Below are 71,597 nucleotides of genomic sequence, written 5' to 3' on the forward strand. Positions count from 1 at the left end.
ATGCAAACGGTGCTCTCAATAAAATAACATTCAGTCTAAGGAAGCGGAGCTCGGCCTTGGGACCCCCACCAGCCGCTGCCTTTGCCAGAGAAGCAGCTTCGCAGGGTCGCACATCACAGCAGGGGGCGGGCAGGCATACCCTGCCGCCGGGAAGAGAGGTCCCCAAGGCGAACCTTCCGAGGGAACGCCCCAGTCTGGCTTCCTAACCCTGCAAAGGAGTCGCTTGCCAGATCCCAGCGCTGACATCCTAGAGTTTTTCAGGTTTAGGAGACTTTAATTGTCACTGTTTTTCCAAGTGAATTTTTGTTTCATTTCTGCGATGTGAATTTCAAATAAAGGGAACACAGTCTAAGCCATTTGGACAATACATATCTTGACTTCCGGAGGTTTTCTGCATTCTGATATAATATTAAATTAAAATCTGACGTCTGTCCAGCAGCACTGTGAGCTTGGGATCCTCTCCTTAGGCTCTACTGGGCAACCAAGCTCCCTACCTCGAAATCTGGGGGGAGGAGGTGGGCCTTCAAAACTGTAAGCAAACACAAAACTTTTAACTGGGGACTAACCAGCCCCAGTTTGCATGAAGCTGCGGTGAGCAAGTTCTACAGCCAAAGACTCTTTGCCAGATATTTCAGTGCTGAAATGATATTGCTGCAAACCAAGGAGTATCTGAAGTAACAGATACTATGACGACTGGGACTATATTCTAAAAGTGAACAAAACAGCCGACCTTTCTTGAAGACCCCGTAAGGCTGGTGGTCCAGGGTAGGGAGAGAACAGGGCAGTGAAGCGGGAGTTTTCATATTCACAGGAGAGAACGTGCTACAGAAGCAGCATTTGGGGAAAATGCCCAAAAGAGCAGCCTCCAGCCTGATGAGCTGTGATCTGCACCCAGCTCCTCAGACAATAGCTAAGTTCAAGTGTCAAAAAAAATCGAATTAAAAAAAAAAACCACCCAGAGGCACCCAAGTGCAAGAATTGTTTCCTAGTGTGCCACAAAGACTCATCCATCAGCGGACTACCTAGTTCCAACTCAGAAGAAGTTGTATAGGGAATTTGGGGGTTTCTGGGCCAAGGGTGTCCTCAAGAAAGAGAATTATTTCTGTTAAGGCCACAAGCTTGGGGTTGGGGGGGTGGGTGGGGATCCAACCACCCCCCTGGCAAAGCCGAGTTAATATTTTGTTTTTCAAAACACAGACACAAAAACACCAAGTTGACCTTGGAATAGTTTTCTAGCTAGACCTACCCACATGTTTTTGTTAATAAATCATCATCGTCACTCCAGTCCATCAGCTGGGCTCTCAGTTACCTAGCCCTTCGAATTTAAATTCTAAGAAGAACATTGTGGGGGCGGGGGTTGAAGGGGGACAGGCCAGAATACTCCATCATGTAGTGTCAGCCACGGCTTCCCTAGCGATTGGTAGCTTTCATTACCAGACTTGGCAGGTGCATGAATGCAGCTACCGTGGGCAAACTGTGGGAAACGGGCTGTTTTTAAAGCATATACTCGATTGCCAACTTATCATGCGTTCTTAACTTAGGTCCCACAATCTGAGATAGTCTGTAGTTTAAAGCTTTCCTATAGGCATCAGAAGTAAAGCTTCTTGCTTTAGGGTGAGAGAGCACAAGTGTCTGACTTGATCATTGCTCCTTCCAGCCTGTCTAAGAGAACCAAGTGCTTGCTCCTTTCCTACAGATCAGATCAGTCAGTTATCAAAGTGATATGAAGAAGAACGAGGGGGAGCCATTGGGACGCTTCCAAGAATTTGGCAAGATGGAGAAATAACTCACCCACCGCCAAGCCAGGCGACAAATGCTCGTCTCCACCCAAAAGCTACTGTTGAAGAACCCTTTCCTTTGTATACAGCACTCGGTGTGGGTAGAGAGTATGTAGAACATTTTAATTTGTAAATGCTAATGGCAGTGTGCTTCTATACTGCCACGGTATCCGAAGGAGCACTTTATCGCTCTCAAATGGGAGCAAGTGAGTAAATACCCACTTTGAATTTTGTACACTTGACCCAGGTAGTGTTCTTCATTCTCTCATTTGGCAAAAGCAATTTCACTATCCCCAACAATTAAAAGTCTATAGCTTGGCCTGACTCTTTGGATCTTAATTCATATCCAGCTTGATTGTTTTCACCTCCAAATCGTTACGGAATGTTACGGTCTCTATAATATGTCAGTTCTTGAATTAACTTGTTGCTTTACCCAGAATTATTATTTTCTATTTCCTTTACTTTAGATAACCTAAGAATGTAGATATCATGAGAAACAAGCTTTTCTTTTGTTACAGGCTTTTTTAAAAAGTAACTTTGCAAAAAAGGAACATACGCAGCAGCCAAGATAGGAACGATCCCAGATCTCAGGAAAAGTGATACCGAAAATCATGTTCCAAATATGTATAGAGTTCTTAACCATTGTTTTGCAAAATGCCCGGCTAAATAGAAAACCTGCCTTTTTCCTTAGTAATTTAAAAAATGCATTCAGCAGCTCAGGGCATGCAAAATAACCTAGAGCTTTGAGGCATGGGTCCAGTGCCTGTGGATCTCCCCCAGAAATCTTTTGTCTGAAATGTCCAGAGAGCTGAAGAAAAAGCAATGTTTGGGTTCAGATTACACGTTTCTTCCATCTTCTACTTTGTGCTATTTGCACAAACCTGCCTGTACATTTCCTGACTCTAAATGTGAGAGCTGGCGGATAAAAATCCTGGAATTAAAATATTTTTCAAAGTGCTCCCTTGCATATGTTACTCACATAATTTCCAACCCTCCTAGATGAAATACCACTTACATCCAAACCTTGACTTTCGCAAGTTAGTTTCAAAGAAAAACTGCTGGCTGGATCCTGGCTGGCTTAGAGTCAAGTTCGAAAGAATAAGGTGTCTTTCCCCCTCCTGCAGAGCCCCCAGCCCGGGGCCCTTCTCCAGGCTCGGTGACACACAGGTGCCGGGAGCTGCTGAACCGTGGAAACCAGCTTCTCACTTCCAGTCACTCACAGCTCCCCTTTCTGAGTCAAGCTTTCCAAATCTCCTTGGGAAAACTGTTAGTGACAAACTGACTAATTCCTCAGAACCGGGGAGCATTTGCCCTTCACTATTTCAGGAAGTTTTCCTCGAATCTTTTCATCCTTCACCACAATAAAGTTCAGTCTTCCTTGGCTGTATCTAAAAATCTCTAGGGCGGAAACCCTGAGCTCTGTGAAAACTTTTCTGCAACTGCATTAAGTCGTATTGTGCTAAAAAGTTCCAAGCTCACAGTGACCTCTTACCGTCGGCTATTTCGTATTTCCTTTTCCCTAACAAGCCCTTTCAAGGATAAATTCAGAATCTTGCCACAATCAGAGGAGATGCCAAGATTTAAAGGCGCCGTTATATATCGAATGGAGTAAAAGAGATTCAGGAAGCCTGGACTAAGTCTCCAGGAGCTGGGGTTTTATTTAGAAGTCAAAGCCTGCCTCAAGTAGAAGATTGTTCACCATTTAATAGATAATACCTTTAGAATACATCTTTCTCTTCTTGACTGTTTCCCCAAAAATACAACCTGAAAGGTAACCTATGGAGTAGGTTACCGCATATCCCTAGGAATTTTGCAAAGCGTTTCTGCTTTCACTGCCCAACTCTGTTTTCCATACTTATATCCTCTTCACAGAAAGACATGGAGGAATACTGTTTTAAGCCGGTTTTCCTTTCTCAGGCCATTTCACAGATGGGGCTGAGTGGGAGGGAGATGGGGAGGTCATTGTCCCCCTATTTTAAGGCCCTGTGTTATGCAGTGAATTCGCTCCTGGTTGTGAATATGCATAGAAAGGTAGGGACCATTTGTGCATTTGGCAAGTTAAGCTTTTGAAAACAGCTACATTTTACAGCGTACCTGCTAAGACGAGTCAGTGCGCCCCCTGCTGACAAGTCAACACTTCGACTCCCGAGCACTTCCAAAGTTTATTTTGTTCAGTAAACCGTGTCATATAAAATTAACAACAACCAATAAAATTAGCTTATATGTTTCAACTGTAAAAGTCCAAAACAAAATAAAGCTAGTTTTGGTGGCGCTAGAAATCTCTAGCTTGGCTTCTTCTCTTTGGCTGAGCCACGGTCCTTTTATCTAAAGCCCAGTGCACAAACATATAGCTTAATGTGGCCAGTGTTCTTCCTTTTCTTTCTCTCTCTATGGCAACCAATATGCTCTGCTCAGAAATGTTCCCCATCAAGGAAACAAATGATCTTCAGGGAGCAGCTCTATATGGCATCTGGTCCAATGGAGCACAGAGAGTTAACCTCAGTCAAAAGCGACGCTGCCAAGCACGCAAACAGGGAGTGGAAAACTGGCGATCCTTACCCCTCCCCAACTGAAACCTCTTCCTCCCTCCTGACAAACCATTTCATTGATTTGGCATCAACTGTTTCCAGAGAAATTACAAATTTCCAATTGCAAGGTGTTCTGGAGACAAAAGTGCAATCATATTCCAGCTATTTGAGGCTACTAACCCCGCCCGCCCCCCACCACCACTCCAGAGGCTCGCCTTCCTCTAAAAAGAACAAAACCAAGAATCTTTTAGCATCCTCTCCAGCCCATTTCACTAAAGTAAGGTGCTCACACGGGCTTGGACTTGGCCTAGCTAATTCCACCATCCAATTTTCTCTAATTATCTGCAACTAGCAAGTAACTGTACCCTTCATTTTTACTAAAAGCCAGGGACCAGAGGCAAGGGGGTGGGGTGGGGGGAAGCAAGGGCAGCTGTCAAGAATAGCAAACACAGTAAGCCACTAAAGCTCCAGCCTCCTTTGGGAATAAAGTGTAGGGTGTCCTGGTTAGTTTTGATTGATCACCCTCCTTCTGATGGACTTTCACTACCGAGTGGAAAGGCTGCAGTGTGCAGCCTGCTCGCCAGACGCGGCGATAACCAGGGGGGCACCGACTTCCTGCCTCTTCTTCCTCCCCTGCTCCTTCTTCTCCACCTCTCTGCCCTCCCTTTGCCAAGCGCCCCCCCTCTTACTCCACCCCTCTTCTCCCAGCAGGAATCCCCCACCCCAGTCCCAGGCAGGCACACATAGTTCAATACATCAGCATTAGCTACAGGGCTTCTTCCCCTCTAGCCCAGATTCTCTAGTGGGGGTGGGGAGGCGGGGTGGTAAGAAATCCAAAAGCAAGAAATATGTATACTACTGCGTGCTTCATCATCACTTCTTTTCTGGGGCCTTCGTATTTCCCTAACAATCAACAATTAAAATTAATAGCACTCTCCTCCTCCTTCCCAGGAAAAAAAAAAAAAACAAGTGAAGTGCCTTGCTGTGGCGATCCCTGGAAGGAGTCCACCTTTTATGTAATATTTTCGGAGGGCTGGGTTTTTGAACTCTCCCCCCAACACTGTTCCTCTTCCTTCCTTCAAAACAGCTGCCCGTGAGCTCTCTCTCGTCCCAAGCCCTGAAAATAAGCCCCCAAGCCTACGAGAGCCTACCGAAAACGGAAAGGAGGGGCAGAAACGAGAACGCAGGGAAAGAAAATGAAAAACACTTACCGAGCAAACTTCCAGGATTAGATATTAAAATAAAGGAAGAGGTTTTATTAAAAAAAAAATAAATAAGGGACTGGTGGGGGGAAAAGACATATTCTCAACTCCCCAGAAGCGGTACCTCCTCAGTCTTCTCTTTCCTCTGACTCCTCTAAGCCCGGCTCTCCACTCGTCTATTATTTTCACCAAAATATATGAAAATGTATGCAAATGAAAGTCAGCACTAACTGTTCTCCCCTTGTTATATACTTTGGATTTTTTTTTTTTTTCCAGACAAAACAATCACACTCGGCAGAGGGAGGGGGCGGATGGGTGGGGCTGGGGAGCGACTGGAGAACTAAGTACGCGGAGGCGGAGGACCGAGGGGACCCAGCTCGCAACAGAAGTGCATTTCTGATTTCGAGGAGCACGGCGTTTTGGGGGGCTTCCCATACGCGCACACACCCTCCTTGAAAAGAAAGAAAGTGGATGTGTTTGCGGAGGCGCTCTCCCGTTTCATCAGGCCACCTGAGACTGCTTTTGAAAGCGTGTACTGTGAAATTCATAGCGGTAATTTAGACAAAATCCTCACTGTATATTAATGAAAGGGGCCCCATGGCTCTGTTCCTACCCTCCCCATTCAGTGTAAACAAAACCACGAGACTCTCTCGGTTTTTGAGTCGGATCCAAGCAAAATCGGCAGGAAAAGAAAACACGGGGTGCTGGCACCGACTATTCAAACGCCTGCACCTGGAGATCTCAGATTTATTGAATGAAATCTGTGTTCCATCTTCCATATATACATACACGCATACATAAATAGGAAAGGGAACCTTAAGGGGACGCAGAGGTAAAAATCCGTTCTGTCTGGGGTTTGGTTACCACTGCCCTTCAGGTCTATATCTTCGCAATAATGGATCCGCTAAAACCCACCTAGGAGGGCATCTCTCCCCCTGCACACAGGAGAGGGACCACATCACACACAAGTGCTCCGCGCCCACCATTCATCACGAGACCTCGCAAGGGCTTCAAGGCTGCGGCTAAGCTGGGGAGCTCCGGACCTAACCAAGCCCCCACCCCCGCCACCGAAACTGACTGCGCGCGGCAGAGGAATTATTCGCCGGAGAAGGGCAGCCCCCAGCACCACGGCGGCTCCGCGTCTGCGTCCAGGGCGGCCGGGTGCGGGGTGCACGCGCACGCACACTCATTAGGGACGATGTATTTATTGAATGTCCGAGTCGGGTTAGTTCACTGGAAATCCCCGAGGAGGGTTCAATTTGCCCTTGTTTTCGTTGCCACTTTCTCTTTTTTCTTGGTTCGCTGAGGCTCCTCTGTGCAGCGTTTCCGCTCGGCCGCGTCCCCCACCCCCGCTCCTCCCACCCACCCCGCGCGCTCCCCCACCTCCTCCCGGCCCCCTTAACTCTTTCCGCCGGGCTAGACTGCGATCGCGCTCCCCGCCGCCAGCCCCAGCCGCGCCGCAGACCATCCGAGGCCGGAGAGACAGAGAAAGCCCCCACCGTGCCTAAGAATAGTGAGCCCAGGCCAAATACCACTAACAGCCACCGCACCGAAATAAAGAAACGCACACCCGCACCCACACCCGATGTGAGCGGTGGAGGGCGCGGCTGGCGGCCCGCTCCCCTAGGCCGCTCCCGCTGCGGCAGGCTTCCCGACGCCTCGGGGCGGGGGTGGGGGGGGGACACACTTACGGTGTGTCTAGGGGGGAAGGTCGGCCGATCTCTCCGCCGCCCGTGGGCACCCCCGACTCGCAAGGGCACGCGCGCTCCTCGCAGGAATCCCGGCGGAGGGGCGGGGGAGGAGAGGCGGGGTGGGGAGCGCGCGGCGGGCTGCGGTCCGTCTCGCACGCGCGGGCCCCGCGCCGGTCCCGGGCTGCCGGTCTCCCAGGCGATGGCATCCGAGACCTTAAACAAAGGGGGCCGCCGCCGCCGGCGCGAAGCGGCTGCGGAAAGTCGCGGTGGCTGATTTCCAAGGAGCGTGGCTGCTACCCGGTCTTTCGGCGCCGCGAGCTCCCTCTTTCCACCCCCGCCTCGGTAGGGACGGGGGATGGCCAGTGAAGGGAGAAGGAAACTTTGAAACCGCTGGGGACACGGCTGCCTATAGGTATTAGCGTGAATGGCGCGTCCTTGCCGCGCGCGGTACGAATCTCCGGGATGCGGTGGGGGAAGGGGAGGGCGGCATAACGCAGTACCAGGTGGACTGTGGAGGTTGCTATTTTTCGCGATTTTTCCCTCTACGATCTCCTTCTGACTCCCTCCCTCCCCTGCTTGGCCCCCCCCCTACCCCACCCCCGCCGTCTCTCCCCTTTCTTCCCTCCCGCCTTCCCAGACCTATTGCGCTGCCCAGAGCCCAGGAGGGATGGCTAACGTCTCGGCCGGACACTAAGAGTTAAGATGTGGCGGAGGGGGCGGCGGGGGAGGGGGCGGCGGGGGAGGGGCGGGGAGGAGAAAGTGGCGAGCGGGAGGGAGGCGGCTTGGGGAGGATAAGGGAGGGGGAACGACAGATTTCCAGCTTCTACGACGCTCTGCCTAAATTAAAAAGCAACCAATCGGAACCGCCGGAAGGGGGGCCGCGCGTCCTGAGCCAGTCATTCCGGGGCTGCCAGTCACCCAGCGGGTAGCCAATCAGCGGGGGCCCCGGTGCTCGACTTCCTTGTGTTTGGGAAAGTGTGGTGGTGGGTGCGCGCTCGCGGCGGAGGGTAAACATTCGACAGTCCCCGCTCGGAGAGGGAGGGACAGAGAGAGGACTGTCAGATCGGAGCCGAACCGGCGGGCGAGAGAGGGAGAGAGAGAGAGAGGGAGGGAGAGGGAAGGAGCTAGGGAGAGCGCGCGAACCGGGGCGCACGGCGAGCTCCCCCGGCAACTCCGCTCCGGCACGGCCAGCGCGCGCGCCGTCGGTGCAGCTTCCGCGCCGTGCGTCGTGCCCACTGGAGTTGGTTGTGTATCAAGGATCCCCTATATGCACACACACACCTCCATCTCCACCAATGCACTCTTCTTCTTCTTCCTCCTCATCCTCCTCCAGACCTCTGCTGGGAAAAAAATAAAACACCAACCCCAACCGTCAGCAGCAAGGTAACAGAGAAACGGGACCTCGTGTTTTCGCCTCTGCAGCTTTTTCCTTGTTATACTTGTCTCCTACTCTCTGCCCAAAAGGAAAGATGTCCCATCAGACTGTGACTGTCGTGAGGAGAATGAAAGAGGACTCTTGTTTCAGAGGCAACCGAGAGCTCCGGCAATAGCAACTTCAGAGCAATGCACCAGCGCGAGAAGTTTTCCTAGGACAGAGCAAAGTCGAGCCGAGAGGACCGGAGGGGGAGAGCGGGAGCCCGCGTCTCTGCTCGGCACGCGAGCGGCCAGCACCACCACGCCTTCAAGGACAAAAAAAGTTTTCCTTCTCCGAGGGGAGACGAGCGAAGGGCGTTCCCGAGGAGCTGGCGAGGAGCGGCCGGTCGTCCGCGCTGTGGTCCAGCAGAAAGGAGCGGCTTCTTTTCTTTGTTGCCTCCCGTGAAGTCGCCACTTAGCAGGTGGACCGGGCCCTGCGCCCCGGGCAGAGTCCGCGCTCGCCCGAGGACCGGAGGAGGAGGAGCACCGGTCGGTGCGCCCGGCCCGAAGAGCCCCGGCGCAGGCCCGCGCCCCTCCCGGAGAGCCTCGCTGGAGCGAGCCGCTCGCGCCGGGGCTGGGGGGCGGCCACGACCCCCCCTGAGGGGGGCGGCCACGGAGCGCGCCCCGCCGAGAAGCGAGCCCCCCTCCCCGGAGCGCGGCTCCTGCGGCGGCGGCTGCTGACCAAGGCCGGCCAACGACCCCCGCGCCCTGCCCAGCGGCCTTGCAGCTGCACCCGGCGGCCGCGGCGGCGGCGGCGGCGGGGCCGGCGGGGGCCCGGGGCGGGGGCGGGGGCGGAGCGGGGGGAGGCGGCGGGAGGCGGGGGGGCGCGGCGGCGGCGGCGGTGGCGGCGGTGGGGTGGCGGGAGCGGAGCGGCATGGCCACGGCGGCTTCTAACCCCTACCTGCCGGGGAACAGCTTGCTAGCGGCCGGCTCCATCGTCCACTCGGACGCGGCGGGGGCCGGCGGGGGCGGGGGCGGCGGGGCAGGGGGCGGGGGCGGCGGGGCTGGGGGCGGCGGGGGCGGCATGCAGCCGGGCAGCGCGGCCGTGACCTCGGGCGCCTACCGAGGGGACCCGGCCTCCGTCAAGATGGTGCAGAGCGACTTCATGCAGGGGGCCATGGCCGCCAGCAACGGTGGCCATATGCTGAGCCACGCGCACCAGTGGGTCACCGCGCTGCCCCACGCCGCCGCCGCCGCCGCCGCCGCGGCCGCCGCCGCCGTGGAGGCCAGCTCGCCGTGGTCTGGCAGCGCCGTGGGCATGGCCGGCAGCCCCCAGCAGCCGCCGCCGCCGCCGCCGCAGGGCCCCGACGTGAAGGGCGGCGCGGGGCGCGAGGACCTGCACGCGGGCACCGCCCTGCACCACCGCGGGCCGCCGCACCTCGGGCCGCCGCCGCCGCCGCCGCACCAGGGCCACCCCGGGGGCTGGGGGGCCGCCGCCGCCGCCGCCGCCGCTGCCGCCGCCGCCGCCGCCGCCGCGCATCTCCCGTCCATGGCCGGCGGCCAGCAGCCGCCGCCGCAGAGTCTGCTCTACTCGCAGCCCGGGGGCTTCACGGTGAACGGCATGCTGAGCGCGCCCCCGGGCCCAGGGGGCGGCGGCGGCGCGGGCGGCGCGGGGGGCGGCGGCGCGCAGAGCCTGGTGCACCCTGGGCTGGTGCGCGGGGACACGCCCGAGTTGGCCGAGCACCATCACCACCATCACCACCACGCGCACCCGCACCCGCCGCACCCGCACCACGCGCAGGGGCCCCCCCACCACGGCGGCGGCGGCGGCGCGGGGCCCGGACTCAACAGCCACGATCCGCACTCGGACGAGGACACGCCGACGTCCGACGACCTGGAGCAGTTCGCCAAGCAGTTCAAGCAGCGGCGCATCAAGCTGGGCTTCACGCAGGCCGACGTGGGGCTGGCACTGGGCACCCTGTACGGCAACGTGTTCTCGCAGACTACCATCTGCCGCTTCGAGGCCCTGCAGCTGAGCTTCAAGAACATGTGCAAGCTCAAACCGTTGCTCAACAAGTGGCTGGAGGAGGCGGACTCGAGCACCGGCAGCCCCACGAGCATCGACAAGATCGCGGCGCAGGGCCGCAAGCGCAAGAAGCGGACCTCCATCGAGGTGAGCGTCAAGGGCGCACTGGAGAGCCACTTCCTCAAGTGCCCCAAGCCCTCTGCGCAGGAGATCACAAACCTGGCCGACAGCCTGCAGCTCGAGAAGGAGGTGGTGCGGGTGTGGTTCTGCAACCGGAGGCAGAAGGAGAAGCGCATGACGCCGCCCGGGATCCAGCAGCAGACGCCCGACGACGTGTACTCGCAGGTGGGCCCGGTGAGTGCCGACACGCCGCCGCCGCACCACGGGCTGCAGACAAGCGTGCAGTGAAGGCCCGGGCACCGCCGCTGTCACCCCGCCGCCCCCGCTGCGCCGGGCCGGGCCGCGCCGCCCTCCCCTCCGCCCAAAGACAGGTCTGCCCGCCCTCGGGGGAACGGAGAGGGGCGCACCGAGGAGACGCTGTTTGAAGTCCAAGGAAGGAGGGGCGAAGCAAGCAAACAAAGCCTACAAATGCCCAGACAGTTTTATATACACGTAGATGACAAAACCGAGAGAAAAAGGGGCGATCCTGAGGTCTCTTTCTACTGTGGTGGTGGTTCGTTTTCTTGGTTTTCTTTTAAAAGAAGGGTGGAGATGCCAAGCGCACCAAAACTGCACTCGCGAGGTTTTTCCCACCCTGAGAAATCCTACACGGCGACGGTGGATAGCACTTAGCACCTGCTTCGTCCTCTCTTCTAAAAAAAAAATTTCTTTCTTTTTTTTTTTAAAGCATCCCCTTCCCTTCCACCCCCTCTCTCCAAAGGGCCCCCTCCAGCCTGGAGAGATCCACCGTAACTTTGTTTCCTGAGAGCGACCTGAAGGCCTGCTGGGGCACCGGCTTTAATCAGGGGTGACTCTGTGCTCCCGACCCCGTGATTCTTGTCCATATTAAAGTCATCTGGGGACAAACAAATTGACTATGAAATGGGAAGGCGAAAAAAAAAAGAACACTCTGCAGAAAACAAGAAATATATATATATATATACACACACACACATGTATTCACAGCTTCTGAAATTAACAAACTGATAGTAAAGCCAAAAGAAAAACAATACCTATCGTCAAAGTAACCTTGGAAATAAAAGTATCAAGAGAGAGCAGAGGGACAGGGACGGGCGAGGGAGCAGGAGATGTCCACCGGCCAGTGAGAGAGGCCCCGGCGCATCCGGGCCCGGCCGGGCGGACTGGGCGCCAAGTGAGGCCTGGCCATCAACTCCGGCCTTATCTGCTGCCGCTCCGGTGGACGACGCCTAAAGATGCCACCGCTAATATTTTTTTTATTAATATTTTTTATTTTTTATTTCTGGACTGACTCAGATCAAGGGATTTAGAAAGACAGCACTTCTCCGGACTCCTGCCTTCATTCCGTTGCCAACTTTGATTGAATGGGTGCTGTGGATGTGCTTATATAATACTGCCCTTTCCATGCAGTGTTTTTGGTAGGTTTTAATAAACAGACTTTTCAAAAGACGGCAATATAGAATTGTTAGATCCGTTGTTGATCTAAAAATATTTGCTTTATATTTTCATTAAATGACTTCTTTTAATATTTTATTCAGAATACTTATGAACTGCTGCAAAACGGTAATTTATTTTTCCCCAGATCTTGTATTACGTGTTTTTTTCAGACGAGCACAAATCAAAATGAAATGAAAATATGGACAGTTGCTAGGTAATAAGGGTATCTTTTGATGTGATTATTTGATTGTAATTTAATTTGAGTAGTGATTCCGTAAGAGCTGATCGAGAAAATAAATTTGTTAGAATGAAATAGTCTGTGTCTGATGCATAAACACTGTGTGGGAAAGAAAGTCCTTTAGAAAATATTTTTTTACTAATGCAACTCCTTAAGGGATAGCGCTGAGGGAGCAGAGTCTGTTCCACCTAAGGCATATTTGCAAATCTAGAATAAAAGACGATGACAGAAACAGATAGTCATTGACATAGTAGTCCCTCCTTGTTAGCCTGTTAATTTCACAATATTCCCCCCCACACACTCAATTTTAGTGTTTTTTTTTTTTTTAGGTGAGAATGTCTAAATGCTAGTCCTTTGCCCATAGATACCTGTGTCCTTTATCATCTTTAGCAGAATGTTGGACTACATCCCCAGTAAAAAATGTGCCAATTGGTTATTAGTGGTTAATACAGAGTCTGCCCCATACCACCAAAGTTTAGCCTCTCTTTTTCTACTCATTTCCTCCCCGCTCCCCCATCACCATATTACTATATCTCTTTCCTCTTTTTTCTGAAGACTAACAGTTGTGAAGAATAGCTTACAAGTCGATGAAATATTTTTGTATCACTTACTTCCCATGAATAACTGTATGTAATTAATTTTAAATTATTAAGGCGTTTGGGGAGGGTTTTGCTTTGTTTTTCTTATAATGGAAGAATATTGTTCTAACATCCTGATTATGGTCCACACTGCATTACCCTCAGTGTGAGTACCAGCTTAGACTTCAGAGTCTAGATTTCTGTGTTTTGGCCTTTCCCCAGTATGATTCTGTATTTTCTTTACTGGTGCTGGGGGTTTTCATTTCCTGATCATTCTCTAGATACATCCTGCCGAGCGGTCACATTTATCAAGTTAACATATCAATATTTACAACATGGGAAAGTGAAAGTGTAATGCCTCAGGTTGTAAGTAACAAGACGAAGAAGTCTCTGTTGAGTCCTTTTGTATCATACTTTTAAAAACAAGTATTTAGGGGTGATAAAGCAATGATTTTTATAGATTAATTTCCCCCTAATATCATTGAGCTGTCACTCACTTTTTTCCTCTTCTCTCATCTACTCCGTCTCCCTGTAACATCAATGCAGGAGTTTAAAAAAAAAAAAAAAAGAAAACTGTGTGAGCAACAAGGAATAGTTATTTCTTCCAGACAGACCCTGTGTCACTTTCATAAATCAAGCCCAGCCAGATGGCCATGTATTGGGTTGCATTATTTTAAACACCAAATCGTACTAAAAATCACAATCATTTTGATTTGTGAAATCTGAAAAAGGCCATATTTATTAAACAGAGGGCAGGAAAAAAATGAAAACAAGAAACCACAATTTACTTTTCTTTGCCTTCTCGGTTCCTATTTCTCTTGCTATTGTAATCTCTGTGCCCAGATTTACAACCTAGGAGAGATGTGGCGGGGAGGGCACGAACTTCATCAATTTTTGAGGGTCTGTGTGCAGGGGCAAGCACAGAAGGCCTTATTGGAAAGCTGAGGATTGGGTGTGGTTGTTTATATTGGGTGGAGGCTGCTGGCCCATGAGAAATCCTATTTTCCCTCCAGGACTGGTAGTGGTTGATCAGACAGAGAATGGGTCTATTTCAAAGGTTAGAAGGCATTTGCTTACTTGATCTGGCTGATAACAAAAGAACTAACATTGGATTTCACACTGTTTTCTATTAAAAAGTAACCATTGCTGTTTACTTTGGAAGAAGCTCTTCTAGAGGTAGAAGAATTTAGAGAAGCTGGGAATGATAGTCCATTTTATTTCATTATTTTGTATTTTTTAAAGTGAGCTCATGCTTGCACTCCATATTTTTTTTTAAAATCAACCTTTTGAATGTATTTACAAAATGAAATTCATGGTTGGAAAACAAAAGAGGGCAGATACAACTGATCAGTTTTGTGCTAAGGCTTATATTGTTACACATGTAAATAATGAAAACATTGTTATATATCACCAGATCTTTTTAATGAATTTGGTCATTGTGTTCCTTTGTAGCGCAAGTGTCTTGTGCTTCGTCAAGTGTCCGTTTGTTTCCTCCATTTCAACCCACCCCCACCTCCCCTTCCAACCCAGAGGAGTGACAAAGTTCTGTTCCATCAATCTGGCTAATCCTGAGCTAGGCCCATTTATAGTTTGCAGTCTCCTGTGGTTTCTGATCAGTTGTCCAAGCCACAGCCATCTCATTCACCCAGCCATCTTCCCCTGCAAGTATGGGCGATAAATCATTCAAGGTGTATTTAAAATAGTCACTTTGCTGTTGTTGCTCTGCCTTTTTTTTTTTTTGCTTTAAGTACTTACCCAAGGACTACTTCTTTGTTCCAAAACAGAACTATTCATTATTGATCTTAGAGATTCCCTCTGCTTTCCTGTAGCTCACAGTGTTTGCTCATCACCATGCTCATAATCTGTTTTGTATGAATGGTTTTCAACATTCAGAGAATAATCGGTTCTAATATTAAATGCAGTATATGCTATTGATAGTTTTATCGATAAGTGTAATATTTTAAATAATTTTAACAATTAAATTTGTTTTTTAAATTATATATTTGTAAAGTATTTATCCTGTTGGAAGCAACAATATATTGTTGTATTTATTCGTTTATTTTTATAATAAATGATCAACCTCTTCAAGCTAAATCAAAAATGACACTTTTATATATTTATACAAAAATGCATTTTAAGAAATGGGCATATTTGCACCAATTTGTATGTAAATAGAGTGAGATCCATCAATAACTTGTAGCTTTCAGAACTAAATTGAAGGAAGAAACATTCTCTCCACATGGAGTTTAGTTTGCCCAAGTTCCAGGGTAATTAATCAAACTCTAAAATGCATGCAACAAGTATTGGCACTGGATGCAGACTTGAAATTAATTATTTAGGAGGTGGACCTGGTTTTTTTCAAGGCAGAAGGATAGAAATGAGAGAATCCAGTTCTTTCATGAATTGCACGTGGCTGCCTGGACCTACTAGAACAGATGCTATGTATCAGTGGTAAAACCTAGTACCTGGCTGTGCTCAGACGCCTGTGGTGGCGAAGGACACTGAAGGAAAGTTGAAAGTTTGAATTTCTCTGTGATCAGAAGCAAGGTGATACAGAAAAAGTAATTTTGTTCTGTGTTTTGTTTGGTAAATAGATCCTCTTAATGTGTTTCTGAGTGCAGACTCTCTCCTAGTCCTGTTCCTGACAGCAGAAATCTCAGTACAGGTGTGGTGATGGTGATGGCGGTTGTAATCGTCGTTGTTGTTGCTGTTATGAGAGTGATACTTGTAGGAAGTGTGGGGGGCATCCCTCCAGCTGTCCAGGTTCTCTCGGTGGCTTGGTCATCTCAGTTGCTCACAGCGGCTGTTCCAAGGAGATCGAGGGGCTCAGGGTTTGCCTCCAGAACTTTCCAGACTAGGAGAGGAAGCAGTGCGGAGGCTGGAAGAGACGGTGGGGGCGGGGGCGGCGGAGATAGCGAGAGGGCTACTTGTGTAATAAGATTCTTTGATTTTGTTAGCCTGGCTCATGGCCTATTAATTAGATTACTCTCTCTTTCATTCTTGATTTCACATCCGTGTTTGTTCCTGTCTCCTAAAATGTGGGCGCGAGCGTTGCGAGCAGGAACCAGTGATGTCACTGCCGGCCGGCGGCGGCCGCCTGGCCTTCTGGAGGGCTCCGGGCCTCCAGCCCTCTTTCTGAGTCGGGGCTTCCTCGAGGAAGAGTCCTTCTGGAAGTGACCTCAGAGGGGTCTGGGAAGAGGGCAACTGGCAGCCTCGCGGCGGCCGGGTGTGCACAGGCCGCCGGCCTCGGGGAGGGGACGCGGGGAGGGGGCTGCGTGGCGGCGACCCGGCCTCTCCACCCTGGGATCTAGGACCGGCCTCAGGTGGAGGTGGGGCTCCGAGGAGCGCAGGAGGGTGATGCCCGGCACAAGGCCGCGGGCTTCAGACGCCCAGCGTCCCCAGGGAACGCAGCGCAGGGGCCCGGCGCCCTGGTGGGGCGGGGGCGCTCGTGGGGCCGGGGGTGGCCCGACCTTGCCCGGCCCGGCTCTGCCCGGCGGTCCGGCCGTAACAGCTGCGGACAGTCCCACAAGCTGTTTTCCTCGTGGCGACCATTCAGCAAAACGCACGATCCTTTCTCAAAGATTTAAATTTCGCGGATGAATTACCATACACCGGTTGCTTAGCAACTAAATTCAAGCAGGGCTAAGAATATGCAAGCTTTTTGTATTCTCATTAATAAAAATGCCACTCTGACACAGCAGCCCGACTTTGGATCACTGCAACTTCTGTAAAAGCCGTAGGAGAATACAAACCGATCCTGCCATTTAATTACAGATCAAAATGGCTTGAAACGCTATGTTTTGTTCATCTATCTTCCTAAAAGCGATGTAAAAAATAACGGCTTTTCAAGAGCAGTAGTAAATTCTTTTTTTTTTTTTAATGGAGTTGTCTGTTGGGGTTACTGATCATTGTCATCTGAAACTTTTGGAAACAGGTCGAAATATCCCACTTCATCAACATTTCTGCTCTCTCCCTAGCCCCATCCTTTGATGCTGCGCTCCGTCCCCAGCCAGATAATAACAATTAATATCATAATTCTGGAGCAACTCGGGCCTCGGGAGCCCTTGAGACGAAGGACAGTTGGCTGAGCAATCGACAAAACCAGTAGCTGGAGAAAACCTGAGAACTTGAGGACCAAGAGAGATAGAAACTTGTGGAAGTTTCCTGGGAGGGCTGGGGGGCTTCGGAGCTCAACGTGGCTCAGGCTCCGGGGGCCTGGACACCACGTCTGGGAAAGCACAGGATGGAAAGGAAGGTCTGAATCCCTGTCCTACAAGTTTGCAGATTTTTCCTTCTGGGCCCGGCCTCTTCTGCCCAGAATTCGGTGACGGTGGAGCTGAGAGGGCTGAGCGCAGGGCCTGCTGACCGACCCTCTCCAGTCCCCGCGCCCAAGGGCCCTGGAGGAAAAGTAAAGACGCAGCTGGACCCCGGGTCTCCAAGGACTGGGCCTGCGCCAGAGACCAGGGCCTGGGGTTTCCATCGTAGGCACGGCATGTCCCTTCCCGAAAGGTGTCTCGAAAGGAGGGGATGCACAGGGTCCAGCCCCGGGCTACAGTCCGAGGAAGGAGGGGGAGCTGAGGTCAGCGGGGCGGTCCCGGGGCGCAGGATGCTCGGCGGGAGGCCGGCGGTTGGTAGAGTTTGGGCCGCCTGGCCGGGAGTGGGGAAGGCGGGCGCTCCACGAAGGCTGGGGTCAGCCGCGTCGCGGTCCCCTCCAGGGGCGCAGGGTCCCGGGCCAGGGCGGCGACCCAAAACGGGCGGTGGGCGAGCGCGATGCCGGGAAGCAGGGGATGCTGAGCGGCGGATGGGTGTCCAGGCCGCCAGCCAGGAGGATCGCGCCGCCTTCGCCTCTGAAGCTGCCGCAGGAGGCAGTGGTCGGCTCTGAAAAGATGGGGGGCGGCCGGGAAGCGGGGTGGGCAAAAGTGAAACTCCCCTTATTAATTCCAGCAGCATTCCCAGGGAGCTATCCCCCTCCCCATCGCACTTTAGCGAAAGTGAGAACTGAGAGATCACTTTTCCTTGGTCAGCCTGGACCCTGCAGGATCACAGCTGCCTCAATTTAACCCGATTTCTTTCTAATGAATATTTTTTTAAAGTGGAAATTAAACCAAAAGTTGAATATTTGCTATATTAAGTGCCCAGAGGCATCAGAGTCCTCAGGAAAACGTACATAATAAACAGGAAGCCATTTATTTACAAATATAATTGCCCTGGACAAGCCACATTCCTGGTACGTAATTCATTAATGGAATTTGTTCCTTCTCCTGCCTTTGGAAAGAGAAATTTTAGCTTTTAAAAATATCTGGGTCTGGGGGAGGGGAGGAAGAATGGTTAGTTTACCTGTTCCTAAGAAAAGAAGCAGTAGTGTCTGGGCCAATTCCTGTCTGTGGAGATGTTAAATAGTATAAAATATCATTTAAAAGACATGGAGAGGCCTTTGTGTGTATGTGTTTCTACTCTTCAGAAAATTAAGTTTGTTGGCAGTGGTTGCTGTCACCAGAGTTGCCCAGTGAAACTGTACTGGTAATTTAACCCTAGTTGGGGTGTGTGTGCACGCGTGTGCTTGTGAACAAAACTAAACTTTAAATAACTTGAGCAAAATCTGACTGTAAACCTCACTTAGTTGCCAGAGTTTTAGAAATGTCTGTGGCAATGTGCCTGCTGCCCTCGACCCTTCCTGTCCAGTCATACCTGTGGCTGGTGCTGGTTCTGTTTTCTTATCCCTGGTCTTCATTAACTGGGGATGCTTTCTCTAAGAGAGCTCCTTCCCCAGCGAACTGGGAGAGGAGCATCCTTTAGGAGAGAGGTGATACCCAAGGGGAGGAAGAACCAAGTGTGAGTCTCCGGGTGACCCAGGGAGTAGTGAGTAAAGATCAGAAGCACAGGACACACCGAGGTGGGTTTGGAGCTTCCTGAGGCCCCCAAAATGAGACGACAACAGAGGATATAAAGAACAGAACTGATTTCCACTTTTCATTGTGGCTACAAAATCAGGGGGTGAATACGGAGAGGAAGGCAAAGGCATCTTTTTAATTCAGAAACAAAAACAAAAGGACAAGGGCTGTTTTGATGAAGAGCTTCCTGGGAGACCCAATATTAGTTCTGTCCTGCAGAACTGGCTCCCTCCTGGCTGAAGGCAAGTCCATTTAGTTGACTGGAACACTGCACACTGAAATAGAAGAGATACTCGTTTCAGAGAGCTTCCCTTGCGCGAGCACTGAAATATAAGGTGCGCAAACCTGCCACCCTCAGTCCACCCAGGTTCAAGCAGGGCAACCTGGAGGTATGAAGGGGTCCTTCCACTCTGCCCCTGTGACAATCTCGGAGGGAGAGAGTCTATTCTTCACTCATGTTTCCAAGGTTGAAAACTCTCCGTCAGAGTTTAAAATGAAAAATAAATTAGGTCTAGCTAGAAAGTACAGTATCACTCAGAAACTAACAATATGAAAACAAACATCTTATTAGCTTGGGCTTGAGACTGTATAGGTTACAACAATCCGTGAACAAAACAACACCTAGAAACAATTTTTTATTAACATTTGGGGAAAAAAATCTTTCAAACTTGCTCAGGCTATCCTGCTGATTGTGTTTTATACCCCTACAAGATTTTTTCCCAACAGGGCTTTAAAATGCTTCGAACCTGACATCTTTAGCTCTTCCAGGAACTATTTTAACAAGAAAGGGAGGCTAAGCAAATAGCCTGAGGTCCAGGGAGGGGAGAGGAGGTGGTGGAGACTCTAGGCTCAAGCCTGCAGCCCACACCTAAAGAGGGAGTTTTGATTTTCAGTGGTGGGGAGTGCCTCACAGCTCAGCGCTCCCTACCTGTGTACCTGAATTCATAAGCTGTCCTCTGGTTATCAAAAAGGAAGGCCTGCAGGTCTGTAGGCGAGGTGGGTGGACATGAAGAGAGAGACCAAAGATGGATCAGTTACCTACTCTTGTTTCTAGGCCTGAACTGGGGCTTCAAGGAGGCGGGGGAAGCCCCCCAGGGAACGAAGCCTCCACCTCTATTCGCATCCCCCTCCTCCCAGCCAGAAAGCCAATTGCTGGCTTACTGGAGCAAATTGGTAACCAAAGGGATCCCTGGGTACGTGTGTCACATAATGCACAGAACTTTCTGTGCGGATAGGCCCTCACCCAGGTGACTATGTGTAGGCAGAAAAAAAAGAAAAAGGAATTAAGACAGATTAAATGGAAAAACTCTGAGAGATGGGAAAAGTGTGGCCTCGTACGACGATGCGTGCAAGCCCATGTGCATGGAAACAGTCATAGCTTGCACGTCCTCTGTGCCTGTGCTGGAGCATCCTTTAAACACCCTGCCTCTAGCTGTATTCAGGCTAAAGAGAACTTGTGCCTAATCTGGGGGCTGGAGGAGAACCTTCCTACCTAGGAACACCAGGCCCTGGTGGCCCTGGAGCCCTTAGGAGCCAAGTTAGGTCCCAGCTGTGTTATCCTTACCCTGCCCTTTTCGTCAGGATCCTCAAATCCTGACTGTGGGAGAGCAGGTTACCCCCTGCCCATGGCCCTGAGGCGTGCACCCAATCACCTTGGCCTGGGGCAGGAGAGCAGCTCTCTCACCAGCAGCGGGAAGTTGCCTGCTGCCGCCCAAGGTCACATTCAGAAAGCCTGTTTTTCTGGGAGAACCTCGCCACAAAGGCGAAGGTGGTGCAAACCGTGCTCATTTGCCCCAAGCACCAAGGGGAGATGTAACCGAGGGACAAGCACTTGGCAGGAGGGGCTGTGGAGCAGGACAGTTGGTCCGGGCAGCATCCCTGCACCCAGCCCTCTCTGCAGGAGGGAACAGGGGGTGGTGGAGGGGCCCAGGAGCGGGAACTGCTGACAGGCAAGCAGGCTGCCGAAGCTGTAACAAAGGATTCGTGCCAAAGTAGCACCAGGGATCTCCAAAGGATTGCACACCTTACAGGCGTGTCCCCAGCTGCTGAGACGGGAGTCCCTTGATGGTTCCTGGGGCTCTGTGGACGTGCCGGGGCTGTACATGGCGCGGGGCCCGCTGCACGGATTCTCCACCTCGGCCTCGTGCTCCTGCAGGCCGCCGCAGGCTGGTCCCCGGGCGGGTGGGCGAGCGCTGGTCTTGTTGAGCAAGCACCTGGTTGTCTGAGAAGGCGATGGGCTGTGGTGGGGCCCAGGGGTGCCTGGATGCCAGGTGGCTAGGCCCAGCACGCCTCCCTGCCTGGCCAGATGAGCACTGGAGCAGGGAGCTCTGGGGGTTGAGTGACCAGGGCCTTGCAAGGGAAGCCAGCGGGACACTGTGGAAAGGACGCCTTCAGGACACGCTCTTGGGGCAGGTTGCCTTTCCTGAGGCCTGAGCCTGGCCGTGCGGAGCCCTGGCGGTGACCCTGCACCCCAGCGCAGCCTGGGCCTCCAGCTGCTGGTGGTGGGGGTGGCAGAACACACGGGTTGCCAACGTTGTGCCCTAGCCCCAGGATCTGGAACAGTTCAAGGCAGCACTGGAAAGTGGGTGGGTGGCTGGCTGGAGAGTGGGAATACCTCAGAGTTCTGTGACTTCACCCTAACTGTCCCCACTGGCTTCCCTGGGAACTCGGTGGGGGGTGGTGGAGGGGCTGAGAATGAGACAGGCAGGAAGACAGAAAAAGCTCAGGGTCCCAGTTCAGGACACAGAAACAGGTGGAAGAACCTGGCACGCACAGAGCTGTCCCTCCACCCGTAGGTGGATGAGCACAAAGTGGGTGATGAAGGCAGAACCTTGGGACAGAGGTGGGAGGCGATGTAATATGTGGATAAGTGGCCAGTGGCCATCTCTTTACTGGGAATGGTTGCCGACCTGAGCACCCAGTGGCCAGCACCCACCTTTCCAGGTCTCCCAGCCCCCAACCGCCCAGAGCAGAGGATCTGCCAAAGTTGGCTGCAGCCCTCAGGCTAGGCCTCCAGATGCCTCAAACCACCCTCACCTCCTCCCGCTGGCCTAGGCTGGGCTGGGGCTGCGACCCCACGAACGGCCCCTGCAGTGGGGCCCGCTCGGAAATTCCAGCCAGTCAGCCCAGCATGGCGAGAGGGCTGGAGGCAGTGAGTGACACTGGCTCCTACCCCTGGCTACATACAAGTGCAAATGAGATGCATTTTGGCTGATCAGTCCACTGTATTTTCTGCAACTTAATGTGTCTAGTCTTGTCAACTCCTCTAGTCGGGAAGAATAGCAGAAAATTTTACAGAGAATCTTTTCTGTGTGTGTGTGGTTTCCAGCTTCGATTCCATCCAGGGGGATGGGTGAGAGAGGAGAGGAAGGGGAGGCTTGCTGACATGAACAACATTGTATAAACCCTCCTCGAATGCAACTTTCAGCCACAAACAAGAAAGGAAAAGGAGATGGGAGTGGGTTAGAGTGGCTGACAAGAAACCTTGATGAAACTTAGGTGGGTCTGGCTGGGGAAAGTTTCCAGCACTGTTTTCAAGAACAAAATTCAATTGTACTGACTTGGGTGGAGGAGACAGAGCAAACTCCTTCCCTCTGCTAACCTCCATTTAGTGGAGGCTTATGCAGGGGGGCAGTTTTCTGACACCAAAGGAGCCCTATGTGAGTAACGTGTTTGCTATCCTCTTTCTATGTCACTTTTCAAACAATTTGTCAGTAAAGTGAAAACACTTGCCTCCAATTCTCACCAGAATCCCCTACCACCAGGTTTCCTGGGAAAGCAAGTTCTCTCAGACCTAGATGATGCCGGCCTTCTGTGAGGTAAGGTGGGAGTGGTGGGGTGGAGGGAGGACCAAATGGCCTCTGGAATCTGCCCAGGCCACCTTTGGGGGAGCTTTCCTCCAGCATGGAGCCCTGGGACCCTGGCAGGACACAGGGCCAGCACCAGCCTCCACTCACACCCCTCTTCACAGATATTTGCTGTTTCGGACTTGTGTGCAGCCGACCCCAGCAAAGGGAACAGGAGATTTCCTGAGCCATGTTCCCCAGCCCTGGCCTGCTCGCTACCCCGCTGCCAGGCCCTGTGGTAGGCAGGGCCCACACTGCCTGGATTCTGGGAGCTGTATGCCAGCCTCTAGCCCCCTCTTCCCTGGGAGTCTCAGAGTCAGCAGGAAATAAGTTGTTGACTGTGGAGCTGTCCTGTTAAGATCTACCTCTGGGATCAGCTGCCCACTCCCAGGGGTGGTTGCAGCTCTACTTGGAACCACAGGGGCGGCTGACAGCCTGAGCTGGGCAAAAAGAGCCACCAGCGAGGCATGCCACAGGCCCATTTCATTCAGATGTGGTTTGGGGACCCATCAGTTGTCCAAGCTGACCCTGCACCATCCAGTTACCTGTGGGGGATCCTTTCTCTGCTGTATTCCTGGGCTGAGGTGTGAGATATCCTCACTGCAGGGCAATTAACTCTAACAGAATAGAATGGGGTGGAGTCATGTGCTTCACAGGGAGAGCAGGGGCAGCCAGGCACTCTGAAACCATCCCCACATTTATGCTCCTTAGCCGAGGAGTTTGCTGGTCAAAAGCAGCTCAGGTTTCCGCGTGCAGCCTGGGCATTATAACAGCCTGGTAAAGACATCAGAACCAGGTGTATGCTGCTGCTTTGGCTTTCGCCGGGAGCCAGCAAGGAGCTGGGGAGATGTCCTTAACACATTCACTGCCCCAACTCTCCCAGAGTCCCCAACAGGCAGGCTCAAAGGGCTGAACTCCTGGCAAGGAGCAGAGGGGAGGGACACTTCCAACTGCCCCCTGGCTGAGCCTGCCTGCCTCATGGTGGCTGCTCAGGGCCCCTGCCAGCTGCCCTGTCCTCTCACTATGGATTCCCAACAGCAATACATTCCCTCCCTCCCTCCATCCATGCCGCACCCTCCCATACCAGAACTAAGCATGGATTTCCATTTGGGATAAGAAGAGGGTGTCCTTAAAGAGGCAAGGAGGTTCGTGAACCATCCTCAGTCCCAGTAGCTTTTTCACCAAACAGATGAGTTTCACTCAACTTTTCTTTTGAACAGTCACTCAGGCTAAAACCATGCGAACCCATGAGCAAAAAGAAAAATTGAAACCTGGACCAAGTTCCTTATTTCTCCTTTGCCCTCTGAGTTCACCATCCCTCATTTCTTCAACTCCCAGCCATCTTGATATCCATGACCCCAGGTAAAGATTTAAAACACTTGTTTCTTAAAACTGTCCAGGGCTCTCAGCATTTACTAGAGTAACTGGAGAGAGAACGCACCCTCCCCTCCTAGCCTGCCCCCCAATTCTGCATCCTCACCAAATAAACACCACCATCAATTACACTTTGCATCACTTCATTCGGCCAGAAATGAAGACTCCGTTATCTACCAGGAGTAAACATCGGCTTTACAGAAAGAAATAAATTCGACCATGTCTACCTCCTGGAGAACTCTTTGAGAACATCATCTGTCTTCTTACCTCCTTTACTGGGGTGGCGTGCTGTAAAGATCTGAGGTAGCAGAATTTTGAAACGGCTTGATTACCTGGAGCTGGGTTTGGAGTCCTCAACTCCAGTCATTAGTATACAGTCATTAGTAGTCATAATTGGTATTTAATTGCTTGATCGGATGGGTGCTTTATTGGTGACCAGATTTAGTTTCCCCCAGAAGTAGAAGAGGTCCAGGATCAGCGAAGGAGAAGACACTTGCAGCAACTTTTTCAAGCAGAAGGAAAGTACTTGTGATATATTTGCAGACATGTGTCTCACACATTTTTTCCCTGCCTTTTGTAAACTAAGAATAAACATTACAGATCTGGGTTTTAATTTATCCAGATGAGATCATCAAGTACCTAGGAGATTTCATATATATATTTATGTGTGTGTTTTATACACACACACACACACTATAGAATATACATATACACACACTGTAGAATATATATACACAATAAAATACACATACACACAATAGAATATATATACACACTGTAGAATATATATACACACAAAAGAATACATATATACACACACACTATAGAACACACACATATACACATATATATATGTGTATTATATACGTATATATCATAAAGTACCTAGGGGGTTTCATACACTCACACTACAGAATATATAAATATACACACACACTTGAGAATTGAGGACACTTGGCTGCTAATACTAAAAGGCAGAAACAAACTCAATACCAAAGCAGAAACAACTGAACCGCCAGCAAAATCGAGGATCTAAGCAAGTTCACTTTATTCCTTCGCAGGAAGAGGGTCAGCGGCGGCGAGGCGAAGTTGCCTGGGTCTTTGCAGAGGGACCCGGCGGCGAGGCGCGCCAGTCCTTCCCACCAGCGGCCGCCTGGGCGCGGTGCTTAGCGACCCCTCGTCCCTCATCACCTCCCCCTCCACCACCACCCCCAAAACGCTCTTTTGTGCGGGGGGTCTCGGTCTCCACCTGGTCCCCTTCTCAGAACCCTGCGGCCGGAGAACTTCCTCCGCCAGGCACCGCCCCCACCTCCGTCCGCGGGCCTGCAGCCCGCTCCCCGCTTTGGACTCACCCGGCGCGGTCCTTCCATCCACTCCACACACAGACAGGAAACCGGCCTCAGCCGGGGCAACATCTGAAACCACACTTTGTCGATAGCATCAAAGACCAAAGCGCACACTTGGGACTCTGAGCTCCCGAGCCCGCTTCTAGCAGAAAACCGGGTCCCCAGGGGAGGGCGACCGGGGGCCAGATCCTCTCTCCGACCGCGCCGCCGGCTTTCTTATGGAAATGAACCCGCCGGGCCGCGCGCCCCGGCTGGGCTCGCGCCCCTGGCCCCCCGGTCCGCGTCGCGGCCGTGGGGACCTGGGCGCGGGGCTCCCCTCCGCCCGGACGGCCCTCGCGCTGCATTAAATATTCATGGAGATCGCTATTTTCTTAAAGGAGAACCCGCCGCGCGGGAAAGTTCACAGCCAAGGGCAGGCACAAAGGAGGTCTCGGTGCTGCGCGTTCCGACTCCGAGAAATGCACCCCTCTCCACGGCGGGGCTCGCTCAGGAGACACGAGGAGGGGCCTAGGGGACAGGAGAGCGCGAGCGAGTCACTTTTCTTGGAGGGGGTGGTAGGAGAGCTGAACTTGGCGGAAAGAAAGCTTGCTCCGTAATCCCCCCTACAGTTACTTAGACATTGACCGAAACATCTCACGCGCCAGTCCCCGGGGCTTGCTTTCTTTCTCTTTTCTTTTTTTTTTTTTTTAAGGAGGCTGTTGGAGCTTCCTCCCCGGGATCCACCGGCACCGGGGGCAGTAAGAAAGTTTGCCCGGCGCTGTTGGAGATGCGCACGCACGAAGTTTATTAAACCTCTTCTCGAACCACAATTTCAGTGGACGTTATTAAACCTCTTCTCGAACCACAATTTCAGCGGACGGTTCCAACAACAACCAACCCCGCACCTGCCTGCTTGCTGCCCCGCGAAGCAGAGGCCGGACTCACGGAGAGCCGGCCGGCCTGTCCAGGAGCAGCGGGCTGGGGCGATTTGGGGGCTAGTGTCTGGGCCTCAGGTCCCACTCGCGCGCCCCGCGCCCCGAAGCCCCCGCCAGCCTCGCGGCTTCTCTCCCGGGAATGCAGCCGGACCCCGGGGCCGAGCCCGAGTGGGCGGAGGGTCGAAGAGGTGGACGCTGAGGCCGGCGCGCCGAGGTCCCTGCGGGAGCGCCCCTCTCGCGCTCAGGGCCCTGCGTGCGGCCGCGGGGGCCCGGCCTCGCGCGCCCTCGCCGGCAGGCTGCGTTCGCCCCCGGCCCACGGGGCTTTGTGTGCCCGGCCCCGCGCACCTTCGCTAAGCGGTCGGAAAGCCTCGAGCGCCATCTAACGGGAGCAGCCGCAGCTGAGGCCGAACGGAGGTGGAGACTGGCCGCGCGGCCCCGGGCGGGCGCTCCCCGCCTCCTCCCGTGCCGGCCGGACGCCACCTCCGGCGCGCGCACCGCACACTGGCTCGGCAATCCGGAGCCCCCCCGAAGCCCACTTTCCGGGATCGGGGGCCGGGGGGTGCAGCGGCCGTCTGCGATCTCGGGACCGTCCCCTGCGCCTTGTCCTCCCTTCTGTGCGCCCCAGGCCACAGGAGGCGGAGGATCGTCTCGCACCTGCCTTATAGGGCCCTGGTGCCCTTCGCGCGTTCTCATTCTCCTTTTGGCCAGCGATGGAAAGTACCAAGGAGTCCCCGGAGGGAGCACCAGGTTCCGGAAAGAAACAGCCACATAATGAAGAGGTCTGCAGCCGAAGAAGCTTCCAGAGGGATGGGGGAAGGGCTATGGGAGAGGATAACGGCTACAAAACAAAAATGCGTCATGGAGGGCGATTTGGTCTTGCAGGGCCTCTGGGGAGCTTCAGGCGGCTGCTTTTCGGGAGCTGCTGTTTGGAGAAGACTTAACAAGTGGGGAGTCCTGCATGGGCCTTTGGAGAGGGCGCGGGAAGCCGGGCACAGGGAGCGACAGAGGAGAGAGAGCCAGCACCCCAGAAGGTCGGCTGGAGCTTGCGAAGGTTCGGCCCCTCCTGAACGTTCCAGGCCACCTTGGAGGCCCGCGATTGTGGGCGGTACACGTGGTGGCCGTGCTGCTCCTGTCCGCTCAGGGGATTTCCGTAGAGTCTCAAAGTTGGCAGAGGGGCTGGCGTCCCTGAACAGCTTCGAAGGGAGGACAGGAAGGGAGCAGGGGTGGCTGTCAAGGCCCAAACCGCCCTCTCCTCAGACCCCTTAGCTGCCATCTGCCCGGACGTTTCCAGTGTGGGTGACCTGTCTCCATACCTTGAAGCAAAGGGCCAGAGGCGGGAAGGGGGATGGGCAGCCTGAGTGAGACCCCTGGCTTGGCCCTGGTGATGAGACCAGAGGGGCTGGAATGTAGACCCCAGGAAAAGCAGAGATGGTGAAGGACTGAGAGGCCTCTCCCACCCTTCCTGGGGACTGGAATGCCTGTTCCCCCCCACCCCACCCCCCAAGAATGTAGTGAGAGTAGACAATGACGTCAGATGGACAGTTTTTATTCTGGTAAAAGACACATGCAATTCTCGGTCTTCACCATTTTCAAGTGTGCGGTTTAGTGGCATTAAAGACATTCCTACTGTTGTACAAGCACCACCACCACTCACAGGACACTGTCATTGTCCGAAACTGAAACTCTGTCCCCATTAAACACGAAGTCCCTCCCCCAGCCTCCGGCACCCACCTTTACTTTCTGTCTCCATTAATTTGATGACTTTTGAGTCCCTCATATACATGGAAGCATACAGTATTTGTCCTTTTGTGACTGGTTTATTTCACTTAATGTTCCTGGTGTATCTTGTGTCAGAACTCATTCTTGTTAAGGCTGAATCATGATTGATTGTGGTGCCTACTCCAGTGGCTCAAGGGAAAAGAATCTGCCTGCAATGCAGGAGACTCAGGACACGCAGGTTTGATCCCTGGGTCAGGAAGATACCCTGGAAGAGTGCATGGCAACCCACTCCACTATTCTTGCCTGGAGAATCCCATGGACAGAGGAGCCTGGCGGGCTATAAGCCATGGAGGTCACAAAGAGTTGAACAGGGCTGAGGCAACTCAGCATGCGTGCACACTCACAAACCTAATGAAGTAACACTAATAAGGAAAATTGACTGTGGATTTTAGCAGAGTGGAAACACCCTGATGACTATTTCAAATCTCTACTCTTTCATTTTTGAGTCCAGTTGTACAATCTGGAGAAAATGCCCAAGAGAGAGGGGCACACAGACCTAACACCATTTATAATCATTTCTAATCACCTCCCTTTCTAATCACAAGCTGGAAAAATGGAAGGGCCATTGTATGAGTGAGCCCTATTCTTTTCTTTGTTTCCAGAAGGAGACCAGAGATTCAGCACCTCTTAAGTTGAGAGGAGGGAAGACAGAAAGTGTGTCTGTCTTCTTCCTGGATTCTTTGGTTTATTCCACTTGGAAGAGACACCAGTGTCCCCCACACTGGCCATGTGTTGGGGCTGGTGGAAACCCCTGAAGTCCTTTTTCCTGAGAGAGGGCTGAGAAATAGCTAGTATACAGGGAGGAGGGCAGCTGGTCCACCCCGACCCCCTGGCTGGGAACTGTCTCCCTGCAGGGCAACCTCTGCTTACGCTGCCTCGCTCGGCCCTGGTCGCTGGTGTGCTCAGCCAGGCTTATTTAGAAGTTTTCTGTGGTGTATTTAGAAAGTGCCGCGTCCTCCTTTCCACTTCCTTTTAACATTACAGGCTGTGGAGACAGGTCAGTATTTTAATTGCCCACATTTTAAGTGAAAATATCTAGCGTGGGCATATGATAATCAGTGGCAAGGACTGTGGTGCCGGGGTCGGAGGCCCCAGCTCTTGCCCAAGCTCCACCTTGACCACTGAACCACACTGTTTCTTTTATCCAACAGGAGGGCTGGCCCAGGACACAGACGAGAGAAACCAGAGCAGCCAGTGTTGGCAGAGACCACCACTTGCCTTCTGCCGCCAGGCCAACCCTGCCCCTTGCTGCAGGGCCAGAGCTCAGTGGTGATGCTGGGGTTATGGAGGGAGGAGCCTGAGCACACCCTTTGGGAAGGCTGATGTGCAGGCGCTGGTGTCACTGTGTCTGGCCCTCTCCTTCAGTTGGAGCGGCTGCTCCCCAGAGAGAAGGATGCACTCACTGCCCATCAGGGGCTCCACAACTTAAGACAAAGAAAAAAAAATCATGACTGTGCCACACTCATGCACACACAGTCGTTCTCTCTTCCCTTGTTAAAGCTGCTTCCGTGTGAAAGAGAAGATGCTGGGGGATTATGTCCTGGGGCCACTGGGACTGAGGGCATTCTGAAAGGGCTTTGTGGTGTTTGGATCCAAGCCATTTGTTTTCAGAGAGAATCTCATTGGGTAGGAGCCTGCTTTTTCCATTTGCAATGGCTTATTAAGTATAAGCATCTCCCTTCTCTGTTTACTGAGTGATGAGCTCTTCCTCCAATGACCCTGCCAGGGGAGACAGCCAAAGTATATCCTCAACACACGGTTACCCCGCAGAGTGTCCTTCCTGTACACTGGGAGACCACAGGCAGGACTTGTGGGGGAATTTGGGTGTCTTCTTATGATCCCCAATCTCCACTAATGGCACCATGTCACTAATGCCACCCACATCTCCACGTCCTGCTCCAGCCCCAGCAGAGAGACTGAAGGGGTACCTGGTGTAGCGGGCAGTCCTTGGCTGTGCCCTCTGCCAGTGGCTTGGCAGGGAGGCCACAGCCTTGGAGCTTACTTACTGTCACTGAATCTCATCTGTGTTTCCCACGGAAGGCTGTTCTTCCTGTCCCCACTGGGCAGGACAAAGAGAAAGGCAAAAGTTCCTTTCAGCACCTGCATGCAGGCTGTTAAAAACCCTGGAAACTCATGAGCAGTAAAAATTAACCAGACACTGGCTGATTAGTAGCTGGTTGTCTAGCTGAACTGGCTGGCTTCTAGTAGGTCAGTTTAGTAGGAGGATGGTCCACTGGGCTCACAGACCCAGCCTTAATGAGCCAGATTCCAAAGGTCAGAGTGAAAACAAAATCCTGCGATTTGCCCAGATTTCAGAGACTGAATTCACTTGTAAGATCTGGTCTGGAAATAAGGATGAATGATTCCAACTAAGTGGATTCTTTTTCCTCTCTGCCAATTTCTTCCTGGTGATATAGAGAAAGCCTAAGACATATCATCAATTTTGTTTTATAAATATTGTCTACCTGCCTATACCTCAGTATGGACTATGGTGAAATAATTACACCAAACTATTTTCAGCCTCTTTCATACTCTCAGTGGAAGCTTGGTTCTTTTATTCTGTGTTCTGCTTTTCTGATGAGGCTGCACTGACTCTTTGCACTTAGAATTCTGTGAGGGCTACATTTAGTGCGCAGATCCAGTCTTCTTTTACACTTGATAGAATACAGGGCTGAGGCAGGTATTGGATATAGGAGTTGGCATCTCGTCTAAGGGTTGGGATTATTTAATCTGCCAGTCACTCCGTCCTCACCATCTCCTGAAGAAAAATAGACCTCTCCGATCGAATTACCGACTGGGACGGTTCTGGGGTGGGCGGCAAAGACAGGTTTGAGCTCTGTTGGAGCACAGGATTCACCGCACTGCGTCCCATGATTTGTGTGTGTGTTACATCACACACATACACACACACAACACATACAGTAACACACACAGCGCACACACGCACACACAACACACACAGTACACAAACACACAACACAGTACACACACGCACACACAACATAATAGTACACACACAACACACAGTGCACACACACTCACACATAGTGCACACGTGCAGACACAACACACACAGTACACGCATGCATACATACCACACACTGTACACACACATACATCACACAGTACACACACTCACAACACAGTGCGCACACACACTGCACACATGCATACACAACACACACAGTGCACACACACGGCACATAAAAACATGTGTTTGTGTCTTAAGTTGCATCAGGGCCCCAAGCCCTGGGGTCCTTCTCCCCTGGGTGTCCAGGAGATGGGGTCCTTGAAAGCAACGTGAGCTGGTGAGGAGGTGAGGTGGCTGCCCAGCCTCGCCGGCCTTTGAGATGAGGCGTGGTTGTCTCAGGTGAGAGCACGTAGAGGAGGTGAGAAAGCGGCCTTTTGTTTGCTGGGAGTTGTGGCCACACTGCGTGGCGTGCAGTGCAGGATCTTAGATCCCCGCCCAGGGATTGAACCCTTGTCCCCTGCAGTGGAAGTTCAGACTCTTAACCACTGGACTGCCAGGGAAGTCCCTTTGGCCTTTTGTGTTTCTTATACATTATTTGCTATTCTCTCATTTTTTTTCCAAATGTTTTTTGGGGAAAAAATCACATTACACATCTCAGCCAGGCTAAGAGAAATCCCCAAAAGGAAGTTTTCCCCACATTTGGGCCAGAACACTTGAAGATGACTGCCTAGCCTTTGGTGAGCAGAATGTGGCAAAGGTCAGGAAGTGAGGGGCATCCTCCGGGAGAGGGGACGGGTCCCCTCCTGTCCACGGGGCCTCCTCCCGCCACCGCAGCCTCTGTGCCCTGTGTTCACCACAGGGTCCTGTGTGGTGGCCGCCAGGGTTCACTTCACATCTGCCGAGGGTGTAGGTGATGCATCAGGGTCCCAAGACCAGCCATCTGTCCCCCTGGAGCATCAGAGTACCACATGATTCTTTAGGGGACAAGTCAAGTCATTTAACTGACAGATAATTTCAAACTATACCTTTAGATCAAACCCAGCATACAGAACCATCCTGTGATTTAAAACCCCAAACCAAGACTTCAGCTGCATTTTCTGCTTGGTGACGGTGGCTTGGGACCTGGCCCTCCTTCCAGCTCAAGGCACGTGTGGTTTCTTCTGACATTAGTGATATTTCGGTGGAAATTTTTTGAGAACATTGCCTTGCAGCTTATCCCCTCCTTCCTTTATGAGGTTGGGATTGAATTTTCAGGACATTATATTTTAAGATTCATCCTCTCCCCACCCACCTCCATCCCCACCCCTCAACATAGACAGATTTGGGGCCACCTGTTCACTCCCCAGCCAGGAGGATGGAAAGATTCCTCCTGCCAGCTTCTCGCCTTCATCCTGCAACAATGCCCTCCAACGTGACGGGAGAAGAAAGCTCCCTTGGCTCCACTTCCAGGTTCTGCTTGGACGGAGCACAGTCTGTACAACGATTAACTCTGTGGGACTGGCTGGAGGGGCACCGTGTTCCGGGGGAGCAGCCCAGCTTCCCCCCTCCCCCCACCCTCTGCACCTTCACGTTTCCTGCCTGCACCACTGCACATTCTGTGCCCCACTGAGCTCCCTGCCCAGGTCTCTGATCACCTTTGTATTCATTGCTGGTGTCATCCATTCCTTCCCTAAGAAGCGTTTGCATAACTCGCTGCTTTGTTTCTTGGGCAGCACCATTCATTCCTTTCTGATTTGTTCTCTGTTCTGAACCAAGGAGTGGGTACAGAACCCAGAGAAGAACAACCTCTCCACCCTGTTTTCCTCTTTTCTCTTAAAGATCAGGGTGCGTTTGGCTGGCTGCATCCTCTGAAAACCCGGTGGCCGTCACCGTGGTCCAGAGTGATGCTGGTGGGCACAACTCCTGCCTCTTCCCATGGCCGAGGGTTTGGACAGTTTCTCTGTCTGGGCAGGGATGGGTTGGTGCTACTGTACTAGATAAACCAATACAAGGCCATGCTGTGCCCTGAGCAGAGACTGTGGAATTAGAATCAGGGTTATCATTCAAACACTCTGAAAAGTCAATGAGGCAAGCACAGTGTATCGTAAGCAAATTATTACATGAACAGGGTGAAAATATCATTTCTTAGAGGCTTTAGACTCTTAGAGGATAAAGGACATCTAATGTATTTCACATATAACCTTTTAATTTCACATCTAGCTTATTACACTTAGAATTTTTTTATTGGTATCCAGTCCTCTTTTTTGCCTCTGCAATGGTCACAGTATGCCCTGTCTCTGTCTTTCTGTCTCTGTCTCTCTCACATATATAAATGTATATGTACATGATACATATAGATCTGAGTGCAATCTCTACAAATATATTTTATACTTTTTCAAATTTGCTTCAGCTGGTTGCCTCTACTTTCTTCTGACACAGCCTTAAATGTGTCCATAAAAACTATTATCTTCCTGAATTCAGTAAAATAACCTTGATGCAAACTTTAGACAATGGTGGTTTTCTGGGTGGGTTTACATGCAGGGTCCCACGGGGTTTGGGGGTGCCTCTGATGGGCGGTCAGTGCTAGGTGAACATCCCCTGACATGGCTCACCCCTGGAATATCTGTCACTAGACTGTCACTGTTCTCTCCCCTCCACTGGGTCTCTACACTGCTCTTCTTTTTCTTCCTTCTTTGAAAATGAGAGAAGAAGAAATAAAACCTGTACTTCTGGGAAAATAATGAAGCAAGTTGATATCTTATTATTGTCCATGATAATTGGTAGCTATTGACTCGCTGGAAGATTATGAGAGCAGATAAAATCTGCGGTTAGGGAAGTTTCTAAGCAATTTACACTGTTTCAGAGGGAAAGTTTGTTTGTATGTTTTTCAAGTCTCTGTTATTGTTGTTTAGTCGCTCAGTTACGTACGACTCTTTGTGACCCCATGGACTGCAGCATGCCAGGCTTCCCCATCCTTCACCATCTCTTGGAGTTTTCTCAAACTCGTGTCCATCGAGTCGATGATGCCATGCAACCATCCCATCCTCTGTTGTCCCTTTTCTCCTCCTGCCCTCAATCTTTCCCAGCATCAGGGTCTTCCAGATGCTAAGAGAAGAGAGCTGTGCCGAGAACAAAGAGCTGGAGCAGCTCCAGAGTGGCTGGGTAACCTTTCTGACTCTTCTCTGGCAGACCTTCTCCAAGTGATAGCATGTGACACAAAGCTCCCACTGAGGAAGACCGGCCCAGCCTAGCCCTGCCTAATGACAGACCAACATGAGTTCATGCCCAATTGGAAGGGGAAAATAAAAGCCTGTCAGTGTGCAGCTTCTATGGCCCAAAGTTAATCCAGGGTCTTAAACTGCCTCACAAGGCCCCAAGGCCAAGGCTGCGCTGGGCCAGGGGGCAGGCACTCCTCGTGGGCTGCTGCGTGACTAGTGCATTAGCCACCAGGGCATCCTGCCTTTCTGTTGCCCAGGCCACTGGGGGTGGGCCTCTCACTGCACGCAGGTCAGAAAATGCAAGCACGTTTCCTCCAGGACTTTTCCTTAACCCATTTAGGGGGTAATCCATGCAATTCTCCAAGGGAGAGACCTGCCTTCCACAAAGAAGCCACTCTGGTCACCCCTCCTCTCAGTGAAGGCCTTGCCTCGGAAACTGATGGGGGGATAGTGTCCCCACCAGGTCCTAGCCAGGTTCAGAATTACATTTAAATGCTGTTATTTTCTGATACTCAATATTCTCGCTTTCTGCTGTCTGTCATTTTCACCTGTTGTTCTGGTATTCAATTCTTGTCCTAAATACACTTGGCAAAGCTATCATTTCATTCTGTGATATTTCTTCTTGGTCCCCTCCTAGAGGAAGAAAGTTAAATTCCAATTTAGAAAAGAGGAGGAAAGAATCATGTGAAAAGGTGGACGTAACTCTCAAAGCACTTAGAGTGTGAATTTGTTTCTGAAGCCAGATTTCTGAGTGTTTCAATCACAGGATATCAGATGAGGATGGAGGAGCTCCCGGGATTACTCAGGCCATCAATGTGTGGAATCTTAAAAGTCAGGACGAACACCATTTTAGTTCCAATATCCTATCTATGGAGAGACCAGGTAAGGCTGAAGGAAGAAAAGGATAAATAAAAACATCCAGGTCTTTTTGCACCCAGAAAGATGGTTCTGATGAGGTCAGATAAGTCAAAGCTATGGTTTTTCTAGTAGTCATATATGGATGTGAGAGTCTGTAAAGGAGGCTGAGCACCAAAGAATTAATGCTTTCTAACTGTGGTGCTGGAGAAGACTCTTGAGAGTCCATTGGACAGCAAGATCAAACCAGTCGATCCTAAAGAAAATCAACCCTGAATATTCGTTGAAATTCACACATTTTTGCAGAAGGTTTCTGCTAACTTCATGAAGGTTATTGCTAGTCTGAAGAGCAGATGTCACTGCGAAGGATTTTAGTGCTTTTCTAGATATGAGGAGATGCAAGAATGGGGCTCATAAAATCTTCTCCTGAGAACATTTAACTATCTGAAGATCTCTTCTGCCAAGTTTTCCCAGATCACAGAGTGCCTCATTCCTGATCTCCCGCCTGAACTCCTTTCAGGGGTGCTGAAGGTCAGCGGTCGTGGCAGCTTGTGATTTAATCTTTGTAGAGGCAGATGGCAAGTGCCAATTTGTAGCTGGCACACAGCACCGTTTTCCTAAGGGGGCAGAGCAGTCCCCACACTGAGGAGGTGCCAGCACTCACTATCTGTCAAAGTGCATCCATTTCAGAGGTAACCTGTCTGCTGTCTAAACATTGCTGGTCTTGGAAAAAACACCTTCTCTGATGATAAGCACACCCCTGCATCTTCCTGGGGGCAGCCTGGATCCATGTACCGAATGGACACATGTCTACACGCCCTCGGGGGCAAACATTAAATACTTTGTGAAGGCTTAAGGTCCATGAGGAAGGTCTAAGTACTTTCTGCTGTGAGAAAAATACTCCAGGATGAAGGGATGAAAGGGCGGCTGGGATGCCAGGTGGGCAGTGGGCGAACATCGGCCCCTCCTTTGTGCTGTGATTTGGAAAGCTTCTTGAACAGGGTGAGTACATATTTTGTTGTTGTTGATCAAAGATTTCTGCATCTTGGAAAGGATCAGCCTGGATTTTGGGCCGAGAAAGTGAAACGTCTCTCAAGGCATGGTTTTGTTATCTGGACTCTAGAAAATGCTTATGCAAATCCCACCCCCAGGAGAAGGAAGGAAACAGGGAGGAATATTTGCTAAGATTCATCAGATGGAGCTCGTGGTTTCCAGCCCGGTTTTGCCACTATTTCCCCACCCGTCCACCTACCCACTTCCTTCCCCGATCTCAGGAGAGTCACAGTAACCAATTTGGGGTTTCCATATAACACCTGCAAGTGTTGGCTGAGCGCCCCACCCCCTTTCTCCTGAAAGTGTCATCCAAACACTTTGAGTCAGCGCTTCCCGAATGATGCCTCTGAAAAGAGGGGGAAAATCTTTCTGCATCAGTGCTGCAGAGCCCTAAAATGTTTGTTTCCAGTTGTCCTAGTCGGTGACCTTTCATCAAATTCTGATAATGCTCTTTAAAAATAAACGTCAGGGCGCTCAGGGCTGGTACACTGGGATGACCCTGAGAGATGGGATGGGGAGGGAGGTGGGAGGAGGGGTTCAGGATGGGAGACACATGTACACCCATGGCTGATTCATGTGAATGTATGGGGAAAACCACTAAAATATTGTAAAGTAATTAGCCTCCAATTAAAATAAATTAATTAATTTTAAAAAGTAAGCTGTCAAAGGACTGCCCTGGCAGTCCAGGGGTTAAGACTCTACCTGCCAATGCAAGGGGTACAGGTTCGATCCCTGGTTGGGGAACTAAAAGCCCACATGCCTTGCGGTCAAAAAACAAAAATTAAAAACCATGAAACAGAAGGAATATTGTAACAAATTCAATAAAGACTTTAAAAATGGCCCATGGAAAAAAAAAATCTTTAGAAAATAAAATGTCAAGGACTCGCTCGTTTGACAGGTATGGAGTTCAGCCTAAGAGGTCAGAGGCCCTCACCTCTTGGCTGGAGTCACAGTAATTACACCTACTAGCAATTAGAGACTGTACTACTGATATTTTCCATGTATGATCTTCTGACTCCTCAAATGCACGTGCAAAAAGGGTATTTATATAAGAAATAATATAAGTGAAGAATTACTTTATAAATAGGTGAAGGTCAGAGACATTACGTGACATGATGGAGGTCCCCATGGCTAGTCCCTAAGGCCTGTCCCTTGGAAGCCCAGACCCTTTCTTCTTGAGGCATGTGGACCCTCCCCTCCCATACAGTCCTCAGCTGAAAAATGAGCTAGGATTCTGAGCCCAAGACCCACACTGAAAGGACCACCATCGTGGTTCAATTATCTAGCAGGTAAGTCCTCCTCACCTTGATATTACTACCTGGCACCATGCAGGGTACATAGCAAGTGCCTAGGAAATGCACCTAAATGCAATTAAACGGAATTAGCTGTCAATTTTTGCAAAACTCCCAAGTCTTTAGGTCAAGGGAGAAGTTTAACATGTCTAATGAATAGATACTCCTAATGTATAGCAATACTTACTTTGGCCACCTGATTCAAAAAGTCGACTCATTATGTTGGGAAAGACTGAGGGCAGGAGGAATAAGGGGCAACAGAGGATGAGATGGTTGGATGGCATCACCAACTCAATGGACATGAGTTTGAGCAACCTCTGGGAGATAGTGAAGGACAGGGAAGTCTGGCATGCTGCAGTCCATGAGATCTCAAAGAGATGGACATGAGTTTGAGCAACCTCTGGGAGATAGTGAAGGACAGGGAAGTCTGGCATGCTGCAGTCCATGAGATCTCAAAGAGTTGGACACGACTTAGCAACTGAACAAAAACAAGGTATAGCAAATGTGTTATTGCATCATCTTTTCTCTTTTTATTCACTGACTGATCAGAATCCATAGGGGAGTCACACACAGAACAAGGGGGTGGGGTGGGGGCTGCTAGGTGAGATCAGGAGCTGGGTAGTGCTGGAACTGTCTGTCCTCACCCGGCTCAGGTTCACCCCTGGTTTTTAAGGGGCACTCCTTACACGTGTTTTCCTGGTGGCTGATGCTCAGGGCTCTCACACCCACTCCCTGTCCTTTCCGCCTGTGGCCACAGTCAGATGTCCAAGGGACCTCATTAGCCCAACTCCACGTCCAGAACCAGGAGGTTCTGTTTCCCCAAGCATCTGGGGAAAGAAGTGATGCCACCTGCCCCAACTGTCGAAGCTCCCTGGAGCCTGGTGGAGGACACCTTTTCTCTTCTTTCTCTGGCTGTGCTGAGTCAGAGCTGGTCAATGACTCTGGGGAGTTCCGAGCCCATCATTTCAAACCCGGGCCTTGACAAGAGTGTGTGGAGACAGAGTCTGTCTGGTGTGCCCCTCCATGGCCAGGCGTAGGAGGCAGAGAGCACCCCGCCCACCATGGCCACAGGAGGCCAGGCCCTGGCTCTGCTTCTCCCTCCAGCCAGGTGGGCCTCCGGGGAAATTTCCAGAGTGGGGCAAGAATGACTGACTACAGGAGGACTAAGAGAATCGGGTTCTAGGGAGCACAAAGAGGGTGAAGGGGTGAGCTCTGGACGCAGACTGGCTGGTTTAACCTGCAGACTCCCACAGCTGTGAGCTGTGCAAACTTGAGGGGCTTCCTCCACCTCTCTGAACTGTTAGCGTCCCTCCAGGAAGCTGGAGAGGGTGGGCTCCACCCCTTAGGTTTTTGTGGATATCACAATGAGATCCTTAGTGAAGCATTGGGCACCTATTTCATATTCAATGGGGACTGCCCAGGTGGCACTAGTGGTAAAGAACCTGCCTGCCAATGCAGGAGACATGAGACACTTGGGTTCAATTCCTGGGTTGGGAAGATCTCCTGGAGGAGGCCACCACAACCCACTCTAGTATTCTTGCCTGGAGAATCTCCATGGACAGAGGAGCCTGGCGGGCTACAGTCCATGGTGTCACAAAGAGTCGGACACGACTGAAGCGACTAAACATGCATGCCATACTCAATATTCAGAGTCTTGTAGATCATAGCTAGCTTTGTAGATCATAGCTAGATCAAGTAGCTTTTCCATAGCTACTTGCCTTGAGAGATGCATTCAATTCAATTTAATATATTTTATATTATTAAATATATATTAATTTACACGAATAGTATTTCACTATGTAACACAATGGAGAAGGCAATGGCACCCCACTCCAGTACTCTTGCCTGGAAAATCCCATGGACAGAGGAGCCTGGTAGGCTGCAGTCCATGGGGTCGCTAAGAGTCGGACACGACTGAGCGACGTCACTTTCACGTTTCTCTTTCATGCATTGGAGAAGGAAATGGCAACCCACTCCAGTGTTCTTGCCTGGAGAATCCCAGGGACGAGGGAGCCTGGTGGGCTGCCATCTATGGGATCGCACAGAGTCAGACACGACTGAAGCGACTTAGCAGCAGCAGCAGTATGTAACACAATATATGTTAATATTGTAGTACATTAAAATTAATACATATTCAATATTGATCAAATATACACCTAATGAGTAAATATTGGGCGTCTATTTCATGTAAGGCAAGGACACCAGTAATGGACTATTTTTTGCACCTCAGCTGACAGAATATTCAGGACAGCTTATTTAAAATTACGGCAGCAAATGATCACACATGAATTTGAAAACCAATTCCAAAATGGGATGGAAGGGTTTGATGACAACTGAAATCTAAAGGATTTAGGGGCAGACTCCCAAAGTGGGTGTGGGCACCAGGACTCCGCAAGATGAACCTTTAGTTGATGTGTGGGGCAAGATCGTCTCGTCCATCATGGAGTTTCTGCTCAGAGTCATTCATCACAATATAAAATATTTATGGAAAAAGAAACTTTATACAAATCTTTCCTCTCCTCTGAAGACTTAAAAGGCACAGTCTCCCCAACATCAAACATTTCTGTGAAAAATTAAAAATTCAGTCAATCAACCAGCTGTTTCTAAATATACAAAAATATGGTACAAATCGTCTAAATGTTGCACTTTGGGGTTGGAGAAATACATCATTTAGACACAGCCTAAAGCACATCACGCACATGCTTCATGAAGTACACAGCCTTCCTGAGGAATAAAGAGAAACACATCAGCAGCAAAATTTTCCCTTCAGGCGACTCAAGTCCATACATGAGCTCAGAGCAAACCCATAGAGGATGTGAGCCTGGGCTCGGGGGCTGGGCAGGAAGCCTGAACCTCCCCTGGGGTCCCTGCATCTGCAGGACTCAGGACCAGGCAGAGTGAGCAGTTCATCTTCTGTCTGACTCCATCATCTTGTCACTGTCAGGGTCGGTGGTAAAGACAGGCCCCCTGAGAGAGGTGAGAACTTAAAGATGCCTGCGCACCTTCCCGGGCACCGAGAAAGCCCAGTTCACGCCCAGAATGCCTCCCCAGGTGCTTCCCCTGGTCTGGGGCTGAATTAGGGGAGTTGCAGCCTGTGAGCTCCTCAGGTCACCTGCGTACTCAGTGATCTCAGTGGTAAAGATGCAGCTGTCTCAGACTCAAGCTTCAGATTGATATGCTGGCAGGTGGGTGATGAAGGTCAAAGAGGACAGGCTTCTACATAGTACATATATGCAAAGGAATATTACTCAGCTGTAAAAAGGAATGAAATTGGATCATTTGCAGAGAAGTGGATGGACCTAGAGACTATCATACAGAGGGAAGTAAGTCAGAAAGAGCAAAACAAATACCGTATACTAACACATGTGTGTGGAATCTAGAAAAATTGTATAGACGAACTTATTTGCAAAGTAGAGGTAGGGACAGAGATGTAGAAAACAAATGCATGGACCTCAGTGGGGAAAGAGGGGAGTTGAGATGAACTGGGAGATTGGTATTAATGTGTGTGTGTGTATATACTATTGATACTATCCAAAAAATAAATAACTAGTAAGAACCTGCTGTATAGCGCAGGGAACTCTAATCAACGATCTCTGGTGACCTAAATGGGAAGGCAGTCCAAAAAAGAGCAGATATATGTAGACATATAACTGATTCACATTGTTGTACAGCAGAAACTAACACAACATTGTAAAGCAATTATACTCCAATTTAAAAAAAAGAAGAAGAAGAGGACAGGTTTCTTTGAGAGGTTTACCTGCACTTAATCTTCACACCAGGCTTCCCAGATGGCGTTAGTGGTGAAGGACGAGCCTGCCAATGCAGGAGACGCAAGAGATGCAGATTCAATCCCTGGGTCAGGAAGATCCCCCTGGAGGAGGGTACAGCAACCCACTCCAGTATTCTTGCCTGGAGAATCCCATGGACAGAGGAGCCTAGAGGGCTACAGTCCATGGGGTCACAAAGAGTCAAACATGACTTAGGGACTAAATAACAACAACACACAATACTCAATACAGAAGTGTGGGGGAATGATGTAGGGGTCTGGCCATTGACTGCACTTGGAGAGACCCAGCTTTGTCTCACATTGTCTTCATCGCAAGTTTCTGGGGCCATGGGAGTCTTTGATTTAGGATCATACAGTTCAGTTGGAAGTGGACCTGGTCTGGCCCCAAACCTCTGGACTGTGCTGTGCTGCCCAGACCATGCCCCAGCCTGGAAAGAATATGGTAAGTGTGGTGGGTGTGGGAGTGATAGGGACCAGCACCCCGGCCCCAGCCCCCAGATGCAGGGCTGAGGCAGCAGGTGAATTCAGGGTCCCCCTACCCAGCCAGGTCTGGGTCTAACCTGAATGGGAACACAGGAAGGCTGGGAGACAGACAGCCCAGAAATCCCGAGTCCTGAGGCAGCTGATGCCCAGATGGTCCCCACACAGCACCCTGTACTTGTTCCAGCCCTATTCTTGGACAATGTCTTCCACTTCCAAGTTCCCTGCTGCCAAGGCCTCCTGATGCTGACTGTCCATCTGCCAAACCCCCTCCTTGAGTGTCTTCCCCATCGATTACCTGCCAGAATACACTCAGTGACTCACCTGTGGTGAGAGCTGCACCCGCCCCAGACTCTGTTCCTCTAGTCTAGACTCCTCCTCTAGACTGTGTTCCAGTTGCATCCCCCTGGGCTTCAGCCTTGTGTCCTGGAGCTTCTCAGCCTGACTGTGCCCGTTTCTGACACCACATACCCGATGTGGCTACAAAAATGCCCAAAACCCCACCCAGACAAGTGTTCTCTCCAATGTGTCTATCCACTGGACCAACTGTACCTCTGAGGTTAAATGAAGCCCTGGGCATAGGAAGTGACAGGTAAAGTAAACAGAGGTGGGAGCAGGATGGCAGAATTTCCCATTCCGGGTTGTTTGTTTCTGTGGCTCTGCTGTTTCGCCTGTGTTTGGATGTCTGGGCAGGAATTCATCAAGTTGCATGTTTATTACTGCATTCGTGGCTTCTGTTGCATCAGGCATTTTCAGGAAGCATTACAGGTATAATTTCCAGATTAATAAAACTGGAGACCAAGTTGACCCAGTGGACATAATTTACTTTTCAGAACGCTTCTGATAAGGCTGCTCAGGAAAGTCTATTAAGGAAAATAACCAACCATATGGTAGAGAGTCAAGTCTTATAGATTATAGAATCCATAGGAGCTGAACCAGGAGAAGAGATTCACGGTAACCTGGCTGTATCACATTGTTTACCCAAAATACGTGGGCAACTGGAACAGAAGAAATTTTTTAAATAATGACCCTTGAGTTTCCATCAGTCCTGATTGTTATTGTTAAACTGGTAAGTTGTGTTCACCTCTTTGCCACCTGATGGACTGCAACTAGCCAGGCTTCACTATCTCCCAGAGTTTGCTCAAACTCATGTCCATTGAGTCGGTGATGCCATCCAACCATCTCATCCTCTGTCATTCTCTTCTCCTGCCTTCAATCTTTCCCAGCATCAGGGTCTTTTCCAATGAATTGGCTCTTCTCATCAGGTGGCCAAAGTATTGGAGCTGCAGCTTCAGCAAGCTAATTGTCTCTGAAGAGAAACAGACAGGGGCCCCTGAAATGCAGCTGCTGTTGGAAGAAGGAATATGCTTGAGGGTTGGGTGGGAAGGAATGGAGGAGGATGCTTAGGGATGGACCGGGAAGAATAGCCACAGTCTGGGTTGGAAGTCTGGGAATTTTTGGTCAAGCTCTAGATAAAGTCCCTCAGGGAAACATCACTTTTAGGGGGAAAGGTGAGCCCATTCTGCCCCCTAAACAAACCCCAAGCCCACAAGCAGATGCAGCCGCCCTGGAGTAGGCCTGGGAGCCCCTGTATCCTGCTCCTTCACACACCTGTGGGAGGTGGGGGGAGGCAGAGTCTCCAGGACCACTTGGGATAAGGCCAGCTGCCCCCAGCTGCCTTTGGTCTGGGGGTCCTTCGCCTTTGTAGATGTTACAGACACTGTTTTTCACTGAAATGGCCAGATGCTCTCATGAAAAGACCCCTTATTGCCTGTTTGTTAATTTCATCCTGAACAGCACAGCTCAGCTCCCTAGCCAGCCCCTTGGAGGCCCGGTATTTGGGAGGTAACGTAAGAGGCACAGGTTTGACTCCTGGGTCAGGAAGATCCCCTGGAGTAGGGTATGGCAACCCACTCCAGTAGTCTTGCCTGGAGAATCCCAGGGACAGAGGAGCCTGACGGGCTACAGTCCACGGGGTCACGAAAGAGTTGGACAAGATTGAAGTGACTTAACATGGATTGACTGAGGTGAACAAACGCGCTGTCCTTGACCCCTGATGGATGCAGGTCCGGTGGGGAGTGGGGCGGCAAGGTGGGGTGGAGATGAGGGGAAGGGGACCTGCCACCCACCATGAACTGTGTGACTCCGGAACTCACAGACCTGAATTTTCACCTGTAAGTGGGAATTCTTGGCTTGAGTCTCTCACAAAGATCATGGGAAAAAATAAATGAACCCTTTCACGGAAGTGTACAAAAGCAGTCTTTAAAGTTAAATCATTAGATGAAAGCCACGTGACTGCATGGTAAACTCAGAGGAGAATGCTTCTCTGTAGAATGATTAATTTAATAATAGCGCCTAGCACTCACTGAGTGGGTGCTGTGTGTTACATATTGCTCACTGGCTGTACACCCCTAATCTCCTTTAATCCTCACAGGAACTTTTGCAAAACCACATTGGACACACAAAGAAGAAAGAGAAGCTGAGAAATGGGATCCAGGCTGTGGAACTAATTGGCAGGAACAAAATTTCCACCCGGTCAGTCAGATTCTACCACATGAGCCACCATCCTCCACAACAAATGTTTAGCATAATCAATATGTTAACACCTATAACCTTATAATTTCACATAGCATTGTGTATATATATATATTACCATGCCATAAGAGATAACATTATTGTCGTCGTTTAATTGCTCAGTCATGTCCAACTCTTTGCAACCCCGTGCACTACAGCACACCAGGCTCCTCCATCCTCCACTATCTCCCACAGTTCACTCAAATTCGTGTCCAGTGAGTTGGTGATGCCATCCAACCATCTCATCCTCTTCCTGCCCCTTCTCTTTTTGCTTTCAGCCTTCCCAGCATCAGAGTCTCTTCCAATGAGTCAGCTTTTTGCATCAGGTGGTCAAAGCATTGGATCTCCCAGCATCAGTCCTTCCAATGAATATTCAGGGTTGATTTCTTTTCGGATTGACTGGCTTGATCTCCTTACAGTCAAAGGGACTCTCAAGAGTTCTCTCTCCTTTTGTTTAGATTAGAGACATACAAATAAGCTCGTAAAATAATAAATCCTCATACAATTGTGAAATATGATACCATCAATTTTAAAGGCAGTAATTGTTAAGTAAAATTTCAATCTATAATAAAAATTCTAGTATCAAAAATGTAAAGTTAGAGGACCTTCCCTGGAGGTCTAGTGGTTAAGAATATGAACTTCCACTGCAAGGGATGTGGGTTCGATCCCTGGTCAGGGAAGTCCTGCATATTACACCGGGCAGCCAGAAAAAAATGTAAAATAGTCAGTACTAGAATTTCTATTACATATAAGTAATCTAAATACAGATTCTTACCATATTCTATGACTATTATGCCACAGTGGTTCTTTAGGTTGATCTTACTAATAAAATGTCCAGATAAAAAATATCTTTAGAAAATGAGAAACTGACTTTTTTCTACTTGAACTTTTGGGTGTTTTCCTAAAGTGTTAGAATAAGATTATTTCCCGCACTTTCTGTACCTCTTCTATCTGAATTAAAATGCTTATTAAAAGGTAAGCATTTTGGAAGCTAATAACCACAGGATAAGGAGAGAATGTATTCCAGTCATCCACTTGGGGAATCGACACTTTTTTTTCCAGTTAAATTTTTCATGGAATTCCTGCTAATAAGGCAACAGGTATCCAACAGCAGAACCAGAAGATAAAATAGATACAGAAAGTTATTCAATTAGTGATTGGAAGGAAAGAGGCGATCGAGCATTCAGTGACTCCTGGAAACTCTCCTCGATGGACAAATGCAAGTGAGGTGAACTCACTGGTTTAAGAAATCTGAATTCTAATTAGGGAGTTTATGATGCCAGTGAGACCCCAAAACAACGAACCTCACCCCCTTCCTGATGGCGGAGAATTGGCAGAACCGATACACCACTGGTGAGTGTGAGGTATGGAGGTGTGTGCCTGGCTTCCCAGTGGTAAAAAACATGCCTACTAATGCAGGGGATGTAAGAGACTTGGGTTCAATCCCTGAGCTTGGAAGATCCCCTGGAGGAGGGCATGGCAACCCACACCAGTATTCTTGCCTAGAAAATCCCATGGACAGAGGAGCTTGGCAGGCTACAGTCCAGTGGGTCGAAAAGAGTTGGACATGACTGAAGCAACTTAGCACGCATGCACGTGTGTGCCTGTATGCCTGTGTACTCATACATGTGGAGGAAACCCCAATGCATGAACCCAGGGGAGACTTCGGGGCAGAGTCAGGTTCTTCCTTCTCCCCTTTCCAACAAAAGGGAGAAACTGGAGAGAGACTCACTTCCCTCCTCCTTGCCTGGGAATCCGGTATTTCTGGTACAACGGAGAGAATACAATCCTTGGGCATGAAACCTAGTTCTCGCTATAGAATTTATCTCTGTGTGGTGTGTCACAGTCTATTACGGGTTTGTGTGGGGCTGGATCCGATGAAATACCTTGAATCCAAGTCAGCCTTCAGCATATGAAAATATTGGCTTGGATGTGATACCTCAGTAATGAATATAATGCAGAATAATGAACAGTAGCCAAAAAGAGAAACGATGTAAAGCCAATCAAAGGAAGGGCAGATGTTTAAAGCGTCTTTTGCTATTCAGGATTGTGATCCAACAAAAGCAATTATGTTCCTGCTTTCTCGATTTCCAAACAGGAGAGCGGCACACTGAGGGTTTCCAAGGCTCTTGCCCATCTCTACTTGGTGCGCTGGGTGAGACAATCGAGATGCTGTTGTAGCCAGCGGCAACCAGTGCCAAGCAGGGCTTAGAATTTGGGACAGTGAGTTGACGATGCTTCAAACCACGCAGGTGACCTACCTACATTCAGAGACCGCCCAAGGGTGTGTACACGTAGATACACAGACACCAGGCTGCCAATCAAGCTCTGCTTTCCACCGGATGAAGGAATCACAAAAACAAAAAACATAAGTTTCCCTAGTGGTTTAGTGGATAAGAATCTGCCTGTCAATGCAGGAAGGAGAGACGGGTTCGATCCCTAGTCTGGGAAGATATCACATGCTGTGAAGACACTAAGCCTGTGCACCACGTGCCTGCGAGCCACAAATACTGAGCCCAGGAGCCCCAGCTACTGAAGCCCATGAGGCTGGAGCCCGTGCTCCACCGCAAGAAGCCCAAGAGAGTAGACTCTGCACCTAGAGAGTAGACCCCGCTCGCCACAACTTGAGAAGTCTTCACAGCAACAAAGAAGCAGAACAGCCTAAATAAATACATACATCTTGAAAACAAAGACAAAGCTGTAGGTCCATCCACAAGTGGAAATGAAATTAAGTCGTTGGTCTACAAGTCAAGGAAGAGGGTGGCCTAGGGCTGCTGTCAGAAATGAGCGAACCTACCCACTGGAGTTTCTGGTGTCTCTGGGGCCCCTGACTCTGTGACTCTCAGGCTTTGCACCAGCGGAGGGCTGGAGAAAATACAAGCATTCTGGGTTTGCGCATCTCTCAGGCGAGAGCCATAAAATATGGATATGCATACGTTGGGTTACACATTAGCAACTGACAACTGCACATCAAAAAAAAAGGTGTCCTTCCTCGGCGCAGAACGTGACGGAAGAATCCGGAATGGGTAAAGAAAAAAGAGCCGTGCACGGGAGAACCGTTTCATTTCATTCCTTATATGTACAAACATGAATAATTTGACATGATGTTTAGACAGTTTCTCCCTAACTTAAGTCTTTTAATTAAAATGAAAGGAAGGAAATATGCTTTAAATATGAATGCGGGAAGGTGTGGGCTGGCACACTTGCCCACGTGCCCCTCTCCCTCCGTCTTTCGAGAACACAATAAACTCTCGTCTTCCCCCGCTGTCTTTTCATAATGTTTACGGCTGTTGTAGGCACCACGTAACCCGTGCTGTTTGCGATGCTCCCCATATTAAGTGAGAGCCCGTCCCTTCCTCTGCTGTTTACTTTTGTGGCAAATCAGTCAATGTATTTTCCTCGACTCGCCAGGCAATAACGCAGGGCTGCCTGTGGCCGTAAAGGTAAATGCTACCTTTTCAACCAGTGCCAAACGGCGCGCCCCGGGCTGAGCGCCGAGTTGAATGAGAGGAGTATATTCTGGGCTGAAAAATGGGCTCGGATGTTAGCCCTCATAAATTACATGATTATTAAAATGCTGCGCAGTCCAGCCCATATGATTTCATTTTACCTTCTGCTGGCTCCCCGTTGACTGCTCCACTTTGTTTTCTGTGCGCTTAACTTGGGAAATGCTAAACAAGTTGTGATATTTACCTGTTTAGGATCAAATTGCGAAATGATCTGCTTAGTTCTGTTCTAAATTAAGGTCTGCGTGAAATGTCATAGCATTTATCTTTCATAAAATGAGACAGCAAGGACACTAATTTCCTAGGTATTCAATCACTGCCCCGCGCCACTTGAGAGACAGCCCAGAAGCGGGCCTGCCCACAGTTCACAGCTCGCTGACAGCCCTGAGATGGAATCATAAAAGTCAATTAATCATTAAAAGCTGTTACAAGCACATATCGAACCAGTCTGGCACAAAATGTTAATCAGTCCAATATCAATATAATAAATTCCCGCAAATTGGAGCGATCGATACATTTAGGACCTAATGAATCAATCGGGGGATGCCGGGCCGCTCCTTGGGGTCCCGGTGACATGGCAGCCGGGCAAGTGCGACGTCTCTAGGCTCGCTGCCAACAGAGGTCACCTCTCCTAACAGGCTGTTCACTTCAGCCGCAGTTACCACGGTGACAGCATGTCACCGCTGCCCCAGTGTCCTTCTAGGTGAGGTGGGAACCAATGCATCACTACCCTTGATGGATTTGTCAATAATACTTAGCAGGGGAGGGGGGCCGGCTCACACAGCCCTCGCAGGTCCGAGTCCCCGGGCAGTTTGGTGTGATTTAATTGTCTGAAGAGGCTTGTGCGTCTGCATATATGCAGCAGCTAACCGGGGGTCACAGGAAGAGGGAGGTGGCAGGCCGGCCAGCTGCACTCAGAAGCCTTGGGAACCCGGCGCAGGCAGGAGCCACGGCCAGGCTGGTGTTCCATTAACCAGGTCGCCGTGGAAGTGAGAAGTCACCTGGAGCCTCTCGGATGAAGAATTTATTAGCTACAAAATTTTAATACATTACTCATGAGTGGAAACGGAGTCAGGCATTAATCCCTGCCGGCTGAAGCTCTGAGCCCAGATGCCTGCTGACGGGCGGTGGACTGTCGCCAGGAAAAAAAGTCCATCAGGATCAATTATGGGGCAGCTGGACTAATGGGTGGGGGTCTCTGGCATGCGCTGTCTCTCTGTCCGAACCCTCTCTGTTCCACCTATTGCCGGGAACCTCACTCTTACCCAGACAGACCCAGGAGTCCTAAAGCTGGATGCAGACAGGACACACACAAGAGGTTTCCCATCAGCCTCTCCATCCTCTGCTTTTAAAAACCAGAGTTTTCAAGTTTCAAACCATTTTATCTTTTGCTGAGCCTGTTAAAGGGCTTCTCGGGTGGCTTAGCACTAAAAGTCTACCTCCCAATGCAGGAGATTCGGGTTCAATCCCTGGATCGGAAAGATCCCCTGGAGAAGGGCATGGCAACCCACTCCAGTATTCTTGCCTGGAGAATCCCATGGACAGAGGAGCCTGGCGGGCTACAGTCCATGGGGTCACAAAGAGTTGGACACGATTGAACAACTAAAAAACAACAACAACAACAAACATGACTATTAAGTGAAGGGAAGTGACTCCCTTGACCAGTGAAGGAAGCTAGGAGCAACTTCCACATTGCAGAGGAAACCTCTTTAGAGATAAAAGAAATATTCGCTACGGGGTCTCCAGGGAATCATAGTGTTCCAGAACCTTCACTGTCATTTCACATAAAACATAAAGGTTAACACTGAATAAAATAATATCCTGGCTGATCATTCTAATGGTCTCCAAGTACAGCTTCTTTTCCTGGGTTGTTGTTCTGTAAAGCATGGACCAGACTTGCTTCCGACGTTTTTAAAATATGTGCCTGCTGCACCAGTGGGATGATCTCATTCAATTTCATCCCCAGCAGTTTCTGGGTGCATCTCTCTTACAGTCATTCATTCCCTTCTAGAAAAATAGAAGCAATCCCATCCAAAGAAATGTTCATTTCCACTAGACTGTTATTTTTAAAGGTTTTTTTCTCACCTGCTTAAAAAAAAAAAAGAGGACAAAAAATCATTTTTTCTAATGGTCTGAATTATAGGAAACATCAAAATAAATTACAAATTCCATGCTAAAGAAATAACTATTCAACACATTGAGACAGGGTGGTGTTCAGGGTGTGCAGACAAAGGTAGTACAGTGACTTCGCTTAATTGCCCTGACACTGCGCTCCGTTCCTCCAGCTATGATCTGAGAGCTAAAAATCTTTCATTGTTATTAATTGTATTCCTTTTAGAATGTAATGTCATATCGCTCCAGGCTGAGCTAATGAAACATACCCATATTACCAAAATAGGCATATTTCTTTTTGTTCTATGCATTCTATCAAAACTGTCTACCAAAGACATTGTGTTAAAAAATCCTTTTATAGAGCCAGAGAAAGAATATCTCAACTACCTCAACGTTTCTATTACACGATTACTAAAATGCCCAGGAGGACGAAACAATATAGTAGGAATCCAGTTATCCTAGAAGACTCGAGAAGTATCGCTAATTCCTGTGCCTGATTTATGTTAATATTAATGCTAGGTTACACGCTCTGGCTTCTGACTGCATTCCAATTCACACAAAGGCGGACGCTCCCCTGCACCGCAGCCCCGTGCCTCTATTCTAATGAGAATCTGAATTATTTATCTCTATTTATCCTACAGGAGTTCACTCGACCCCGGTCCCATTTTCTTTGCCGACTGCGCATCAATGCGTGTAAACATGACTTCAGAGCTGTCCTTTTCCAGCCATGAGGCACGGCGATAGACAGTAGTCAAAAATGTTGTGCCACTAACAGAATTCATTTAAGCATTGATTCGAGGTAAACTCTTCTAATTAAGTCAACTTTAACACAGACATGCAAACGGCCGCTTGCATAGGCATCTGGCGCCTAACAATGTCTGGGGAGCCCACAAGAATCAGGAGAGACAGGCCAAGGAGACGGTTAATAAATTCCATCTCTCCTTTCTGTAACCTCTCTGCTGGAAAACCAGTTGTTGGTGAGGGACTCAGAGGTCCTGGGGGCACGGAGGGCTTCTCCTCTTTGCTCTGGTTTTCCACTAGGCCCAGTGGGTGACCGAATACTTCCTCTGGGTCCCACTTGCCCAAGGATTTGTAGAAGGGCTGCAGGGGAATGGAATGGTTGGAAATCATAGGGAGGATTTGGTCTCAAGGCTATGGAGTGGTGTGTGACTCAGCATTCTCCAGAGAAACAGAAACAGTGGGGGCACAGACACACACACACACACACACACACACACACACACACACACAGGTTTATTAAAAGGAACTGGCAATTATAAGCAATGGGGTTGCTTCCTGTCCAAGTCCCAAGACCTGAGATCTAGGGAAGCCAGAGGCAGAGGTGCTGGTCTGAGGGCCAGAGAAGACCCACGACCCACTTCAAGCTGTCAGGCAGACAGACAGCATGAATTCTCTCTTCCTCCGGCTTGTGCTGTCTTCATGCCCCAGGTGGATCAGATGATGTCCAGCCGCATCAGGGAGGGCCAGTTGCTTCACTCAGTCCATCAGTTCAAATGTTCATCTTATCCAAGAACACCTTCATGGAGACGCATCTAGAAATAACATTTTACCAGCTCTCTGGACATCCCTTGTTGGTGTTCAGTCACTCAGTCATGTCTTACTCTTTGTGATCCCATGGACTGCAGCACACCAGGCTTCCGTGTCCTTCACCATCTCCCAAAGTTCACTCAAATTCACATCCATTGAGTTAATGATACGGTCCAAGCATCTCATCCTCTGTCACCCCCTTCTCCTCCTGCTCTCAATCTTTCCCAGCATCCTTTGACTGAGTCAAATTGACCCATAAAATTAAGTATCTCGAATGTCTAAGCCTCCTGAGATGGGGACCATTCCTGAAGGCCTAGAGGATGAAATAGGATGGATGGGGAGCTGCAGTAACAACAGGACAAAGCTTTACAAAAGTGATGTTTCTGTCAGAAGATGAGTGGTTGTCAGCGACTGGGATTCTCCAGTTTCAGGGTGCCTAACGGAACATTACCAGAACGCCTTCCAGCCTCTGTTGTTGAGGGGATGTTCCAGAGCTGGTTACTTTGGACTCATTATTGTAAGTTGAACGATTATCTGAGCCCACTGAGTAGAGTCTGTCTGATGCCACTGACAGGCCCAGTGTAAAGGAGTACATAAAACAGAATTGAAGTCGATGAAGCAAAGGTCCTGGAACATGACTTAGTATTTATATACAAAAATTTACCAAAAAAGAACTTATGGCCAACCCAATAATTTCCTTTGGGTTTTTCCTTACAAAAAAGGACAACCTGAACAAACTTTGGGGCCAGGCCAATATTAATGAGCATATAAGGCAAATAGCAATACAGTAGAATGAATCCAGTTGATAACCAGTAATTTGTGAAAAGTGAATCTAAAACATTAGCGTAGTGGGACTGGAGAGATAATATTATATTACTCTTTCGACTCTTGAGAGTCCCTTGGACTGCAAGGAGATCAAACCAGTCAATCCCAAAGAAAATAAACCCTGAATAGTCATTGGAAGGACTGATACTGAAGCTCCAATACTTTGGCCACCTGATGCGAAAAGCTGACTTATTGGAAAAGACCTTGATGCTGGGGAAGACTGAGGGCAGGAGGAGAAGGGGACAATGGAGGATGAGATGGTTGGATGGCATCACTGACTCAATGGACTTGAGTTTGAGCAAGCTCAGGGAGATAGTGGAGGACAGGGAAGCCTGGTGTGCTACAGTCTATTGGGTCTCAAAGAGTCGGACAAGACTGAGCAACTTAACAACAACAACAACATTATTCTTTAGACAAGTCCTGATACAATATATGATAAGGTACACACATTTCCTGGCACACCCTATAGAAACACAAACTCAGATGTGTACTGAGCTTGGCTACTGGTCCCTGACTCTTATGATTCCAAATTCCCAAAGAGGCTAAATTGAGGTTCTCAAGACTGTGGGCTCCATGGTTCCAGGGGGGAACTGGGGAGCTGAGCAGTCAACCCCATGGTGTGGGGAGGAGAGAAGTTGAGCTGCATCCCTGTGTTGGCTGAATCTCAGGCCCAGTCTCCCCAGCTGGACCCAGAAAGCAGGTGTCAACAAACTGGGAGATTCCAAGGATGGAACCATTATCCCAGGAAGCCCGCCCAGCCCCCAGAATGGCAATGAGCCCCATGGATCTTTAATCAGCATAGTCACCATCATGGCCAGGAGGTTCAGCCGGGACCACCATGGGTTTAGAGATGAGCAGCTGGACACCTGAAGCTCCAAGCTGGCCAGCTGCCTGTAGTCATCCTGGTCTGTTAATCCTTTCAAAACAGCACCTTTCATTTCACACAGTTGAAACTTGCGGATTCCATTCATGGCATTCTGGTCGGCTTTCACTGTACATTTTCTTTCTTTGAAAATTCCATTCTAATATAAAAGCAAGGCATGCAACATGTAAGAAGGAGCTTCCCCAGTGGCTCAGTGGTAAGTAATCCACCTGCAATGCAGGAGATTCAGGAGATGCAGGTTCAATTCCTGGGTTGGGAAGATCCCCTGGAGGAGGGCACAGCAACCCACTTCAGTATTCTTGTCAGGAGAATCCCATGGACAGAGGAGCCTGGTGGGCTACAGTCCATGGGGTCGCAAAGAATGAGACACTACTAAAGCGACTCAGCATGCATGCACTCATGCAGCTTGTAAAATATTCAGACCATACACATAGGTAAACAGCCAAAGTCCCTTCATTCTTAGTCTCCGGAGTTCACTACTGTTATTGTGCTATGTGATGTATGTTATTTAAATTTTTCTATTTATTTATATGTTCATGGGTAAAAGAAGAAGAGTTTTGTTTGAATGAAATGAACATCCATGTGCCATAATATTATACATTAATGTATGTACTAGCTTCCTGCTGCTGCTGCTGCCAAGTTGCTTCAGTCGTGTCCGACTCTGTGTGACCCCATAGATGGCAGCCCACCAGGCTCCCCCATCCCTGGGATTCTCCAGGCAAGAACACTGGAGTGGGTTGCCATTTCCTTCTCCAATGCCTGAAAGTGAAAAGTGAAAGTGAAGTCTCTCAGTCATGTCCAACTCTTAGCGACCCCATGGACTGCAGCCCATCAGGCTCCATGGGATTTTCCAGGCAAGAGTACTGCAGTGGGGTGCCATTGCCTTCTCTGAGACGGCAGCCCTAGAACTGCAGTAATGAGTTACAAACCAGGGGGCTACAAAGGACAGCAATTTGTTCTCTCCTGGTTCTGGAAGCCAGAAGGTCATGATCGAGGTGTCAGCAGGACCACTGGGGAGAAGTTGTTCTATGTCCCCCTCCTGACTTCCAGGGGCAGTGGTCCTGGGCACTGCCTAGCCTGTGGCTTTATCACTTCTTCCTCTGTCTTCATGTGACTCTCTTCCTTTCGTGTGTGTGTCTAAATTTTCCTCTTCTTATAAGGACTCCTGGTTATTGAATTAGGGCCCAATGTGATCTAGTGTGACCTCACCTTTTTTAGAAAAATCTTTATTGAAATATAGTTGCTTTATGATGTTGTGTTAGTTTCTGCTGTACAGCATAGTGAATCAGCTATACATATACACACGCACACATATATCCCTCTTTTTTAGATTTCTTTCCCATGTAGGTCAGCACAGAGCATTGAGTAGACTTCCTTGTTCTGTGCAGTAGGTTCTCATTAGTTACCTATTTTATTAATACACATAATGTCATTAGTGTATATGTGTCAATTCCAATCTCCCAGTTCATCCCACCTCCCTTTCACCTTGATCTCCATATGCTTGTTCTCTACATCTGTGTCTCTATTTCTGCCTTGCAGATAAGCTCATCTGTACCATTTCTCTAGATTCCACATATAAATGAGATTATATGTGAGTTTTTCTCTTCTGACTGGCTTCACTCTGTGTGACCGTCTCCAGGTCCATCCACACCTCTGCAGATGGCTCTGTTTGTTCTGTTTTACGGTTGAGAAGTATTCCATTGTGTATATGCACCACATCTTCTTTATCCATTCCTCTGTCAATGGACGCTTAGGTTGCGTCCATATCTTGACTATTATAAATAGTGCTGCAATGAACACTGAGGTCTTTGGGAATTACGGTTTTCTCCAGGTGTATGCCCAGAAGAGTATGACTTCATCTTAACCTCGTCCACCTGCTGTGCATCTGAAACCGATACAACATTGTAAATCAACTCTCTTCTAATACAAAAATAAGTTTTTAAACTGTTTATTATTTACTTGGCTTCACCTGGTCTTAGTTATGGCATGTGGGATCTAGCTCCTTGACCAGGGATTGAACTCCGGCCACCTGTGTAGGGAGCTCAGCGACTCAGCCATTGGACCATCAGGGAAGTCCCCAAAACAAATTAAAAAAAAAAATACAAAACAAATTATTCTTTTTCCACCCACCCGCCCCACAGTCAGTGTCTCTGAACCTGCCAATGCTGTTCCAACACTTCAACTTTCAACAGTTCGTTTACAGCACTGAATACAAGCTCCCGCCTCCCGCCTGTCCTGGCGCCCTGCCTCCCCAGCATCTCCCTAAGACGGAGCTCTCTCCCTGAGGCTCCTCCCCGCCCCTGGCTCTCTGCTGAGCAGCTATTCCTCGCTCCTCCTGCCTCTTAGGAGGAGCCCTCCCAGACCCTGTGTGTCACACCAGCCTCGCGAATCCCACGATCCCATCTCATTCTCCTGAATTCCTTCCCGGCACTTACCACGCTCTGAACATCTTATTTGTTCATTTCTGTGTTTGCTTGTTTATGTTTCATCTCCTCTAATTGTAGGACAACTTACTGGAGAACAAGACTCTGACTTCTTGCAGCTGTGTCCCAGGGGCGCGGCACAAAAGGCTTTCGAGGAAAACGTGTCGGCCGAATGCACACAGGGTTGTTGCCTGCTTTCCCCCTACTCTGTTCTGTTTGTACAGAAAAAAAAAAGCTGTTAATTTTTTCTTTACTGGGTGGCCACCTATTTCTTTTGCTTTTAAATAAGAATTTTTTTAAACCCTAATAGGGTTTCCCAGGTGCACAATCATATCAGATAATCTGCAACTAAGAAATAAATTATCTCCTTATTTTCACTATTTGCACCTCTTATTTTGCTATTTTAATTCTTTGACAAGTGCTTCTGGAAACATTTTAAATAATATTGGTAATAACAAGTACCCTTGAGCTGGTATTAACTGTAATAAAAATAGTTCTCTTTTGGGGTTTTACCACAAAACACTATGGGCTTCCCAAGCAGCCCTAGTGGTAAAGAATCTGCTTGCCAATGCAGGAGATGTAAGAGATGTGGGTTCAATCCCTGGGTCGGGAAGAGCCCCTGCAGCAGGAAATGGCAACCCTCTTCAGTATTCTTGCCTGGAGGATCCCATGGACCGAGGAACCTGGTGGGCTATAGTCCATGGAGTCAGAAAAAGTCAGACAAAACTAAGCACTGAGCACCATACTATGATGCTGACACCAGAATGAATGTGTGTGTGTAGTTTGATCATGTTAAGAAAATGTGGATCTAGAGCCATTACATGAAAGTTTTTTAAAACTCAGAATTGAGTATCATTCTTTAGGCATGTTTTAGCATTTATTCAGATCAACAAATGATTGGTGATGAATTTAGTAGGGTGATGAATTATATTTATTGATTTATTATTGAATTATTACTGAATTTTGGATTGAACCCATTCGATCTTCCCTTTAATAGACTGCAATCTGTCTTTGCTAATAGTTCATTTAGGATCTTTGCAACAATACACGAGTGCCTGGCCACCTAAGCAGTTACGCACATTTGGTTCCTGGTCTCGGGCTGTCATTATTTAACACACTTTGGAACAAGGTCATCTCTAGAAGTGAAGCTGAGAGAGAGGAGGGGAAAAGAGAGAATTCAGAACTCTTTTCATCATACAAGTTTATGATATGGCAAAAAAAAAAAAAAGATGCTTTTGTAGAAATACCTAAAGCTCAACCATAGTTGATAAAATGCCCCAGGAACTCATGTATTTATTCAGAACATGATTATGGATTTGAGGGTTTGGAGAGGGAACAATCATTCTTCAACTAAAGACAGAAACGTAGATGGCAGACTGGAATGACCTTCTAAGAGCACGTGACCACCCTGTCTGAAGAGAAAGGAGCAGCTAACGAACCCACTGGCACAGCGGTCCTCAGGGATGGCCTGGGTCCACTGTAACCACATGATCTGCTATGAGTTTATGGTGGTTTACAAGCAGAGTAGAAGCTGAGATAGTCTCCCATCCAGCAAAAGTAAGAAGGATCTCCCTTTCTTCAGCAGTGTAGCCACTCAGGTTGACCTAAATCCTATTTAAATATGGTTTCACTAAAGATTTGCCAACTGTGTCCAGCAAAAAAAGGTAAGAACCAACCCCTAATGTAAGCACTGCATCACTTCAGTTCAGTCGCCCAGTCGTGTCCAACTCTTTGCAACCCCGTGGATTGCAGCATGCCAGGCTCCCCTGTCCATCACCAACTCCCAGAGCTTGTTCAAACTCATGTCCATCAAGTTTGTGATGTCATCCAATCATCTCATCCTCTGTCGTCCCCTTCTCCTGCCTTCAGTCTTTCCCAGCATCAGGGTCTTTTCCAAAGCACTGCCTGGAGACATGAGTTCTGCTAAAGCATTTAACTTATTTCATGACATTAAAGTTCATTACAGCCTGCTGATAATACTAGAAAATATTTTGTTTGACAAAATGAACATCAGTATAGCCTTTAAAACATTCTTTTTTCTTCCTTTCTTCCTCTTTCTTTTTTAAGTACTTGCACTTTATAAAGGGGAGCTTCCCTAATATTTCAGTGGTAAAACAAAAGAAAAACCTTCCTGCCAATGCAGGAGATGCAGGTTTGAAACCTGGGTTGGGAATATCCCCTGGAGAAGGAAATGGCAACCCATTCCAGTATTCTTGCCTGAGAAATCCCATGGATGGAGGAGCCTAGTGGGCTAAAATCTATGGAGTCACAAAAGACTTAGACACAACTTAGTGACTAAACAACAACAATTTGTATAAAGATTCCTGGAGAAACAGATGGGTAACAGAAAATCTCAAAATACCAGGTTTCACGCGTGATACTAATATTAGGAGGAAAAAAATGACCCTAGAAATTATTTAGTTACTCTGAAATCTGGTACTTTCGGAAAATAAAGAATTCATCCTGTAACACTGTGTTCTTACATTTTTGACACAACTAGTGTGGGAGGTTGGCCCAGGCCCCCGCCTTCCACCTGAGAAAGAATTCCCAAGCTACTTTCTTTGGGGGGAATTTGTCCACAGTCCCAACTGCCCAGAGGGTCCCCTGAGAATCTGGGCAGGATCCAAGGGGTCCCAGGGGGGGATGACATACCCATGTCAAGAGGGAAGACTGGCTGAGGTTTGTGTGAGTCACCTCAAGAATCTGGTGTCAGACTCGCCTAGTGACACAGTGGATAAGAAGCCACCTGCCAATGCGGGGGACACGGGTTGGATCCCTGCCCCGGGATGATCCCAAGGGCCTCGGAGCCGCTAAGCTGGTGTGCCACACCTACTGAAGCCCTCTCCCCTAAAGCCTGCCCTCTACAAGAGAAGCCACTGCAGTAAGTCCACACGCTGCAACGAAGAGTAGCCCCTGCTCCGCACAAGTAGAGAAAGCCCAAATGCAGCAACGAAGACCCAGCGCACCAAAAACAAACAAAGAAGAATTTTACAAATATGCCAAAAAAAGAATCTGGCGTCAGGGGCCCCCCATACCTGCCGAGCTGGTTTCCCCAGGGCCACCACCTGCACCGGCCACCCAGCCCCCAGCAGCCACAGTTCAGCTCCCATTTTGACATGAGACCATTTAAATGGAAATCCAGTTTTACAAAGTGCGAGTGACTGGTAATGAAGACGTGAATGATGCTTATGAGAATTTTATTTAATTTTAAATCAATTGTGTATTCTAATTCATTAATAAAGGGAAGAACAAAGACTATAGGAGTACTTAATCTCAAGTCATTATTCAACGAGGAGGGAGTACATCTTTATGAAATTCTTGGGGAAATGGTCAATTTCCCGTTTTCCCTGAAAAATCTATTTTTATGGAAGAATTTGGGCCCAGCTCATTCTGTAAAAATTAGATTTGACTTTATCTGATGTTATATAAACAAGAAAAAAAGGTCCAACTGAGTGCTGGACTGAGTTTTTCACCATCCATTTTTGTTATTGCAAGACGGTCTAAAAATGACATCGTTTGAAACAGAAGACTTCTTATTGGTAACAATAAAGTATCTGAAGAAAACATGATAGTCCTTAAGAGAGAACTAAAGGTCAAAAAATGTGTTCTAGGGCACTCCTCTGGTGGTTCAGTGGTTAAGACGCTGAGCTGCAGGGGATATGGGTTCAATTCCTGGTCAGGGAACTAAGAACCTGCATGCTGCATCGTGTAGCCAAAAATCAAGAAAAACATTTTTAAAAAATAAAAATAAAAGTGTGCTGTAATGGAGAGATTTGGAATTTCTTGAGGGCGCTGAGGTTCTTGTCTTCCTTGGGGTGCTTGGCTTTCTTTGGGGGTTACGTCAAGGTCAAGGCTGGGCAGTGGTCACTGTTGTAGCTTTCTCTGGCTTCCCTAAGACATAGAAGAATGAAATCCCTACAAATAGTCTCTTTTCTTGGACTTCCTGGGTGGCACTAGCGGTAAAGAACCTGCCTCAATGCAGGAGATATAAGAGACTCGGGTTTGATCCCTAGTTTGGGAAGATCCCCTGGACGAGGGCATGGCAACCCACTCCAGTATTCTTGCCTGGGAAATCCCATGGACAGAGGAGCATGGCAGGCTACAGTCCATGGGGTCACAGAAGACTTGGACACAACTGAAGTGACTGAGCACGCTTGTCCACACCTGGTTTAACTTGGTCTAGAAGCACTGCGGGCCTGAGGGCTGTGTGTGGCCTGGGTCACGACTGCGGTGTCACAGGGCGGAATGTAAATGTGAGGCCGCCCTCCACCTCCAGGGCGATGCACACTGCCCACAGGGTGGGTACGTAGTGATGTCAGTCTCCCTCTGCTTCTGAGTTGTGTGACTGTCCCCCTGTCAAGGCCACCACCCCCTGGCAGGCTCTACCGGATGCGCTCTGGATGGAAGATTCTGGAACGTGTTCAAGCATTACTCATCTTTGGGGCTTATTTTCACCCAATAAATTTTAGTATGTGAATTATGACTCCCAAGATTCATGGTTTTATTTCATTTTCCTCAATTGAAGAGTAGAAAAAGTAGTGTGGGTCAGTGGGTGGGTGGGTGACCTTCCAAAGGATTTCCAGCATCTCAGAGGCTACTTTCAAGTAGCCCTTCACCTGACCCTTGTCCTCCAGCCCACAGACCAGAGGTGCGTGCTTTGTAAAGAGCAGAGTGGGCTGGTTGGGTTTTTAAAGAATCGAGTCCCCAGCTGCTATTAACGCCACTGTCACTTTTCTCCAGTCTATTAGAGCTTGGAAAGCAAAGTGAGAACACATAGGCTGCCAGCTCTGAAGAAGTCACTCGGTCCAGAAATTAAACCGTTGGAGCTCTGCTTGCTGCAGGGTATAGGATCGAAAGGAGTGTTTTAGCAAAATGTATGTGAATAATGTTGATTTCCCAGGGTCTCAGTGAGAGCTGTAATTGTCAGCACTGCTATTCTTTAAAACTCTTAATAGAGGTATTTATAATATACATGCAGAAAAGACACGTTTGTATCCTAAGTACACAGCTTGATAAATATTCACACTATTTTATTCTTGTCATTTGGATTCAGTCAGTTCAGTTCTGTTCAGTCGCTCAGTCGTGTCTGACTCTTTGTGATCCCATGAATCACAGCACTCCAGGCCTCCCTGTTCATCACCATCTCCCAGAGTTCACTCAAACTCACGTCCATCGAGTCAGTGATGCCATCCAGCCATCTCATCCTCTATCGTCCCCTTCTCCTCCTGCCCCCAATCCCTCCTAGCATCAGGGTCTTTTCCAACGAGGTGGCCAAAGTACTGGAGTTTCAGCTTTGGTATCAGTCCTTCCAGAGAACACCCAGAATGTTAGAATGATCTCTCCTCTTTCACTTTCATCAAGAGGCTTTTTAGTTCCTCTTCACTTTCTGCCATAAGGGTGGTATCATCTGCATATCTGAGGTTATTGATATTTCTCCCAGCAATCTTGATTCCAGCCTGTGCTTCTTTCAGCCCAGCGTTTCTCATGATGTACTCTGCATAGAAGTTAAATAAACAGGGTGACAATATACAGCCTTGATGTACTCTTCCTATTTTCCTATTTGGAACCAGTCTGCTGTTCCATGTCCAGTTCTAACTGTTGCTTCTTGACCTGCATATAGGTTTCTCAAGAGGCAGGTCAGGTGGTCTGGTATTCCCATCTCTTGAAGAATTTTCCACAGTTTGTTGTGATCCACACAGTCAAAGGCTTTGGCATAGTCAATAAAGCAGAAATAGATGTTTTTCTGGAACTCTCTTGCTTTTTCCATGATCCAGAGGATGTTGGCAATTTGATCTCTGGTTCCTCTGCCTTTTCTAAAACCAGCTTGAACATCTGGAAGTTCACGTATTGCTGAAGCCTGGCTTGGAGAATTTTGAGCATTACTTTACTAGCGTGTGAGATGAGTACAATTGTGCGGTAGTTTGAGCATTCTTTGGCATTGCCTTTCTTTGGGATTGGAATGAAAACTGACCTTTTCCAGTCCTGTGGCCACTGCTGAGTTTTCCCAATTTGCTGGCATATTGAGTGCAGCACTTTCACAGCATCATATTTCAGGATTTGAAACAGCTCCACTGGAATTCCATCACCTCCACTAGCTTTGTTTGTAGTGATGCTTTCTAAGGCCCACTTGACTTCACATTCCAGGATGTCTGGTTCTAGTTGAGTAATCATTTGGATTAACAGATCTTTATATACTGCCTGGTGCTGGGAAAGATGGAGGGCAGGAGGAGAAGAGAAGGGCAGAGGATGAGATGATCAGATGGCATCACCTATTCCATGGACATGAGTTTGAGCAAACTCTGGGAGATAGTGAAGGAGAGGAAAGTCTGGCATGCTGTAGTTCATGTGGTCTCAAAGAGTCAGACAAAACTTAGCAACTTGCTCCTTGGAAGAAAAACTATGACCAACCTAGACAGCATATTAAAAAGCAGAGACATTACTTTGCCAACAAAGGTCCATCTAGTCAAGGCTATGGTTTTTCCGGTAGTCATGTAGGGATGTGAGAGTTGGACTATAAAGAAAGCTGAGTGCCCAAGAATTGATGCTTTTGAACTGTGGTGTTGTAGAAGACTCTTGAGAGTCCCTTGAGCTGCAAGGAGATCCATCCAGTCCATCCTAAAGGAAATCAGTCCTGACTATTCATTGGAAGGACTGATGCTGAAGCTGAAACTCCAATACTTTGGCCACCTGATGCAAAGAGCTGACTCGTTGGAAAAGACACAGATGCTGGGAAACATTGAAGGCAGAAGGAGAAGGGGACAACAGAGGATGAGATGGCTGGATGGCATCACCGATGTGATGGACATGAGTTTATGTAGGCTCCAGGTGTTGGGGATGGACAGGAAAGCCTGGCGTGCTACAGTCCATGGGGTCACAAAGAGTTGGACACAACTGAGCAACTGAACTGAACTGAAACAACAGTACTTCAAATATAAACAGAAAGTCTAAGCATGTTTCGATGATCTTTAATTAAAACAGGAAAAAGTGTCCATATATACAGAACTTCCTTCTTTGAATGGAGTCTCATTGACAATGAATGTCCAGTTTTTGAAACCAATGTGCTGTGTTGTGCTAAGTTGCTTCAGTTGTGCCCAACTCTGTGACCCCATGGACTGTAGCCCGAAGGCCTCCTCTGTCCATGTATTTTCCAGGCAAAAATATTGGAGTGGGTTGCCATGCCTTCCTCTAGGCCATCTTCCCGACCCAAGGATTGAACCCGCGTCTCTTATATTCCTGCGTTGGCAGGTGGGTTCTTTACCACTAGTGTCACGGGGAAACCTATATAGGATGCAGAAATGACAGCTAGATTGTCTTCTGTCCCTCACACATCTCAATGAAAGTGTCCCTCACACTTGCGTTCGAGCTCTTCTGACAAAGCTGCATGCTTATTTGTCCTCCCAGCATATGTTCTTGGGATAGTTCTGTTTAGTAGGAAAGCCATTTCATTGAGCTTCTCTATTTTATTAGATTTGTCAGACAACAGAATACTGGCCAGAATTTGCGAATCTGTTACCATGGCTCTGTCCCAATACAACTCGGAGAAGCGGTTTCCTGACACATTCTAGGGTTCATACTTAAAACAGGTGTTAATCCACTTGCTGACTCCACAGAGGGCCACTGATTGATGCTAAGTCTCGGGGCCTCTGTTCTGTGTTATTGACATTTTTGAGGAAACCTTCTCTACTCCACGTCCTAGCTCCTCTGCTGGGTTGATTCATGATAGGAGTGGATCATTGCTTCTCAAACATTAGAAGCTTATATTGAGGATTTCCCGGTGGTCCAGCAGATAAGAATCCACCTGCCAATGTAGGAGACACGGGTTCCGTCCTTGGTCTGGGAAGATCCCACATGCCATGGAGCAAATAAGCCTGTGCACCACAACTACTGAGTCTGTGCTCTGGAGCCGGTACTGTGCAACAAGAGAAGTCACTGCAAAGAGAAGCCCGCTCACCACAGCTAGAGAATAGCCCCGCTTGCCACAACTAGAGAAAAGACTCTTGCATCAGTGAAGACCCAGCACAATCAAAAACTAACTAAATAATTTTAAAAAGAAGAAGTTTATATCAAGGAAGTTGAAGGGAGAAAGAATGAAGGAATAAAACTTCTTTTTCATGAGTAAAAACTAGAGAAAATTCCCATCCTTTACGTGACTTCTGGGTCTGATGTTTTTGGAGAATTGTCTATCAAATCACACTAGGGACCAGAGATGTCAACGTGAGCCTGGGCTGTGTGCATGGTGAGGGTTCGAGTGTATTTGGAGATGTCTGGTGATGAGAAGACAGGTTGGAGAGAGCCAAGCTGCATGTAGACTCAGCAGCAGCTGACTGAGAAGGCCAGGGGAGGGGCGAGCTGTGGCCTGAAATTCCCTGGAAAGGGGGCTGGAGGGGGAGGAGAAAATACCATCTCTCTCCTCTCTCCCACCAAGACGAGTTCCAAACCCTCACCACGCTGCCAGCAGCACAAGCCACAAACGGGGAGAGACGCCCTGAGACACAGGGCTCAGGGGACTAAGGTGACGGTGGCTTTGGGGAGGGGACAGACTGCCAGCCTCTCTGTGCAGCCTGAGCTCCTGGGGCACGGGGCACTCACACCTCCAGAGCCCATGGGGGTAGCTGACACAGCTGGGCCAGCAATCGGCAATAAGCAATGGACGTGGTGGAGCATCAAGGTCACCCAGGAGGTCAGCCAGCCTCAGGACCAACGTGTCACAAGCTGAGGACTTGCATAAATGCAGAGGCCAGATGGAAATCTGATTTATTTCCAGCAAATAAATCCCTACCAGGATTCACTCTCTGAGAAAACTGACAGCAGGTTGAGTTAATTAAGTAATAATTCATTCGTTTTGCAAGTGGAGTTCGTTCCCTGGTAGCTCAGATGGTAAAGAATCTGCCCGCCATGCAGGAGATCCGAGTCTGATCCCTGGGTCAGGTAGATTCCCTGGAGAAGAAAGAAATGGCAACCCCTTGGGTATGCTTGCCTGGAGAACCCCATGGACAGAGGAGTCTGGTGGGCTACACAGTCCACAGGATTGCAAAGAGTTGGACATGACTGGCCAACTAACACTTTCACCTTTTCGTTTTCACTAGTGTTGAGAGTACCCTGTCTGGGGGAGTGTACTGTGCTCCTGTAACACTGCCTTCAAGCCAGCAGGGCCCAGGCTCATCTCTGTGAACTAATCAGAGATAGTACAGTGGTCAAAGCAACATCAGGGCTATATGGCAACTCTGAGTACTGGCCAGTGATCAAAGGTAGAGAAAGGCTATTTGTCTTCTGCCCGCAATCGTTTTTTTTTTTTTTCCCCCAGAGAAAGCAAGACTCAGGCAAAGCATGTATTAAAAGGATGAAAACATCAGAGAGGCCCATCCTGATGAGCTTAGGGAAGCCCTTGTCATCTGTCCTCAACTTGATTGAGAGTTTCGCTCTGTGGCTGGTGTGTGGGGTTTACAGCGATGCTGTGTAAGACAGTGTGGGGCCCCTGGGCACAAAGCCTTTCTGTGTCCCCCATTTCCTGATGACAGGAAATAGGCTTTGTTCATCTCCCGGGTCCTTCCCTGAGTTCCAATGAGCAGGTTCAAACAGGTGCTAATCAGGGAAGGGAGGGGCTGCAGAGATAAGGGAGGAGCAGTCAAGAAACAATAATCCAGCCTTGGGACAGGTCCTGGTTTCCCCCTCAAGGGACACACACAACTATACCTTTGAGCTGCTCTGCAGACACTGAAACCCCCACCAGGTGGGAGCGGTTAACTGTCTGCTGCCCACAGGCACGGAGACCCCAGACCTGTTGGAACCAGAAGGTTGATGATGCTGACTCCCACTTACCTCACCAGCCACCAATCAGAAGACTGTCCAGAGCTGACCACGTCCTCTCTGAACCTTGACTGTAACACTCCTCCCTACCCCCTCCAGGGTGGAACATACAGTTTTGAGGGTGTTATCCAGCTGTGGCCCCCTTTGCCTGGCAAAGCAATAATGCTATTCTTTTCTGTGCTCTGTGTGCTTAGTTGCTCAGTCGTGCCCAGCTCTTTGCAACCCTGTGGACTGTAGCCCGCCAGGCTTCTCTGTCCATGGAGATTCTCCAGGTGAGAATCCTGGAGTGGGTTGCCATGCCCTCCTCCAGGGATGTTCCCAACCCAGGGATCAAACCCAGGGCTCCCGCATTGCAGGTGGATTCTTTATCATCTGAGCCACCAGGAAGGCCCATTCTTTCTATTTTACCCAAAACTCTGTCTCTAAGATTTAATTTGGCATTGGGGTACAGAGGCGGATTCAGTTTCAACAACAGCCCGGCTGGCCTCAACCTCCGAGTTGGCTCAGCGGACAGAGTCCTCCTTGGGGGCACGAGGGCTCACATCTCTCCAGAGCCTTGCTGACATAAGGGCAAAGGAGACCCCCAATCTTTCATGCTAACCATGTACCTCGATGTTGCTCAGTGCTGCTGCTGCTGCTGCTAAGTCGCTTCAGTCGTGTCCGACTCTGTGCAACCCCATAGACCACAGCCCACCAGGCTCCCCCGTCCCTGGGATTCTCCAGGCAAGAACATTGGATTGGGTTGCCATTTCCTGCACCAATGCATGAAAGTGAAAAGTGAAAGTGAAGTCGCTCAGTCGTGTCTGACTCTTAGCGACCCCATGGACTGCAGCCCACCAGGTTCCTCTATCCATGGGATTTTCCAGGCAAGAGTACTGGAGTGGGGTGCCATCGCCTTCTCCGATGTTGCTCAATAGAGATAAGCAAAGACACACTGTTAACAGCATCTATTGTGCTCATTGGCAGACCCGGAGAGCAGACTTAGAAAAAATTTGAAGATTTTGCCTCTGAAATGTGGGTTCCTGATCAAAGTCTACACCTTATAACTACTCGCCCTGGGGTGTGCATTTCTGATGAGGGTCTTTTAAATGCTAAATAGCCCTTCCCAGGGTTTTCATTGAAAGCAAATGTGCACAAAGACCACACAGCTCCTAGCTGATGATGAAGTGTTTAAAGTAAGTGACCACTTCAGGCCACATGGTGGAGGGTGTGCTGACCACAAGGCAGCCCTCCCCAGGCAGCAAAAACCACCCAGGGCCTGCGTCACTTGCAGAACTCTTATAGAAGACACAAATAATCAAGTAAATCCAATATCTGTGCCATGTCTTACAGTTTATAAGATACTCACACGCAGAAGACTTTATTTAATCATTTTCATCTTGAAGAGCTCAAGATCCAGAAAGATTGGATGCTTCAGGTGAGCTTCTGATTAGTGTGTGCGTGCTAAGTCGCTTCAATAATGTCCGACTCTGTGCAACCCTATGGACTGTAGTCTGCCAGGCTCCTCTGTCCACGGGATTCTGCAGGCAAGAATCCTGGAGTGGATTGCCATGCCCTCCTCCAGGGGATCTTCCCAACCCAGGAACTGAACCTGCATCTCTTACATCTCCTGCATTGGCAGGCAGGTTCTTTACCGCCAGTGACACCTGGGAGACCCATTAATTCCTACATCATTCATTCAGCCAGTGTTAACCGACAACCTCCTTTATGTAGATATTCATCTAGGCACCGGGCCATGGGAACATGAGAAGGGACAGGTGATGAATCCACACTGAGTGAGCCAGAGTTGACCAGCAAACCTCCAGAAGCTACGAGGGGCACCCAGAGCAGACCCCTCCTCGGAGCTGTCAGAGGCACCAGTCCTGCTGACATCCTGGCCTCCAGAGCAACACAGTAAAGATCTGTGATGCTATTTTTAGGGCATGAATCCCAGGGATGGGGGAGCCTGGTGGGCTGCCATCTATGGGGTCGCACAGAGTCGGACACGACTGAAGTGACTTAGCAGCAGCAGCAGCAGCAAACCGATAATAGAGTAACTGTGATAACCTGGATTTAAAAACAGAAAGGTGGGAAATTTACAGTGGTCACTCATTCATTAAAAAAAATCCTAGAATGATCTACCCTGCGTGGAGCTGAGTGTGTGTGTGTGTATGTGTGCACTCACAGGCATGTGCACTGTGGATCCACCTACAGCCCGGCCTGCATCTGGGAGAGCCAGCACTCCATCCCCCAGCTCCTAGCCTTTGACCTCTGCAGTCACCCTTTTCCTCCAAGGTGGGGTCCAAGTTGTCCTTGGGCTTTCATGGCCCACTTCCCTCAGCACCCTCTCGGGGCCCTGGAGTGGCTTCAGGAGCTGAATGGTTGCAGGTTTTGGCCAGCCAAACATCTGAATTCTTTGGCAATATAGTGACCTGGAAAAACCCATCACTTTTTGGTTTATTTGCTTCTGGTCAGGCCAGGTACAAATAACTCCAATTACCATGAGTTCCTGTGTTTATTGATATTTCTCCAAGAGTTCCTAAGCCCTAAGAGTCCCTAAGGGTTCCAACCAAGACTTTCTAAGCTCTAAGCCATTGGTTTTTCATGACTAGCCCTGTATTCCAGCCCCTTCTCCATCAACTCAGTGCCAGAGATCAATGAGCTTAAGAAGGAGGCTGTGTTCCGCTGTCCAGCATTTCACCCTGGACAGGCACTGCTCCGTCCTGCTATCTCTTCTGCTCCTTAGTCTCCTCCTCTCACTCTCAGTGTCTAGCAAAAAGAAAAAAAAAATTCACCAGAGCTTCCTGAAAAGGACCCTGGGGCACAAGAGCCCCTCCTCAGCTGGTCACTTTCCTTATGAGGGCTTTATTTACATCCACAGGAACAGCTGGCTTCTCCCTCAAATCTCTCACTCAACCCAGGTCTTAGGCTTCTGACATCTAGTCCTGCCCTCTGTAGAACAAAATCCCTGTCCATCCCTGCCAGCCAGCCGACTGCCTCCAGCTTGAGTCCCCCTCTCTCCCAGGCCTCTTGCTATAAAGAGCAGCAAGGAGCAGCCAAAATCCACTGGAGTTCTCAGCTTCCTGCCCACTGTCCCTCCAGCTAGGACGTGATGCTATGTGATCTGACTCCCAGGTTATCCCAGGAGATGCTTCTGCCCACGGTTTGCAGTCTGTGGGAAGGCTCACTGGCCCCCCAGCCTGCAGTTTCTGAGTTCTTGAAACCGGAGTCCACCACAAAGACAATGTGTTTATTTTAGACCCTTCTGGTGCTAAATTCTGTAGTTTATTTATTGCCCTCTCAACATTCAGGATCTTAGTTCCCCGACCAAGGATCAAACCTGTGCCTCCTGCATTAGCAGTGCAGAGTCTTTGTTGTAGCCATGCGTTCCGGGAAACAAACTCACCCAGGAGGACAATGCAGATAGTGGAGTGCAGTTCATACACTGGCGGGCCCAAGGCAGAGTCTCCTCTTAGCCAAGGACCCCGACCAGTTTTTGTGAAAACCTTACATACCTTAAGTGTATGTGCCCAAATCCACCTCCCCAAATTCCCTGAAACTAGTCTGAACAAAGGAAAAAGAAAGATGCAATCAAAGTCAACCTGTGATTCATCTGCATTAAACCTAGGTAGTTAACAGTGGACAATTATTAATAGGCTTGCGGTCATTCACCAATAAGCATTATAGAATGTATGCTTCTATTCAGTTACACAGATAATTAGGGTATTCTTTTAGGTGATGGAGAGCCCTGGGTCTCTTCCTTCCAGAGGCCTGGTTTCCCAGTGGATATGTCATTTCCATAGATACTGGGCATAGAGCTCAAAGTCCACAGTCCGGCCCAAGATGGAGTCCTGCTTTCAAGATACAACCTGTTCTGTTTCCTCCTTCATTTAACACTGGACTGCCAGGGAAATCTTAAATTCTGTTTTATTTGGACATTTGTCGTTGCTGTTGTTCAGTTGCTAAGCCATGTCCAACTCTTTGTGACCCAATAGACAGTAGCATGCCAGGCTTCCCTGTCCTTCACTATCTCCTGGAGTTTACTCAGACTCACATCTGCTAAGTCAATGATGCCATCCAACCATCTAATCCTAGGCCATCCCCTTCTCTTGCCCTCAATCTTTCCCAGCATCAGGGTCTTTTCCAATGAGTCAACTCTTTACATCAGGTGGCCAAAGTATTAGAGCTTCAACTTCAGCATCAGTCTTTCCAGGGAATATTCAGGGTTGATTTCCTTTAGGATTGACTGATTTGATCTCCTTAAAGTCCAAGGGACTATCAAGAGTCTTCTCCAGCACCACAGTTTGAAAGCATCAATTTTTTGGCACTCAGCCTTCTTTATGGTCCAAATATCACATCCGTATATGCCTACTGGAAAAAGCATAGTTTTGACTATACAGAACTTTGTGGGCAAGGTGTTGTCTCTGCTTTTTAATATGCTGTCTAAGTTTGTTGTATAGACTGTATAGAGCTTCTCCATCTTTGGCTGCAAAGAATATAATCAATCTGATTTCGGTGTTGACCATCTGGTGATGTTCATGTGTAGAGTCTTCTCTTGTGTTGTTGGAAGAGGCTGTTTGCTGTGACCAGTGAGTTTTCTTAGCAAAATTCTATTAGTCTTTGCCCTGCTTCAATCTGTACTCTAAGGCCAAATTTGCCTGTTACTCCAGGTGTTTCTTGACTTCCTACTTTTGCATTCCAGTCCCCTATGATGAAAGGACATCTTTTTTGGGTGTTAGTTCTAAAAGGTTTTATAGGTCTTCATAGAACCATCCAACTTCAGCTTCTTCAGCATTACTGGTTGGGGCATAGACTTGGATTACCATGATATTGAATGGTTTGCCTTGGAAACAAACAGAGATCATTCTGTCATTTTTGAGATTGCATCCAAGTACTGCATTTTGGACTCTTTTGTTGACCATGATGGCTACTCCATTTCTTCTAAGGGATTCCTGCCCACAGTAGTAGATATAATGGTCATCTGAGTTAAATTCACCCATTCCAGTCCATTTCAGTTCGCTGATTCCTAGAATGTCGACGTTCACTCTTGCCATCTCCTGTTTGACCACTTCCAATTTGCCTTGATTCATGGACCTGACATTCCAGGTTCCTATGCAATATTGCTCTTTACAGCATCAGACCTTGCTTCTATCACCAGTCACATCCACAACTGGGTATTGTTTTTGCTTTGGCTCCATCCCTTCATTCTTTCTGGAGTTATTTCTCCACTGATCTCCAGTAGCATATTGGGCACCTACTGACCTGGGGAGTTCCTCTTTCAGCATCCTATCATTTTGCCTTTTCACACTGTTCATGGGGTTCTCAAGGCAAGAATACTGAAGTGGTTTGCCGTTCCCTTCTCCAGTGGACCACATTCTGTCAGACATCTCCACCATGACCTGCCCGTCTAGGGTGGCCCCACATGGAATGGCTTAGCTTCATTGAGTTAGACAAGGCTGTGGTCCATGTGATTAGATTGACTAGTTTTCTGTTATTATGGTTTCAGTGTGTCTGCCCTCTGATGCCCTCTTGCAACATGTACCGTCTTACTTGGGTTTCTCTTACCTTAGACGTGGGTTATCTCTTCACGGCTGCTCCAGCAAAGCACAGCCACTGCTCCTTACCTTGGATGAGGGGTAGCTCCTCACTGCCACCCCTCCTGACCTTGAATGTGGAGTAGCTCCTCTAGGACCTCCTGTGCCTGCACAGCCACTGCTCCTCAGATGTGGGGTTGCTCCTCTCGGCCGCCACCCCTGACCTTGGACGTGGGGTAGCCCCTCCTGACCACCGCCCCTGACCTTGGACGTAGGGTAGCTACTCTTGGCCACCACCCCTAGGGCATGGGGTCCTCCCGGCTTCTGCTCCTGACCTCAGACATGGGGTAGCTCCTCACACCCTCTTCCAACAACACAAGAGAAGACTCTACACATGTACATCACCATATGGTCAACACTGAAATCAGATTGATTATATGTTTTGCAGCCAAAGATGGAGAAGCTCTATACCGTCAGCAAAAACAAGACCAGGAGCTGATTGTGGCTCAGATCATGAGCTCCTTATTGCCAAATTCAGACTGAAATTGAAGTAGGGAAAACCACTAGACCATTCAGGTATGACCTAAATCAAATCCCTTACGATTATACAGTGGAAGTGAGAAATAGATTTAAGGGACTAGATCTGATAGACA

The 71,597-nt window shown here is 49.1% G+C and overlaps 1 protein-coding gene and 1 long non-coding RNA gene across 2 annotated transcripts; one reads left to right on the forward strand and one right to left on the reverse strand.

Moving 5' to 3' along the window:
* The first annotated feature begins 9,443 nt into the window (after positions 1-9,443).
* POU3F3 (POU class 3 homeobox 3) lies at positions 9,444-14,967 on the forward strand. The gene has a single exon (XM_024999355.2). The coding sequence runs from the start codon at positions 9,487-9,489 to the stop codon at positions 10,984-10,986; it is 1,500 nt and encodes a 499-aa protein (XP_024855123.1). The 5' UTR covers positions 9,444-9,486; the 3' UTR covers positions 10,987-14,967.
* A 4,009-nt stretch (positions 14,968-18,976) lies between these two features.
* On the reverse strand, positions 18,977-26,613 carry LOC101909815 (uncharacterized). The gene is made up of 2 exons (XR_809612.3): positions 20,884-26,613; positions 18,977-19,135 (listed from the first exon to the last, which is right to left on the reverse strand). It is a non-coding gene; the product is annotated as an uncharacterized lncRNA (long non-coding RNA).
* Positions 26,614-71,597: the final 44,984 nt, after the last annotated feature.

This window comes from Bos taurus, chromosome 11 (assembly GCF_002263795.3).
Source record: "Bos taurus isolate L1 Dominette 01449 registration number 42190680 breed Hereford chromosome 11, ARS-UCD2.0, whole genome shotgun sequence".
NCBI classification, from domain to species: domain Eukaryota; kingdom Metazoa; phylum Chordata; class Mammalia; order Artiodactyla; family Bovidae; genus Bos; species Bos taurus.

What these genes read in the sequence shown, in the direction of transcription:
- POU3F3 (XM_024999355.2), top strand. Translation starts at nt 9,487, where the DNA reads ATGGCCACGGCGGCTTCTAACCCCTACCTGCCGGGGAACAGCTTGCTA.